The sequence below is a fragment of the Magnolia sinica genome, chromosome 1, assembly GCF_029962835.1.
Source record: "Magnolia sinica isolate HGM2019 chromosome 1, MsV1, whole genome shotgun sequence".
Taxonomy (NCBI): Eukaryota; Viridiplantae; Streptophyta; class Magnoliopsida; order Magnoliales; family Magnoliaceae; genus Magnolia; species Magnolia sinica.
In genome coordinates, this window is record NC_080573.1 from 3453599 (window position 1) to 3511220 (window position 57622).

At 40.0% G+C, this 57622-nt stretch overlaps 4 protein-coding genes across 6 annotated transcripts; 3 read left to right on the forward strand and 1 right to left on the reverse strand.

Annotated features, from left to right (window-relative positions):
• The first annotated feature begins 7777 nt into the window (after positions 1–7777).
• On the forward strand, positions 7778–12069 carry LOC131236878 (uncharacterized GPI-anchored protein At4g28100). The gene is made up of 3 exons (XM_058234397.1): positions 7778–8068; positions 8200–8926; positions 11485–12069. Exons 2-3 carry the CDS (start codon positions 8324–8326, stop codon positions 11821–11823), a joined length of 942 nt encoding a protein of 313 aa, XP_058090380.1. The 5' UTR covers positions 7778–8068; positions 8200–8323; the 3' UTR covers positions 11824–12069.
• Positions 12070–24158: 12089 nt separating this feature from the next.
• On the forward strand, positions 24159–31683 carry LOC131236887 (equilibrative nucleotide transporter 3-like). 2 transcript variants are annotated; one of them, XM_058234408.1, is made up of 8 exons: positions 24159–24274; positions 27687–27750; positions 27859–27963; positions 28417–28572; positions 29077–29220; positions 29339–29444; positions 31248–31423; positions 31504–31683. In XM_058234408.1, exons 1-8 carry the CDS (start codon positions 24240–24242, stop codon positions 31666–31668), a joined length of 951 nt encoding a protein of 316 aa, XP_058090391.1. In that variant the 5' UTR covers positions 24159–24239; the 3' UTR covers positions 31669–31683. The 2 variants fall into 2 exon arrangements, with proteins under 2 accessions (XP_058090391.1, XP_058090399.1); XM_058234416.1 differs by lacking the exon at positions 24159–24274 and adding an exon at positions 24292–24383.
• Positions 31684–34020: 2337 nt separating this feature from the next.
• LOC131236901 (equilibrative nucleotide transporter 3-like) lies at positions 34021–35055 on the forward strand. Its single transcript, XM_058234429.1, has 2 exons — positions 34021–34329; positions 34779–35055. The coding sequence occupies exons 1-2, from the start codon at positions 34036–34038 to the stop codon at positions 34884–34886; spliced, it is 402 nt and encodes a 133-aa protein (XP_058090412.1). The 5' UTR covers positions 34021–34035; the 3' UTR covers positions 34887–35055.
• Positions 35056–44224: 9169 nt separating this feature from the next.
• Positions 44225–53594, reverse strand: LOC131236907 (equilibrative nucleotide transporter 3-like). 2 transcript variants are annotated; one of them, XM_058234441.1, is made up of 10 exons: positions 53446–53594; positions 52117–52180; positions 51893–51997; positions 50730–50885; positions 50082–50225; positions 49859–49964; positions 47883–48058; positions 47642–47802; positions 44969–45227; positions 44225–44501 (listed from the first exon to the last, which is right to left on the reverse strand). In XM_058234441.1, the coding sequence occupies exons 1-10, from the start codon at positions 53478–53480 to the stop codon at positions 44394–44396; spliced, it is 1314 nt and encodes a 437-aa protein (XP_058090424.1). In that variant the 5' UTR covers positions 53481–53594; the 3' UTR covers positions 44225–44393. The 2 variants fall into 2 exon arrangements, with proteins under 2 accessions (XP_058090424.1, XP_058090432.1); XM_058234449.1 differs by lacking the exon at positions 53446–53594 and adding an exon at positions 53337–53398.
• Between the last annotated feature and the right edge of the window lie 4028 nt (positions 53595–57622).

The following is a 57622-nucleotide window of genomic DNA, read 5'->3' on the forward strand; positions in this document are numbered from 1 at the left end:
TGACCGTTTTATATTATTTTAATATCACATCAATTTAGAGTTCAACCTTGGCCATGTAAATTGCGGAAGAAATCTTAGTCTCACGGGATAATACCCTGTACATCTGCAGTGCACGGGAGGTTGTAGTGTGTAGGATTGAGATAGCTACTCTCACCGGCAGACATGACATTGTTTCTTTCCAATAACATGAGATCATGATTTCTTTTTTCTCTCGCCATCAAGAGACGCTTTTTCTTCTCTTCACTTTTCTGATTAATTACAAAATCATATCCTCTACATTGTATAATGTTGGTAGAATTAGTTTGTTATATACAAACATTGAAAGTGGGACCATCACAGTGTCTGCATGGCATTCAACCTGTCCAAAAGGCCACCAACCATCTTAGTTGGATGTCCCGTAAATGAGACCTATACAAACGTTATATGGTTTCCCACGTGAATTTTGGATGTTTTTAGGTGGTTGTTCACCCATCGGCTATAATATATCTCACCTGACAATTTTTCAGAAATCCTATTATCACAGTGGGACTCACTTGATGTGTAGAATAGATAGTGTAAAATCAATATGGGGGCCCCATCATAGAAAATGAATGACAACCATTGATAGAGTGATTCATGTGGTGCCTCATGTGATGTTGGATTTGATTCCCAAATTCAGGTCCTTACTCTTGCTTCGATGGTAGACTCTTAAGATTTTCAACACTTGGTCAAGAGTTCGAGTACCCATAGGTAGTGAAATCCCACCACAGCGTGAGTGTGTGGGGGTGTGTGTGCATGTACAAAAAAAGGAAAGAAAAAGGATTTCCTAATTCACCTTCAAGAGACCCTTATTGATGAGTTGGATGCGATAAAAATAACGTTCAATGGACCCTTATTGAAGGATTTGTCCACATGTTAGAGAGGACAGAAATGTAATTCTTGTTATTTTTTAAGACGGAAAATAGAAAATGAATTACTTAAAGATAGGCTTAAGGCGCGCGACGATGTCACTATCTTTAAGGCAATATTCATACCTTACAGGTGATTAAACCAATTTGCAAGAGGGTTACAGCAAATCCGTATCCAGAATACAATAAGTCTCTTCTCCAATACTAGAAAAATGTGGGTTTCGGCTTACAAAATCGAAAAAATCGCACCCCGGACACACTTTTATAGTGTACAACCCTGACTTCTGTGCTATTACAATTTACCCCCTGAAAATTATTTGTAATTTACTACCTGAAAACTGCATCTTTCCAAAAACTTTCCAAAAAACGAAAATGGTGAAGAAGAAGAAGATGGACAGGAGATTGTTGAAAATTGTGAATTCGGATTGACCCAAAGATGGGTTTATATAGAATCACAAGAGATGCTTAGGGCCCGTTTGGCAGGGCGATTTAGAAGGGATTGGAAGTTAAATTCCGGGATTGGTCGGGTGTGCCAAACAAACTGGGTGATCTGATCCCAGGATATAGCAATCCCATGGATCTTAAGACAATCCACTGACAACACCATCATTACCTTTATATCCCATCCAATCCACCTTAATCCGTTCAAATTTGCCTGGGACGTGTTTGGTTCGAGGGATTGGAAGGGATGGGAAGGTTTAATCCCGGGATTGGCTGAGTGTGCCAAATAGACTCGATATACCAATCCAGGGATATAACAATGTAACACCCCGGGTTTTCATGGGGCCGTATAAGAACTCAGCTCCTGAATTCTCAGGTGTCATGGGTGTCCTAATGGACTTCATATTTTAATTACATTTGGATGATCTCATAAACAATGAAGGATTTAGCAAGGCATGAAGTATAAGTACGTCATAAAGTAGTATCAATTACTACTAAATATAAAAATATCCAAACCACGAATTCAAAATTATTTAAATAGGGAACTAGTCCCACCCATACATGACCCAAAGCGACTAGGGCCCTGGTCCATACCCCGCGGTAGCCCGAACTCAAATTAAAAGGATCTGCCAAAAGTCTAGAAACAGGGAAGCTCTTCTTCCCTATCCTTGCTCACCTCGCTCGGCTCGTCGAGCTCCGCCTCACTTGCATCTAGTAAAGAGTCTGGTTGGTGTTTTAAAACGCCGTCCCAGAGTGGGAGTGAGTAGCTAACTCAGTAGTTACTATTAACCTTAAGTTACAACAAGCAGCAATTATATGATGAATTTAATGAAAGGCATGTATTCATAGATCTCTAATTAGTCTTGTTAATGTATATGCATGTATTATAATATGATGTATGTCCTCACAACAACACTTCCTCGAGCGACTTTGTCTAACGATCGCGCATAACCAACACTCCCCCATTGCTACTTCAATTGCCGAGTCGTCAACCTAACTAGTGCGATGAGATCGTGATCGTGTTAGCTGAATTTTTAATTAATTCCGTTCATCTAACAGATTGGAAAAACTGGTACACCCCACGTATCATTGCACTCAACTGGTTGAAAGGCCAAGGCCCCTCAACGTACGAGGTCAGGACCCTGCGATCCTTGATCCCATCGGGTTCCCCATCTCCGATTTTGAGCACATGGGGAGTGCTGAGAAGAGCGATCGCTCACGGTCATTACGGGAAAGTTCATCACCTCAGCGTAGGCCGACAGCTCAGACATAGTGTCCCATTCCACCATTTCCGGCTCTCGAGTCAGTGGATTATTTTCAAATGGTTATCAATAGGCTTCAGTGGGTGAAGGGTGTCAGAGGTTTCATATAAGCGTGAGCACACATGACTAACAAACATGGTTGGTTAGTAAGTGAATTACACCGTGTGAGTTCAAGCAAGTACGTGATGGACGACATCGAGTACAAGTAACCAATGTAGTCCAACTACTATTGTCCATTCGCATCCGTCCAAATCCACTGGTTTAGCTGTAGGATGGTCCTACCGATGGGACCACCTTCTCCCACTTCAGTTCCCTGACCAACCCAGGGTTTTATGACGTTCAATAATGTTCCAACAATTTAGGATTTATTTTCTACACGAGTGAAGTCATGCTCTCATACATTAAACATAAAATTCAGATTTTTCTACAATGCAACTACTAACAAAATATAAAATTAATGTGCATGTGTGTTGTGATGGGTTACTGAAAAGATTAAGAGTTATACATCATTCATAACACAAACATACAACAATGATTAATGCAAGCACCAACATACAACAAGGATTTTATGCAATCAAACATGCCACAAGGAAGGTTATACTAAAATCATATACGGGATGAACATGCCACACAAAAATTAAACCTAATCATGTTGAAGAACAAAATAAACAACATTCAATCATTTCATGAAATTTAGGGGGGACCTATCACGCAGGGTCTTGGCTAGGTTCTCTCTATAGATTTCTTAAGCACATCATTCTAATATTCATAATCATTAAACTTATAGTAGAATTGGTGCTAGGCCACCTAAGGATAATAGTCTGCACCTTTTGACGAACCGCTCGATCCACGACACCCGTAGGGTTATGGTGTTAGAAAATCATTTTTGAAATGCTTAAATAAGCATACAAGCTTGTAAGAATTTGAAGGAATTTAACTCAAGACCTAAACCTACAAACATAACTCCATACTTACTTTCAATTGTCACCAAATCAATACCAATAAAGGACGATGTTGTTATAGAGGAGATGAGAGAGTGAAGATGCACAAACCCTCATGCTTCCAAGCTCTCCTTCTCTCTTTCTCCTCTTTTCTCCTCCCTCTCTCTTTCTCCATTTCTTTCTTCTAAGGCAAATTCGTATGGGGAGAGGGGGTGCCCAAATGAGGCCCTTTTATAATGCCAGATTTGGTGTAAATGACCCCAGGGGTTGAGTTTTTACTATACTAGCCCTATAAAAGGATTTTTCTAGCCTCTAGGGCCCACTACGAGGTGTACATATTGATATACACCGTAGGATAGTTAGCCCTAATGATGATCTATGTATGGACATGTTTGGCCCGCCATTTGGATGCGCTCATCGATGGATAAGATTAGAAGTCTATTTAACAGTCACCAATGGTCGATCGGGGCTGCGATTATACGGATATGAGCAGGGAAATATCCTTATTCCACATGTAAAGTTTGATCGTAAACTGACTGTCCGAATTCCTCAACTTTACATAAGAGTGGACGACCCAATTCACTTAAGTTTCAGCTTCTTCCTTTAGAATATTTGCACTTCTCATGTACTTATCCTTCGACTCAAGTTGAGTGGTTCTGAACACTACCCACGTCCAACTCCCGCAATAGACGTCAAGCCCAGTAAGATGGACATTATTTTATAGTTTTGGAACTAGTGGCCTACTAACGAGTGGTCTAGAGCTTGTTCGGAAAATTGAGGCATTTCTGAAATGAATTAAGTATTGAGATTTCTCGTGGGCAATGATTAGACTTTGGATTAACTATATTCATAGTGTGGCCTATTTATGACTAGTGAAAGTGGAGATTTGGTCATGATTATTCTAAACCATTAGTTTTAAGCTAAAAGAGTAACGGGGTTGATTTGGTCTATTAATCAAGATCCGGGTCTTATCTGACTCAGCTTCAGTTAGATATTTAATTTAGTTATGATTGTCTTGATTAGTTAGCGATGGGTCGGTTAGATTTGGGCCCTACATGAGTAAATTATGGGGCTAAACTTGATTTCAAGTGATCGGGCGGATTTGTTAGCTTCTTACGGTTGATTAATTGAACTTGTGCGGTTCTTTACTAGTATCACCCGTGTATAAACTAACATTGAGTGTCAATGGTCAGTAAGTGATAATATAAGTTAATTTCATAAAAAAATAAAATTAAAGATTTTTGAAAATCCAAAAAAGTAAAAATCCAGGATGTTACAAGCAATCCCATGGATCTTAAGACAATCCACTGACAACACTATCATTGTCTTGAAATCCATGCTATCCACCCTAATACCATTCAATTCCTTCCAATCTGCCCGGCCAAACGAACCCTTAAGGTTCTTTTCATGAAAAACATCTTCTTGCATGGTGTCTTTTCATCAAATATCTTTTCAACAATGGCATCTCTCCATTATAAATTCAAAAGATGCTTCCTATATCTGGAGGCATTACCATTCACACCAACAATCACCAAAATCACAACTATTATTTTTCCAAAATAAAATTTCTTTTCTTCTTAGTTTGAAAAAATCGAACAATTCTCGCATTTGTTTGCGCCCACAAAATATAGCTATACGGTACTTAGGCTTTATTACAGCCTTGATACGCAGGCATTCAGAAGTTGTACGTGTGGCATATGTTAACTCAAGATAAACCGATTAAATTGTGGAGACCACTCTTAATAAATCACAGGCCCAGAATTAGATTAGTTGAATAACCCTAACCACCGATTCGTCGATACTTGTTTGGCCGAATAGGACCATTGGATTTTTTTATAAAGAATTATTACCAACGGTTTCGATTGAATGGAAAAAGTTCCACGTGAAATCTTGTCGCATCTAAGGACATGGAAAACCTTGTCATTGTCTAGCGAGAATCGTACAATTCATCAGGTGGACAAAAATCATTGAGGATCCAATGCTCGATATCATTCCAATTGGACAATAAGGACCGTCCAACAGGGGGCTAAAAAAGGTAGACATAACTAATGGTCTACATTCAAGATTATTCTTAACCGTGTATATGTTGGCCACAAGATCAATGTCTTAGGATGTTCAAATTCAGAAGTTCTCAAAGGAATCTCCAATCCAAGACGAAGCCTATGATATCAACGATTTGATTGGTCAAACCATGGGCCCCACAAACAGTTAATCCAAGTCGTTACTAAATGTTTGATGTATCCTTTGCCGATAAGCAGGACCTAGAGAATTGAAAATAAAATATCATCAACGGCCCACATCAACTAAAAAACAAAAAGATAGGAGCCTAAGATCTTCAAAATTGTAGATTCTCCGGATATCATCCATCCTCTTTTGGACACAACAGACTAACGGCCCCGATCAATGAACCATCTGCCCCATTCATCCAAACCCCAAAACCAGGTATCTGCAGAGGCTCATATGCCTTCTCAGAGCATGATGTACAGTGGACCATGCGCATTCGCACGTGATGTACAGGTGAATGCATGCATCTCAATCCGAACTGTCCGAAAAAGATAATGTGCGTGGATAAGATATCGGTGCCAAAATGCCTGTACCTATCAAGCGGTCTATCCGGTGGAACATTATGTACGTGCATAAGATCTCGACCGTTCATTTCCAAGATCTGACATGAACGGTCCGTAACCCAAAAACTTCCAATGGCTGTTTGGAGTATTTCCTACACGTCCAAGGTCAGCTGTTGGCTAGACGTTTCCCCAGCCATCCATATCACGATCACATGCCTTCTAACATCCCTTCAGTGATCATGTAGAACGCTTTCACCAAGTGGGGAATGCATGGTAGTCAATATACTTTCAAGATGTGTGGGGCCCACCCGTGATGTTAATGCTTAATCCAAACCGTGCATCTAGTGCGCCCCACTATGATGTATGTGTTTGTATCTACACCGTCCATCCATTTTGAGATATCATTTTGGGGCATGAGCCAAAGAATGAGACATATAAAAAACTGTAGTGGACCCCACCACAGAAAACAGTGGGGAGAGTGATTCCCACCGTTGAAACTATCCTAAGGCCCACCATGATGTTTATTTGAAATCCAACCTGTTCAAAAGTTAAAAAAGACATGAAATAAGGGAAAACACAAATATCAGCTTGATCTAAAACTTTTGTGGCCTTTAAAAGTTTTTAATGGTGGGCGTCACTGTCCCCGCTGTTTTATATGCTGGGGTCCACTGGAGCTTTGGATTTAACTCATTCTTTGGATGTTGCCCTAAAATGATCTCTCCAAATGGATGGAAGGTGTGGATACAAAACATACATCATGGTGCGGCCCACGGAACTTGGTGACGTCACTTCAGTAGCGAGTCTCGCTACTCAACCAGTCAGTAGCTAATCCGCGCCCGCTGTGTCGATGCATGGGTGGACCGCACATTCCGTTGCAATTTCTACAGCGGGCGTTCCCCTCCCCAATGTCCGCTATTGTCCCCTTTCGTGTGGTCCACCTGATTTATGGATAGCATGATAGTCCATCCAAGGTGGGCCAACATACCAATGGACAGGATCACTGAACCATCGGCGGATTTGAAGAGCCAACGGTCAGGATCTTACAATCATTCAATCATACGCTATTACCTGCGTGACAGCGCGACGTTCGAGGCTCCTCCGTGGGTGCGAGGGAGAAGCTGTCCACCAAACAAAAAGGTGTACCACGCCCACAAGTACCTCTACACACCGTCACACATTGCAACACAACGCACCTGAAAGAAATCCAACCCGTCAATCATGTGGGACCCACCTTATATATAAAGCTTCCTGTATACTAAATGCTTCTTAACATCAGTAGGCCATGATTGAAAATGGAAACTAAAAGCTTAAAAAGAATCTAAAACTATTTCTCGTTTTTGCCCTAATTTCTATCCAAACAGTCTGATTTTCTTTTCAACCGATAAAAATATTGTGTCCCACACGATAAACGGCTTCGATTACTTTGAAATCACATGAATAATAACACGTGTCTCCGTGTGTACAGGTAGGTACGTGCAGGTCTGTCTTGGAAACTTGAAGAGAGAGACGAAAAGAAGCGCGCGAGTACGTCCATCGCCTCACAGGTTACCTGTCACCCGCTCGTCGAGAGCGAAAGAGAGAGAAATGAAAAGAAAGAAAAGAAAAGAAAAGAAAAGCAAGTGTGAGAGAGAGAGAGATAGTGCCTACAAAACCCTCACCAACAGCAGCAGAGAATGAAAAGGAAAAGGACGCACACAAGCAGACAAAATCCAGACAGCCTTTCTCGTCACCCCCTCGATTATATTATATTTTCAGGATTCCCATCTCCACCCTTTCCTCAGACGAATCAGGTCATTATTTTCATCTTTTCTATTCCAATCATCTCCACCCTCCATTCCGTGACCTTCAACCTCTGGCCCACTCCCCTCTCTTCATAAATCCAAGCCACTCAAAACACTCCCTCCATTTCATCGATTCGATTCCTCACGCATCTTCAAGAGAAAACAGAGAGTCTCAGCTTCAAATCACTGGTGAGAGAGAATAAAACTGATATTACGAAATCTCTCCTTTTCGTTTCGTTTCTTTTCTTTTCCGAAGTGGGCGAAAGAAGAAGATCGAAGGAAGGAATATTTCTTGAATCTTTTAGTATTTTGTTTTGCAGATTTATGCCCCTGGAAAAGGAGGAAATTCCGTTAAAAGTGAAAGATTCAAAGGCGGAGGGTATTTCTCTATATATTCCGGAAGAAGAATCGGTATCGGCGCGGATTTCAGTATACTGAGAGAGAATGAGATCTTTTGAGTTCTTGAATATTCTCTGTTTTCTGTGTTTTCTCGCGCTCGTTCGGCCCTCGTCGGAATCTGACGACGGCCACCAGCAGCCGTTGTTACCGGGCGAGTTCTCGTCTCCGAACACTGTTCCGGCGTATCCGGTCCAGACTCAGACTCAGAACTGCCATCTGGATCTCTCCGCCGAGCTCTTCGGCGGCGTCGCTCAGGCATGCGGCCGGAATCTCGATCGGAGCCGGTGCTGCCCCGTACTCGCGGCGTGGCTCTTCGCTGCGCACGCACGGTCGGCGCTTGAGATCCGTGCGCCAGCGCCGGAGTCGTCGGATCTGCCGATGATGCCGGACGATTCGCAGAAGTGTGTCAACTCGCTGCAGAACTCGCTGCTGAGTCGGGACATACACATCCCGCAGCCGAACGCGAGCTGCGATGCGATTCTCTGCTTTTGTGGGATTCGGCTGCATCAGATCAGCTCGTTGAGCTGCCCCGCCGCTTTCAACGTGTCGAGGAACGCGACGCCGACGGCAGCTGTGAGAAATTTGGAGCGGAATTGCAGGAACTCGTCCTACGCAGGGTGCACTCGGTGCTTGGAATCACTCGACAAGGTTAGTTTTCGGACGAGTATTTTTTGTCATGACGATAATGCCCTTAGTCGTTTGAAACGTGAGAGGGCGGAGGAATGCTGACTGCTGAGGTACGCGCTCGTGTGAGACGGACATGCGTGCTTCCCAGCATACGTGCCAAAGATCCGTCCATCCATGTGTTGAATAAGAACGAAGTCGTTTTTACATCGTAGAGGTTGTCCGTTTGATGAACGGACCAGATCATGCACGTAGCTACGTGGGCACAGGTGTCGTCCATCACACGCAAGTACAATTTGCATTCTTACGGAAGGTGGAATTTTTATTTTTATTTTACCGGTGGAAATTCAACCTTTAAGAATGGCGTTCTTAGACGGAAGTATGAAATAATGATGGTTTGAACGTGTCATTTAGGCCCACTAAAAGTCTAAAAGGTACTCCTGAGAGTGCATCTTCGCTTCACGTGTGCACCGGGCGCCTCGATTTCGGGCTTGAAGCCGTTCATTAAGTGGGCCCCGCCACATAGCTGCCAATCCATCGCCCAAAAATCAGACCGGTTTTTTTTTTTTTTTTTTTAAAATTTAATTTAGTGGGCGATGTTTGCTAAAGAGATGGTGAAAAAATGAAAACGATCCATATTCATCGTCTGATTGGGTTCATTAGATGACCGCATGAACGGCTTGGATCTCACCCAGGTGTACTCTTTGGCACACTTGAGTCGCGTGTTCCTTTAAAGTGCAGTCGCGCGGGTAGACTCTAGTGATTTCTCAAATTCTTCTTCCTTTTTATGGGTGAGCTTTGCGAAAGAGTCAAAAAGACTTATATACCCATTAAAGAGAGTGAAATTATTAGTAAGTCCCTCGTTTTGAGCAAAATAGTAACCTTAGAGTGGTCCTGATCGAAGGGTTTTTTCTATGTGATTTGATAAAAGCTTCTTTTCAAAGGATGGGGTATTTTCGTAAGGAAAGAGAAAAAATATCACAAGGATTTTTGCTGTTGTGTGGAAGAGACACGTTCTGGTAATCTTTTTCGCTATTTCTGAAAAAGCAAAGAGATTTCGATCAAAATGTCTATTTCTGCAATCTCATTTCCTTTTCTCAACTCCCTGCTAGCGTGCGCCATTTCAGAGCTGCTTTCTACTGTCCTGCCAAACCGGCTGCGGCAGACTCCAAAAAAGCTCCTCAGGAAAGAAAATAAAGTTTTTTAAAAAAGAAAAGAAAATAAAAGAAAAGAAAAATAGCTTGGAAAAAGCTCCTCACGTAGAAAGTGATGGATTTGAAAGTGAGCTACACGGTAGGCGTTCATCACGATTTTTTTTCAAGGTAGTCGCTAGATGACGTGACACGTGGCATACGTGTAAGTTGATTCAGATATGTGGGTCCCGCCATGTTGGGTGTGAGCGAGACCACTGCATGTTACTTCCTCCTGTGAACTGATCAGGTACAACCGGAAGCACGCTAGCTTGTCCTCCAACCTGGTAATTCCCGCCAACACCGCACCTATGTAGGAATAGGTATGATGAAAACGGTAGGCCCCACGGTGAAGATCACCTGGCAACAAAAATCACGTTGGTCCACTTATCAGCTGGGTCATACATGTATATACATGTTGAGCAAAACCGTTGGTTATCGATGATTCCATTGGTGGCCCACATGATGGACGGACCGATCACCGGTTCTTATTAAAAAAAAAAAAAATTCGTGTCAGATGATCGAAAATAGTATGGATGACCTACATAGGTGGCATATTGGACGGACAGACCAGGCTGGGAATCTGGGATGACAAGTGCATCGGTTGTTTTTTGGTCATTTAAAAAATAGTGGTGATTCCTGCTCCTCACGTGTGGAGCTGATGCACATGTATCCAGGCCATCCAAATTTTGGTTCTCTTTGTGGATGGAGCAATAGAAATTGCATATTTTTTTTTTTTAATTTTACACACGCACACACACACCCCACACACGCACGCCGTGGGATTACTCGAACCCTTGACCCGGTGTTGAAACTCCTTGGAGTCTACCGCCCGGGTAAGAGTAAGGACCTTTTTTTTTTTTCTGTTTTTTTACACACACCCCACACGCTCACGCCGTAGTGGGCTTTCACCACCTATGGATACTCGAACCGTTGACTGGGTGTTGAAACTCCCGAGAGTCTACCACCCGAGCAAGAGCAAGGATCCGAGTAATAGAAATTGCATGCTAATTCAAATTAAAATGTCCAGATCCTTGGTTCCTATTTAGATGCATCATGATACAAAAGATTTTTCGATTATCCGACTTGCGGATTTGTGAAAATTTACTGGACGGTTAAAAATGAAAATCCAATGGTTGTGTTTCAACAAACAAGTGTCCTCACATCTCAGGTTCAGATTTCACAGCCAATCTGGTTTTTTTTTTTTTTTTTTTTTTTTTGTTTTTGGATTTTAACTTTGCAATTGGGTTTCCACGATATAGCTGGTTTAATTTGAGTTAATCCATGCTACATATACAATTTCAGAGTGCCTGCGTCTCAAGCGTGATACTCCGCCAGAGTATCAAGTAACTCTACCTCTACTGTATTTGATTTTCCTTTTTTGTGTTACAGCTGAAAGGGGGGCAAAACGAGAGCCGAGCAGGGAACGATCGAGCGAGCAAGATGTTTAGCAGGGACTGCCAGCTGATGGGGCTGACGTGGCTCCTCGCCCGCAACAAGACGGCGTATATTCCAACGGTCTCAGCAGTCCTGCGCGCCATCATGTACAGTGCGCACCCACCGCACCAGTCCAAATGCAGCCCCGATCAGGAGAACATGCCCCTAGCCGTTGATTCCCTCGAATTTCAAAAGCTCGATGGCTCCTCTCCCGCCCCACCCAAAATATCGCCACCTCTTCCATTCCTGCCCTTCGCCTTCCTCGTCCTTCTCTTCTGCTATTCGCTCACATGAGTGCTACAAGACAGACGAAGGCCCTGTCTTTTTTCGTCTTCTTTTGCTCTGTGTAAAGTACGGCTCTCTCTTTTATTTTTTTTTTATTTTTACCGCGCTACAGTTTTTCTAGCTTTTCATAGCTTGAAATCCTCGCTGGGGTAAATCTTTTTTTGATTTTTTTGGCTAGAAAATGATGGATAGAGCTGCCCTTGACGTGACGAAGTTGTATGTAGATGGTTACTTTTGATTAGGGTATTTCTGTCATTTTAAAGGCGTTGTGATGGATACAATCTTTGACACTGTCGCGGAGTGTGATGGATGATACGCAGGCACTAGATTTTACTTCGAAATTGCCATCGTAGCAAGCAGGCAATTCAATCTAGACTGTCGAAATTATGGGTCCCAGTTTAGATCCAAGGGTCCAGTTACAACATGTAAATATCCATGAATCAGAGGTTAATTATTGTTCAGCCAATCTGATTTTTGGAACGGGACTTAGTGAAAATGGAGTCTACAAGATAGGTAGTTTAATTTAGGTCACTGCATGTCACGTGGACATGTTTTGAGTGCATGCGTATCAAGCGTCCTACTCTTCCCGATTATCAAAAGAAGGTGCGGAATCATATGGTTGTGGACCGGACGCAAATTTCCTTCAACACCCAGCAAAAAAAAAAAAGCTTTGTGGGGCCACCGTGATGTGCATGTCACGTCTACTCGGTCTATCACTTGCCCCAGATGATGTCAGATGTGAGCACAAAAGCTAGGCCGATCCAAGACACAAGTCGACCATAGTACAGGGAACAGTGGAGATGGAGATTTCCACCATTGGAACCTTCATGGAACCTGCGGTGATGCTTTTATATATATATATATATATATATATATATATATATATATATATATATATATAAGGCTGTGTTTCATCCTGATCTAAAACTTAGGTGGACTCCACTAATCTTTCAATGGTGTGGTGAAAATGGACGGACTAAATGTCACACCGTCACGGTGGCCCCCCGGAGGTTTTAGTTCCACGGAAATCCGGTCCATTTGCAGTCCCCACTTGGCTCGTGGGACCTGAGGCGTGTCTGCATGGCGGTGCGCGTAGGGTTTTAGTCCGACACGAGTAATATTTTGCAGCCCCTACGCATACGTCGCCTGAGTCAGTTGGACTTGACATGAGTGAGCCTAGTCACCATGAAACTCGGACTTTCGCTAGCATTGAAAAGGGTGCAAAGGGTCTATAGATCCAGTCATCTTTGAGTCGACCTAACTTGACTTGAACTTTAATCAAAAGTTCATCAGGCTTTCTTTCTGCTTTTTAACTAAGTATACAGTAGTGTCATATCAATCTTATTGAGAAAATTTGAATAAAATTTATGATGCGGTACAATTAATCACTTGTTGTTAAAAGTTCTAACTATTATAAGTATGGTAAATTAATTTTTTTATCTTATTGCCCCACATCGCATGAGTTAGGACTTCAACCGAATTCCCTTTGTGGGTCCCAAATCACAAGGGCCGCCTACTTCAAGTGTATCCCTGTATCTCATGGGCTACCACAGTTGAGCCTAGTGTAAAATGCGTATTAATCACCTTCAATGAGGAATTTCGAATACGAGATCTCCCTCGTGGGCCTCAAATCACAGGGGCTGCCCACCCCGAGTGTGTCCCCGCATCTCATGGGCTACCCCACTTGAGCCTAGTGTGAAATGCGCATTAATCACTCCCCGGTGAGGAGTCTCGAATACGAGATCTCCCTCGTGGGCCCCAAATCACATGGGTCACCCATTTCGATTGTGTCCTCACATCCCACAGGCTATCCTACTCGAACCAGGTGTGAAAATGCCCTTGTAATAATTTATTTATTGCATATAGTTTTTGAGGTTATTACTCAGTAGCACCAAAGGATCTTCGAGGTCATTGAGTGGTATTTGATGTCTTTAAATGACATATCGAAGTATCAATTAAAGGTGTGTGCAGAATTGCATAAGTATATGATTTGTTTCTTATTTTTGATTGGATAATATATATCAGGTGTAATCAAAATTAAGACAAGGATTAGAAAATATTAGGCTTTCTAAATTGTTCTAAAGGTTTAATTTCAAGGGCATGAGTTTTAAAAGAAATTCAAGGATTGTTAGAATTAGTTAGATTTATTATTTATCGTAATATTGTTTTCATAGTACATTATTCATCACTTTAAGATGTTATTTATTTATTTTTTCTAAAAAGATTTCTCCATGTAAAATTTGAATTAACTTTTTGTTGAATTTGTTTATTTACTTGATTCTGCCAGTCCCAACAGACAATTGTAACCATAGGTTTTTAGGGCCCCACCTAATTCCTCATGGAAATAAAGGTGGCCCACATTGTAAGACTATACTAACCATCCCCTGTAAATTCTCAATTCTCACTGAACGACCGAAAAAGTAGCTGTATGTTTTGGGACCTGGCGAATGGGTCAGATCACGTACAGGTTTGTCACGTGAATGGTTTGTGACTTTTGGACACGGTTCTGTCTCTACAGCAGATGGCCGATCTTGTCTGTCGATTTTTCGGTGGATGTTACAAGTTAACATGCATGCATTTATCCGACTATATTATTATGTTTATTTATTTATTTCCTACAGACTTTGATACTCCGTTGAAGCGTATGAAGGATACTCGTTCAAAGCAAGTCAACTGTCGAGATTGTGATACCCAATCTGGATGGATCATAAACCAAGCTTTGAGAAATTTGGACGGTTAGATTTGATTGTGTGATTACCATTTGTAAATCAATTATGGTATGCTGCCAGAGCATCAAGTATTAAATAAAAACCGTTTTACTCTCAATCCATTGTACCGAGGGGAATCCGGTTCTTGGAAGCCTTTTCCTCTTTGTCGGGACTCGAAACGAGCATCGTCTGTAACGTTTACCGAAATATCTCGATCTCAGTTAATCAATTGGCGGAGAAATTTCCCAGAAAAAGGATGTTGGTTGTATGACCGGAAAATGAGGTCCAATTTCAGACGCTGCTTTCTCCCACTTTTCTATGCTCAGCTTATCCTACAACGATTCAGGGTCAAATCCAGTCCGTTCATAAGGCGAACCCTTTTATGTTCATGGGTATCCCAAAAAATCAGCCCTTTCAATAACGAAGGTGGGTCACAGCACATGGAACATTTAGGATGGGGAGAGCAACCATTAAAACCTTCCTGTTAGTTTGTGGGGTCCACCATTTTTTGTACATGCAATCTAATCTGTTCAGAAGATGATTTTCACCACGATTAGTAGGTATTCCGAACATCGAGACATTCTGACTGTCATGTGGGCCACAACCTGTGATTTTAAAGGTTACAGTCATGATTTTAGATGGTGTTGCTCACTTGAGCTTGGATCAGCCTGATTTTGAGTCCTCCAAGGTGAACAGAAAGGGTTTCAAATGATGAACGGATTGGATATCATGCACACATTATGGTGGGCCCCAAACACTACGTAATATCATAACCTTATTAAACAAACGAAACGGGGCCTCTTGATTTTCCCTATAAAGATTGAAAATGTAGGATCACATGCCAATGGAGACAATACCGCTTGAATGTCTGTCACTAGTCTTTTTGCAATCTTTTTCTTTCAATAATCTTTAGTTTCTTACACACACAGATGAACCAGTACACCCATTACTCTATGATACTCGTGGAAGGGTAATGTGTCAATCGGGACCGTCCATCTCGTTGTAACATCATGGATGGCCCATGGTTTTAAGAACAACATCAGATAATTGTATCCACTAAATGTCTTTAGTTTTATTTAAGAAATATGGACCGTTGTCTCTATCTGTTCTCTACAGCGGTGCTGAAGGCCGATGATCAGACGGATGGAATTATCTGATCCATGTATACTTTGGTTCGTTTAACGTAGAGAGCTGGAGCAACCAGATCGTTGGTCTGATTGATGAATCGAGCTGCCACGTGTACGGTGGAATGATTGGTGTATCCCAAACGTTCTAACAATTACGGGGAAACTAAAAAATCATTAATTATAATATAAGTAGTAGGGAATCATTGGACTCATGAGTCACGTGATTGCCTCATCAAATATACAGTTCTGTTGTGGACCCTCTAGTTTTGTTGATCCAGACCGTTGACCTGGTGGGTCCCATCCTGGATTGGGGATGCCCGAACTTAAACCCATAGATCACGGGTTCACATCTGGTAGGATGGGAAACAGGTTCATCAATAATTTTTCGCAAAAATATCACAATATTTTGAAATTTTTGATGATGCTTGTGGTACTACTGATAGGGAAGGAAATGGGTCAGGATCAATCTCGTTCTCCAGAATTTATGGTTTGGGTAAAATCTTGCCATAAATATATTTAAATCAATAGATAATTATATATATAAATAAATAGAGAAAAATTTAAAACCACCGGTATTTTTTAAAATCTCACAATAATATCGTTAGTTAATTTATCGCAAAAATATCAGAATATTTTCAAAATTTTGGTGATATATATGTGGTAGTGATAGGGGCGGCAATGGTTCAGGGTGAATCTGAGCCCAGCAGTTTATTATAGAAGTCCCAAGAATTCTAACCCAAAACCTAACGTGGAATGGGCCCATTACTCTACGGCCCACATAGGCTCAAAATTCATTAAGCCCAAGTCAGACCCAGGCCAGCTCAGTTAACTGTAATTGGGTCAGAGTCAACTGACCCGACCTGGCCTGACCACACTCCACCATGCCCAATTAGTGGGGAACGGATTGGCAACTCCCCTGCCACCAGCCAATGGCTGATGGTCACTTCTCTGTGGACCCCACCATGATTTATGTGTTTCATCCTTGCCGTCTGTATATTTTTCCAGTTCATTTTATGATATGAGGCCAAAATTTGGGTATATCCCAATCTCAAGTGGACGACACCTTTTGGAGGCCATAAAAGTTTTTGATCAAGCTGATTTTTGTTTTTTCCCTTCATCTGGGCTTGTATGACCTAATCAACAGATTGGATGTCAAATAAAAAGTACAGTGGGCCTTAGGAGGATTTTAATGGTGGATATCCAATTACTATTGTTTTCCTGTGGTGTGGTCCACCTGAGATTTATATCCATCTCATTTTTGGGATCAATCCATAAAATGACCTGTAAAAATGGATGAACGGAATGGATGAAATACATACATCATGGTGGGGCCCACAGAGCACTCACCACCAGCCACCGGGCTGGTGGCAGGGGGAGTAGCCAATCCATTTCCAATTAGTGGATACATACAAAAATGCATACATTGTTTGGGCTTGGTCAGGTTGGGTCGGGTCACAATCGATAAAGCTTATGGTCCACATGTTGGGTTGGATGGGGTTAAACCCGAACCCAACTCACTTATTTAAATGGGCCATGGGAGTCTGATTCACCACCCATTAAAACTGGAGTTTCTTTAGACAATTGATAAGCAGAATCTCCACCATCTATCGTCCTCCATCAATGCCCAGCTTGAGAGAGCTTAGCTTCCTTCCAATTGCGTAGAGCCTCCTGTAGTTTTTTCTGAAACAATTTGCTCTTAATGACCTGTTGTCTATAGGTAACAGGGCACAGATAGGTGATAATGATAAGGACCCACTTTATGAGTGGGTCAAATCAGCTGATTTAGATGATGCGGAGGGAGGCCCTGCTCCACAAGTAGCCGAGGGAGTAGCGACTCTAGGTATCGATGTCGATCAGGTAGTAGAGGAACAGAAGGCGGATACAGACTCCTTTGATCCTTTGGTGAGGAGTTCGGCACGTTCCAATCAGGGTGAGGAAGCATCTTCACGGCCTCTTCCTCCTCATCAAGTTGTAGGGAGTGATGATGATGATAAGACTCAACCCCCACTTGACATTGGTCCTGGGGACGACGACGACGATGACGACGATGATGATGGTGATGAAGGAGGGGACGGAGGCACCGACACTAGTATAGGTGGTACTAGTAGGGGTGGGGGTGGCAGTGGAGGAGGGTACACGGCGGCTCAGAGCCAACGATCCGTTAGCCGGTTCACTGAGGAGCAGAGCTTTGACCATGCCACTCAGGACGGGGATCATGGATCTCGTCCACCATCCAGGGCGAGAGCATCAGAGCCCAGATATATGTTCGAGCGTCGTTCGAAGAAGAAAGCCGGACGCGCCGCGGCTAATGCTCTCACACGTAACTTGTCGTTTATGGACATAAGTTCAGATCAGGGGAGCTTCACCTCTGTCCCACCTTATGCTTATGGGGGATATCACGGGTATGACCATGACAGCTCTGACATTCAGTCATGCTCATCTACCCATGGGTACAGGCAGCCGGAAGATAATTCTTCGAGTTATGACCCTTTGACAAGAGGATATTCGGGGTACCCATATGACTGGCAGCAATACTATCAAGGAGTCGGGGTTGGACTTAATCTGTTCCCTCAGTACCCTGCTCAGGAAATGCCGTCAATGTATGTCACGTAATTCCCACGTTTAGGTGTTCTCGTACAGTTTGGGGAGGATGACTATCAAATGTACATAAGAGAGTTCCTCAATTGGTACGAGCAGAGAATGACCTGGGAATAGTACTGCCAATATGTTGGGCAGCAGTACTACTCTCAACTGTCATGGGATCCGGACAATGATTACGAGCCACCTCGTCACTCTATGTGGGGATGAAACATGGCCAGAAATGTGTATTTTTTTCAATTTATTTACTTTTGCATGTCTTAATTATTGTAAGCTTGTATTTGTATTATATAAACTAATTTTGGTAACTATTTGAGCGATTTCTTACAACAACGCATACTTTTTGGCCCCCATTAAATGGAAACTTCTAATTTAATGCATTCTTTTTGTAAAATTTTTATTCCTGAATATGTAAATATGTATATTTAGGCATGTCTTAAAGTTTCACTAAAAAATTCCACCATTTTCCTATTTTTCCCTGCATTTTCGGTTATCGGCGATATTATCGGTAATAACGATATTATATCTTTATCTCCGGCCAGCGAAACTTGTAGCGATACCGACAACTCGAACACCGCTCGCCGCATGAGTACATTATGCTGACTGATGGAAGAGAGCCAGAATATTATTCTGAGGCCCTAGCCGACGAGCATAAGGGGGAGTGGTTGAAAGCTATACAAGAGGAGATGAAATCCTTGTATAAGAACCACACCTATGACATGGTGAAATTGTCTAAAAGCAAGAAAGCTCTGAGCAACAAGTGGGTGTTCAGAAAGAAGGTTGAGCAAAAGAATTCATAGACGAGATTCAAGGCCAGACTTGTGGTAAAAGGATTCGGTCAGAGGAAAGGCGTAGACTTCGAGGAAATATTCTCACCAGTAGTGAAGATGTCATTCATACAGGTGTTGCCTAGGTTGGAGGCTAGCATGGATCTGGAGATAGAGCAGTTAGATGTTAAAACTACCTTCTTCCATGGTGACCTGGAAGAAGAGATTTACATGCACCAACTAGAGGGGTTCGAAGTCAAGGGCAAGGAGCATATGGCGTGTAGGCTGAGGAAGAACTTGTATGGGCTGAAACAAGCTCCACGACAATGGTACAAGAAATTTGACTCATTTATATTGAAGCATGGGTATAACAGAACGGAGTCGGACCACTATATGTTCACGTGCAAGTTCTCAGATGGTGATTTCTTAGTTCTGCTATTATACGTTGATGACATGCTCATCATGAGAAAAGACATCAAGAAGATCGACAAGCTGAAACAGGAGTTGGGCAAGTCATTCGCGATGAAAGACTTGGGCCCGACTAAACAGATCCTATGAATGGAGATAACCCATGACAAAAGCAGCAGGAAGCTTTGGCTGTCACAAGAGCAGTATATTGAGAAAGTTCTAGAGCAGTTCAATATGAATGCAACGAAGCCAATCAGTACTCCATTGGATGATCACTTCAGATTGAGCGACAGGCAGTGTCCCAAGACGAAGGCAGAGATGGAAGAGATGCAGAAGATACCCTACACGTCAGCTGTACGAAGTTTGATGTATGCTATGGTGTGTACACGCTTAGAAATAGCATATACGGTTGGTGTTGTCAGCCGGTATCTTGACAATCCTGGAAAAGAACATTGGGTAGCAGTGAAATGGATACTGAGGTATCTAAGAGACTTATCCAGGTTGAGCCTATGCTATAGTGACGAAAATCTGTGTTAGAAGGCTACATAGATGCAGATATGGAGGCGACATAGACTCCAGGAAGTCTACATCGAGATTCATGTTCACGTTTGCAGGGGGAGCGGTTTCTTGACAGAGCAAGCTACAGAAGGTTATAGCATTGTCGACGACAGAGGCCGAGTACATTGCAGTCACAGAGGCATGTAAAGAGATGCTTTGGATGAAGAGGTTCCTACAAGAACTTAGCCTGAAGCAGGAGCAACACATGGTCTATAGCGATATAGTCAAAGTGTTATATACTTGAGCAATAATCCAAGTCAGCATTCCAAGTCGAAGCACATAGAGATTCGGTATCACTAGATCAGGGATACTTTGGAACAGAAGGTATTACAACTTGAGAAGGTCTACATGGACGATATGGGTCAGAAATGATGACTAAGGTTTTGCTCAAGGACAAGTTTGAGGTTTGTAGAAACCTGGCTGGCTTGAAGAAGGTGAATTCCTCCTGAGTCGGAAAGGAAAAAATTTGATGGGGTTTTCCTCCTCAGGTCAGAGGAGATGAGGTGCGGTTCGGATGCCACAAACAGTGGAATTATTGCACTGCTGGACCAATCCTGCAGCATGCTCGACCGGTCGAGTGAATAGTGCTCGACAAGTCCTGGGTCACTCGACTCAAAGTCCAGCAAGCTCTGTGAACAGTGCTCGATCAGTCAAGGGTCGGCTCGACCACTCGAGTGAACAGTGCTCGACCAGTCCTGGTTACGCAGATTTAAGTCCGATTTTGTGCGGGATGCAGAATTTTGAGGCAGATTTCGCAAGGGTGCGAAAGAGAGTTTCCTAAACTATAAATAGAAAGTCCCTAGGGTTTTCCAGGGTATGCAAGAGGTAAGGCGTAAGAGGGTTTCCCAAAGCTTTGCAAGGGTTTACTAAAGGGTTTGGGACTATCAAAGGTGTGTGTGTGTGAGAGAGAGAGAGAGAGGAAGCTTGTGAAAGGGAGGCTATGCTCGTAGATGTAATCTACCATATCTCAGTGCTTCTATGTCCTCGTAATCGGTAAGATCTCTCTGTTTTCTTTGTTTCTCTTATTGATTATCCGTTCCTGCGTGAGTAAAGAAGATTGTAACGTTCTACTTTATAGTGGATTGTTGATCTGGACGAGGTCCCGTAGTTTTTACCTCTTTGAGGGTTTTCCACGTAAAAATATCTTGTGTGGTGTATGATTGATGCTTTGATTTATTTTCATCGCTTTATTATCTCATAATTCTGATTTGTTCAGGGAGGCTAGATCCTAAGATTTTGTGCAAGGCCCCCAACACGTACTACTAAAAAAATTACTCATTTACAAGACTCTAGTCTCTTAGAAGTATAAACATTAAATATATATTTTAAGACAACATAAACTACATAGATTTAAAGTAAAATGAACTTTTTTTTTTTAACACACGCACACACACCACCACACACTCACGCAATGGTGGGATTTCACCACCTATGGGTACTCGAACCCTCAACCAGGTGTTGAAACTCTTGAGTAAGTACCCTACAAAGTTTCCAACAAAAAAGTTCCTCTACCAAGCATGACTACTTTGAAATTTTCATGTGCTTGAGACTCTTCCTTTCCTTATAGATTCTTTACCTGAATAAATATTATTTACTATTAACAACATTCTTAATTTAATTTGTTTTGACCGTCTTTTGTTTCATCCAATGATAATTTAAATGACCCATTACATGAGTCCACGTGTAGGGAGTGGATTAAGTGTGGCCCAAGCCTCACCCAAGACACTGTAATCTTTACCATGGGGCCCACCTTGATGTATGTATTTTGTATCCACCTTGTCCATCCATTTTAACAAATTATTTTAAGGAATGAGCCAAAAGAGAAAAAATAAATAAATAGATGCAAATCTCAAGACAACTATACTAATAAAAAACAGTGGTAAACCATTAAAAACTATCCGCAGGCCATGAAGGTTTTGTGTGAGTTGATATTTGTTTTCTCCCGTCATCCTAATTCTTATGACCTTACTAACAAGTTGGATGGCAAATAAACATTACAAAAACATTATTAACTCCCCGGGAAGATTTTAATGATGTGGTGTTCAATTATCATTGTTTCCTTATGATATGGTTTACCAGAGACTTGGATGTGCTTCAACTTTTGTCTTGTGTCCAAAAATGTTCTTTCAAAATGGATGAACGGTGTGAACATATAATACATACATCAAGGTAGGCCCCACGTTAAAAGCCTCACTTGATCCGCTCCCACATGTGTATCACAGTTACTCGCTCGATCAATTACAGAATTTACTTAGTCCAGCGTGTGTGAATTCACACTATTTTAGTGTGTGCGCATAAGCATCATATGCTGCCGGAGCATAAAAAAATCCCCCCTCTTTAAAAAAATCATGCAATCTCCACGAGATGTCTTTTTTAATAGGGTCTCGTCCTCGATTGGAGGATATGTGCAATTTCTTGGGCTTTTCATCTTGTAATAGTGGGCCCATAGTTCAGTGATCCAGACCATTGGTTTGTTGGGTCCACCTTAGATGGATGATTAATAAAAAAAATATCATGAACTGAAGATTACGTGTCCACCTAATGAGTAAACTAAAGAGTTTTGATCCAACGTGCTTGCATGATGGGACCTTCCCATAAATAAATGGCGCTTGCAAGTAATGTTGTCGCGTGTGATAAGGACTGTAATGTTGTAGAGTCATCTCCCCATGGTACACATGGCAGATCATCCGAGCCATCCGTTCAGCTTCCTTAAAAGCAACGGTGGAGATTTAAAAATTATCAATAGAAAGAAGCATCTAATTCTTTCTAAAATTCTCTCTATTATATTGGATTTATATAGCACTAATTCAATCCAGTCCATGTAGAGTGAAATAAAAAATAAAAAATCACGGTTAGGATTTTTAATATATTCGACTTTTGAAAGGTGCATATAAAACATGGTGGACCCCACAGAGTCTGGGTATTTTATGCTGTTTTGGGGCGTTATTCTCTTTTTTAAATGCCGGAGTATCAAGACTGCCAGAGTACCTCTTAACAGAGGAATGGTTGTCATCGTCACTTTAATAGAGAATAGACCCAGATTGGGTACTATCCGTGCCTGTCCCAGCTCGGCACAAGCTGGGCCTCTGAGGGGCTCAATTTGAGCGGTGGGTTTAATCCACACCGTCCATCCATTTTGTCATATCATTTTACAATACGTAGTCATAAATAAGGTAGATCTAAGGCTCAAGTGAACCACACTACGGGAAACAATGGTGATAATAATGGCCACCGTTGAAACCTTGATATGGCCCACTATAATGTTTATTTGCTATCCAATCTGTTCATAAGCTTACACAATACTCATCAGTTGGCATGTCCCTTTATTAGGGTGTGGTTAATGTAATGAAGGAGTTCGGTGGAATATACACGACATGGTGGCCGGCCCCTACATTCCAGCTGGTGTCTCCCATCCCCTAAATCGCCCATTGTTACTTTCGGTGTGGCCCACGGCCCACCTAAGAAGTAGATAAGGATTTTGGGATATTAGCCTGACATGAAGATCTCATCTAATGGACGGTTTGGATGGCGTCAAAACTTCATGGTGGACCTGTATAGCTCGAACACATGATAATTGCAGTCAGCAAACGGCAGCAGTCTTTACTAGTCGTAACCTGATTGAGTGGAATGCGTGTGTAGCGGACGCAAGATAGGATGAGACTTAGATAATGATGAGTGGAGTGCGTACGCGTGCGCACTATGCTCGCGTTAGGATCTTAGCTACATGGTCCATGACATCGAACGATATGTCGTCAGTCAATGAGGATTGAGTATAGAAAGCTGGAAGGAAAAAACAATGATACTCAAATCCACTCTACCATCTATACTCATGAATTCCTACGATGTACACGTGGCACCCGTGTTAACTTACACCGTCCATATGGCAGACCCATCAACGCTCGAAGAGGGCCGTGCATCGACATCCATTGATTTTAATGGTGGGGGCCACTTGAGGCAGAGACAAACCTTTTTTAAGGGTGGGGTGTCCACATTGAGGGGGAAAACAAGGTGCATCTGACCATCCAACTGATGAGGGGAAGGCAATCAGTAATCCTCTTGTCAGTAAATACCATATAAGAAATGAGGCCCACAAATTGGACGGTCTAGATTAAGTTACATGCATACCTTGATTTACAGTGGCTGTCGTCATAAGACTGCCACCGAATCTAGTTACTCTCGCTGCCGGATTCTTCGTATGACCCTTCCATATCTGGTATCTCTTTCAGCTTTAAAAGTCAAAAAGAGATTCTTGAATCCAAATGAAACAAGATTCTCCACCAACACGGCTTTTGTTGTAAGCAAGCTCTTCTCATCTCTTCTGCGACTCATCAACTGTTTCTCAGTCTTCATTTTCTCTCCTCTTCATGAAATTTCATGTTCTGTTTGTTTGAATATTGATTTCTGTATGTTTTTTCTTTTCTTTTTCTACATCTCTTGTATAGAAGCTTTCTTTCTGTCTTTCTTTCTTTCTTCTGTTGTTTGGTTTTAGTGGAGAAGGAGATTGGATTTTTGAATTGGGTGTTGAAAGATTTCTGATTTTCTTTCTTTTGAAGGGTTGAGATGTGGTATTCTTGCACAGTTCCCTATATTCACTGTTCGGAATTTTGTTTGTAGATGTGGGACCCATGGTTGGTCTATCCAAGCCATTGATCTGACGGTCCATCATGGATGGATGATTCGCAGAGTGCCATCTCGATTGGCCAGCTCTACTAAACTTCCCGTTCTTGGCGTAAAAAATACATGGTTAGAAAGAAATAATCCGGCAAACGACATTCAGTGCAGGAAAGGCCGAAGGTTTAATGGCTAGGATCTTCCAATTTGGGAGATTTTGGGGGAATCGTCTATCCATGATGGGGACCTTCAGATCAATGGTTTGGATAGACCGTCCATGGGCTCCATATGTACAAACTAAGGGCCTGTTTGGATGCCTGTAAGTTGGGTAAGTGGGAAGTTACTTACAGGGAAGTCACTTACAGGTAGTGTTTGGGGGAGAAAAATCACCTGTAAGTAACTTACAACCTGTAAGTCACTTACAGGCAAATCTACCAAAAAACTGCAGGGGGATGGGGGTGGGAAGTCACTTCCCTGTAAGTCACTTACAGGCTCAACGGTCAGATTTTTAAAAAGAGGGGAAGAGGGAGAAACGCACCAAAGGGGATTGAAGGTTTCGTCTCTCCATCCCAAGCACTCTCCTCCTCCTTCTCTGCAATCTCTCTTCTCCTCCTTCACTCCCTCTCTGCAATCTCTCTCCCCCTCCTTCCCTTCCTCTCTGCAATCTCTCTCCGTCTCTGCAATCTTTTCCTGCAATTACCGCCTTCCGTCTCTTCTCCCCCTATAACGTTAGGGTTTCATCAACCCTTTCTTTCTCTTTGAAAACGGCAGGGTTTCATCAACCCTTTTTTAATCTTTGAAAACGGTAGTGGCTTGACGTTACACGATAAGGCACGCTCACTTATACGCACCTGCGCATGTGTGCATTTTTTCACACGTGTCATGGACCTCTAATCCGAACGGTCCATGTGATGCAGCATCCCATGAAACCGTCAGGGACTAATTTTCTCCGTGATTTAAAACTCTGGTGGGCCATAGAAAAGAGAGATACAAATCAAAGTAGGAAAATGTTTTCTTTTGTTATGGCCCACCAATGTTTTAGATCAAAGTAACAGTTGGGTCATAGGAGTTTCATGGGGTTCAGCATCACGTGGACCGTTCAGATTTTGGACTCAAGTCACGCGTGATGAGTTCTGAAAAAGTTCTCAAGAGAACTCTTGCCAACCTGTCCGCAGCTGAGTAATCGGCGGGAAGGGATTGGGTGCTGAGTGATGCTTAAAATATGTGGGATCCACCATGATGTATGTATTTGATCGACACCGGTCATCCATTTTAATACTTAATTTTTTAAGTCCTGAGCTTGAAAATTAGCTATATCCAAAGATCGAGTGGACCACACCACAGGAAATAGTGTGAATTGAGTGTACACCGTTGAAAATTTCTGGGGGCCCACAGAAGTTATGGATTGAGCTGATTTTTTTTCCCCTCATTCAGGTGTTCGTGATCTTATGAACAAGTTGGATGACAAATAAAGATCGCTATGGGCGCTAGAGAGGTTTCAACCGTCCAAATCAGTACTTCCACTGTTTCTTGTGATACGGTCCACTTGAGCTTTGGGTATACATTTATAGTGGGCCCAACTAAATTTATTTAGTGTAATAAAAGTACACCAACAACTGGGTACACAATCTGATTGCATTACTGGTAACACAGTAGTGGGTGTTACCCCTGCCGTGGGCCCACCTTGATGATGTGTTATATATCCACTCTGCCCAACCATTTCTCCATTGGAGATTTTAGGCCCACCTTATTTGTGTTGCAGAGGTTTTCACTGAGGAAGTTTATTCTCAATATTTAAATTGAGTTATTACTCCATATTATGGATATTTTGAATTCGTGGGCCCACTTTTATAACTCACTTGATGATTGTTTTAGCTTAATAATTATCTCAAATATTCATCTTGATGGGCTTAAGAAAATAACATATTTGATCCCATGTTTTTTTTATATGATTATAACATTTTATAACAATTCCCTAATCTAAGTTCTGCTTGATGTGAATATACAACTTTCTACCTGTAAGTAACTTACAGGTTATCCAAACAGAAAAACTAACTTACTTGTAAGTGACTTACAACTTACATCCAAACAGGTTACCTATGAGTAACTTTCACTTGTAAGTGACTTACAGGTAAGTCACTTGCAACTTAAAAGAACTTACAGGCATCCAAACAGGCCCTAAGTTTCGAATCGGAAACTTCCCTGTTCGGAACGAATAGCGAAGTCAGCCTCTTATTATTATTAGGCTGGGTTATTATATTATCCTTACAGGAAATTTGGGATGGGATGGTGTTTTTTGCTCCGGCGAGCAATGGTACAGGTGGGTCCCACGTTTTGGAGATCCTGAGTGTACGTCTCGTGGGGCCCATTATGGATGGGAGACGCCCAAAATGACTTCACCATTGGAAGATCTTGGATATTCAATCGGTGAACTGAAAATGGACACTTTGCGATGGCCCGCGATCAATTGTAGAAAATCCACAACTTGTAGGACCAGGATTTTCCGATGGAAATGAATTTTGGGTGGTGTGACCCGTGCATCATGGGCCCTGCCTGTGGACAGTTCTGATGATGGAAATGCGGGAGCCACCATGATTTCTAGTCCAGGAAATTACATTGTTTTTCTTAGCTGAACATGTTTCCCAAATAGATTTAGATATCGTGGCGTCATTATGTCCTGTCATTCTATGGAATTTCTTCACTGCCTAGATGAACTCATTGTCACTGCTCAAAGAAACAGTGTGTAAATGTAGAGGAATGGAGGGTCTGCAGTTATGATAGTTTGGAGTTGATATCTTTTAAGGACAAAATTCAGTTGGTTTTTTCTTTTCTTTTCTTTTCTTTTCTGTTTAATTTAATTTAATTTTTTATTTTTGGAAAATGGTTGTTATGTCATAGGTGTATGGATTAATTATAAAAAGCTTTATGCATAAATTTTAGAAATTTTGTTATACCATCTGATTTTTTTGTCAAACATGCATAATCAAGGCTTGAGGAAGTGTTTTCATTCATTTCCAATAGAAAGAGTGGTACTTTGAAAGATCATGTGAGATTCTAGTAGTAATGCTGCTGGTTTTTTTTTTTTTTTTTTTAAGGTGTTATTGGTGGGAAGTGGCCATGTCTTCCTACAATGAAAATGGGCTTGCTACCAGACACGAGGTTTGTCATAGTCAGTTTATACAGAGGGCAAAATGGATATTGTCATGCTGTTGATGAATTGAGAATCATTTGAATAAATCACTAACATTGAGGTTCCATGATTTCCAGGGAAAGTATACCGCAATTGTTGTATGTTGGCTTTTAGGAAATGGGTGCCTCTTTTCATGGAACAGCATATTGAAAATTGAAGATTACCATGCTGAATTGTTCCCAGTATGTAGTCATTTCCTTTCTTGCAGAATTGCTTATACTGTTCTTTTCCGTGTTTTCTATGTGATGCCCTTTTGGCTAAATGATACATGAATCATTAAGATGTAGTAGTGCAAATTGCTCCTTTTACTTGTTTACATCATGGTAACATTCCTTTTATATGCTTATGACACCCTTATTTGCATGATGGATTTTTCTTTTTGCTTCTTTCCATCATCTTAGATGGTATCTTGATTTGGGGGGTGACCATTTTCATCAATGTAGCGATATTAATACAAATTGTACTTTTTTTTTACACCCACACACACCACATGGGCACTCAAACCTCTCAGTGTTGAAACGCACGTCTACCACTGAGGCATGAGTAGGGACCCAATACAAATTGTACTTTAGGATAGATAGTAGAGGATTTGTACACTGAATTTGATGATGCCTGGTGTTTGTTTCCTTTCGTAGAAGTATCACCCTGCTAGAGTACTTACTCTTGTGTATCAACCATTTGCGCTTGGAACACTTGCGATACTAGCATACAATGAGGCGAAGATTAATACCAGGCGGCGCAATTTAACTGGATATGTTCTTTTCTTCATCAGTTCGTTGTTAGTTCTTGTTGTAAGTAATTTTTTCTTAATCTCCGCCTCCGTTTGATACATCATTTGCATTTTCCTTAACTTTACCAGCAGTGTCTGATTACTTCTGTTCGACTTTTCAAATGGGCAGTGCTATGGCTGCTTGTGATTGTAGTAATTTGAATCCTGCATTCCCCAGATTTGCTGATGTGGCATGTGTGTTAAGGTCGAGCCATCAGGTGGCCCCAATTCTGCTTGAAATTGGTCCAGTCTCGACAGGCATGTATGTGGAATTTGGACTGTTGCCCAATTTCTTTTAGCCGTCCATTTTCTTGACACATGTGATTCCCTTGATTACTGGACTGCCCTATCTTTTGGCCACAGTACATAATCAGCCGGTCGAACTAAATGAATGACCTAGATCCTGTGCCCACCTGCCATGTTGGCACATCTGCTTAGAGTCAAATTTGATGGCTACCCTCGCAAGTAACACTATATCATCACTTCAATGACATCCTCATTCTGTATATTCTTTTGCCATTTATAGTTGGATTTGGCAACATCTGGAAAAGGAGGGATCGGAACCTATATTGGTTTATGTGTCCTTAGTGGAGCTTTTGGAGTTGCAGATGCTCATGTGCAAGGGGGAATGATTGGCGATCTGTCCTTCATGACTCCGGAACTCATCCAAGTACAATATTAGCCTTTATACATTCTTTGGTGTGCTCTTCACTTTTTTTTTTTTCTTTTCAATTAATTAGATTGTTTACACTACCTGTACGAATTTGCTTGTTCTTGTGGAACTACAGTCATTTTTGGCTGGTTTGGCTGCTTCTGGGGCTCTAACATCTGCTTTGAGGTTAATTACAAAGGCGGCATTCGAAAGTTCCAAAGACGGTCTTCGGAAAGGAGCTAGTATGTAAAATGCCTTATATCCAAGATGTTGTTTCTCCGAAGATATATTTAGTAATATAAGTTTGTGTTATATATTTTAGTAGGTCATAATATGATTAAGCTTGCACTGAAGGTTACTGGGATGGACTGTGCTGTGTCTGCGGGCTGCATCTCACCTCCATGTTCCCCCTTTAGAAGGGTGTTTTGGTCCATTCATGATCAGAAAGCCTTGCGACGAGCTCTTGGTTTATATTCTAAATGCATTTTGGTCAATACAAGACAAGAAAGCCTTCCAATGCGCCCTTCATTTATATGCTTGTATCAAAATAAATTAGAGAACTTGTGTTACACCACTTCTGCCATGTTATGACACGTAGGATTTGTTTTAGTGTGGATTTAAATCCTGTGGAATCGTGGATTTTGCAACCTGTGGAATTGAGTGGTTTTTGCAAATCAGCTTTGAGGTGGGAATGCAAAAAGGGTTCTTTTGGTGATTTTGATTCGTCTGAAATCCAAACCCCTCTATTCCTTGCTACCAAACAACCAACAAAAAGCAAATACCCACGAAATCCTTCCATTCCATGTTGCCAAACGAGCCCCCAGAAGTAAAGTCTTGAGAGGTTCTGTTGTCATCCTGTTCCACTCATTATTTTTGCTTTCCTGCCCTGCTCTCCTCTGTTTATTTGAAAGATCTGCATTAGCTCATGTTAGTTTTAATTTGTGTCTCGAGGCTCAATCGAATCTAATTGCAATTATTTAATTCAATAAAGACTAAGGGTGCATTTGGATTCATTATCTAATTGAATTGCAATTGCCTGTCAAATAAAGTTGAAATAACCAGATTGTAATTTGCTTCAAATATTCTCATTTAGGGTTGGCTTCAAAATGCTATTATGTCAATCTCAAGTTGGACTGAAGAATAACTCAATTGCAATTTGGATGCTGCTTGCTTGTTGTGAATACAATGAAACATCATTCATTCTTGTCATTTCCTCTTTATTGAAATGACCAAAACAGGTTAGTCTAACTCTATTTATATTCAAGAAGCAACCCTCCAAATTGCAATCACTATTTGAACTTGAAACACATGGAATTTTGATTTGTGTTTGGTCATGATTATGAATGGAAAGGTGCAGACCCCACTATCCCTACTTCCTCTATAAGAAGGTGCTGGCCCTCACAATCTCTTATGTTACTATGGATAATAACATGCTACCTCATAGTATTTTATGGCTGTTGATATTTTTTTACTATCAACCCTTCAGTAGAGGCTTTTCATTCAGATATTTATTGCTACTTGAGCAGACATACATGGGCACGCGTATTGTGAATATAATTAATATATTCTGAGCCCTTGTACACACTGCCCGTGCCAACGTGGTGCTCGTGTGTGATATCCAAGCCATACATTGGGTGGATTCCTATGTACTTGCTCTAGCCCAAGAATTATGCCTGTCAGCAGGTCCGCAGTATATGAAACAAATGGTAGCTAGAAAAACTTGGCGAAGTTTATTTTATAAGCTCGTTTCTTCCATACATTGACCTACCTGATAAATTGACCAACTTATTTTTGGGTGAGACATCTAAAATGGTGGGCACATCTGATGGACAGCTCAGATTTTCTGCATCCATTTGCCAGCTTGGGACACATGGAAGCATACAGATGGCTGTGATCTAGTTGCGGAATTTGCAAATTCTTATAAGGCTTGCCATCACGGCATATGGCGTGATTTGTACATCTTCTTTGCTTTACAAGGGGTTTTGAAGTTTGAAGACTTTGTGAAAGATTCCCTGTTAACCATTCCTTATAATCTCCTCTTGCAGTGTTGTTCTTAGCAATCTCAGCATGCTTTGAGCTATTATGTGTTCTCCTTTATGCATACATCTTTCCCAAACTGCCAATTGTGAAATACTATCGCTCAAAAGCAGCTTCCGAAGGATCTGCAACTGTTTCGGCTGACCTTGCTGCCGGTGGAATCCAAATGCAGCTTAATTCAAGAGTACATTCTTTTCATCCACAATCTGTTGCATTTGAAATCCAAGATGCATGAGTTTATAATCAGATATTGATTTATTGTAGGTAGAAGAAGATCCGAAACAACTTGAGCGCCTAAGTAATAGACAGCTGCTGTCACAAAACATTGATTATGCAGCTGATATGTTTCTGATATATGTGCTGACACTATCGATTTTTCCCGGGTTTTTATCTGAGGATACTGGCGACCACAACCTGGGTACTTGGTAAATGATAGCATTCAACTCAAAACTTTCTTATGTGTTTTTTTTCCCTAGAAATTTGTCTTTTTGAGCGCACAGAGTTCCTTTATTTATTTATTTTTGTGTGACAGTAGATAGATGCTGATCCATTTGTGATAACGTATGTGACTTGGATATAGAAGTGTTGTAGATCTAGGTGACTACCTTGACCAACAAATCTTAGGGTATGAGGACACAGCTGTAGGTAATATATATGCTTAACAGATAAGTATATTTTAATAAAATTTATTTCATACGTCCAAGCTATTTAGGTAGGCTTTCCGAATCCTGTTTCACCAATCATTCTTAATTTCCTATTGAAGGTCCTATTCTTGGTAGGTAAACAGGCAATATGTTTTCGAGTATGTTTTTGTAATTTTAATTATTTTAAAATACATGTTTGGGTATGGTTGATAAATGTTTGACATTGGAGGAATTATAGGGTCCTATTCATCAGCAACTGTACAGTGCTGCCACGCATGATTCTGTACATATGAGACCATATTTTGGTAATCAAAACCATTGATCTGATGAAAAAAAATAAAAATATGATGGGAGTTTCCTTGGAGCCTTTCAAGATAATATTGTAACCTATCGATCAATAGCCCAGAAAAAGACAGTTAAGGAGGCTGTCCATAATTCAATGGAAAATGGGTCAATGATCAAAGGTTTGAAATATTCTGATGTGGGAGATTTTTTGAGTGTACCCATCCACAGTGAGCCCTATCATATAAACGGTTTGGATCATGGAAACATTGCTCAGCAAGTATGGAATCCTCACATTGTCAATCACTATGGTTGCTAAGAGCATGTCCATATAATTCCTCCTGACACGAACCCACACATGTACTTTGATCTCTGACCTGTATAGTCTACTGTCTTTGAAGGATAAAAATATTGTAAGTTACAGTAGCACTGTTGCGATGCATTCTTGGGTTCAAGTTACTTGACCAATGTTAAGGCATCTGAAAATCTACAAACAACCTTCTCCAGCTTAAGGAAATATTTCGTAAGCTCTCTCAAATACTAGAAATTATCAATCTGAATACTGTGTCAAAGATTAAAACCGTCCTGTACTAAGTATATTTAGAAATATTTCTGTGCTTAATCTATGGGGGGTGTCTTAACATTAGTTCATGGACACATGTACATGGTTCATCAATCTCTGATTATTTTCAGCTCGCCACATTCCAAACTCATAGAGATTTTCCCATGATATTAAATTAGGGCCTGTTTGGATTCATCGAAAGCATGGCAAAGGAAATAGTGTTTCCCATGAAACTCACTTTCCATTATATGTTAAGCCTTCATTTGTGGGAAACATCATTTCCCACTTTCTATCTTTGTTGGAAAATAAATAAATTTATTTTCCTACCTCCACCCCTAAGAAATACATTTTTGCACGGTGGAAGGAAAATGGGTTTCTCAAAGGTTAAAGCTCAAATGCTCTCCTATATATGTTCAGTCGCCTCACATGTGTCGCATGTGCCAAATGAGACATTGTCTATCTTCGGTCATTCCCCACACATGCCACTATGACACGTGCTACCATCCATCTTATCTTGTGCCCCACATGTAAAGAGCCCCCAATGTGCTAATGTGCCATGTGTCACCATCCATCCTCTCTTGCACCCCACATGTGCTATTGTGCCACATGTACCAGTACCACCATTCATCTTACTTGTTACCCACATGTCTAAAACACCCCACATGCGCCATTATACCACACATGCCATTGTCCACCTTCAATCCTCCAAATATACCACATGCCAATGGTGCCAATGTGCACAAGTGTCATCATCTAGCTTTAGTGCCCACATGTCATATGTGCCAATGTGTCTTGTGTCACGTGTGCCACAATATAACTTCAAGCACCTCACATGCACCATGCATGCCACAATTTAGCTTAAAGTGCCCACATATACTGTGTATGCCACATGTGCCACTGTTCATCTCTAAGTATCCCACATGTGCCACACGTGCTAATCTAGCACATGCTACTGACTACTAAAATTATTTTTTTCAAGAAAATTTTTTGTCTTGCCAAATAACAATTCTGAAAATAGATTCTAAATTTCAATGAAAATCTTGTTGAAAAACAAACAAAGAAAACAATATTTCCTTTCCCACAGTTTCCTGGAGATAGTGTTTCCCTTTCTCATGCTTTTCATGAATCTAAATAGGCCCTTACCAGATATGATACTTGTACCATGGAGTCATATCTATGCTTACCTTATCATCCCCTGTAATTTTATCACCATCTGTATTATGGGCATAACGATATTAAGTAATGATATTTACATTAGGATTTCATAAATCAGTGCTCTTGGAGTATAAAATGTAATCATGATTAGTCATGGGTCTTATGTCTAGTTTCTTGTTGTCTTTCAGGTATGTGCTTGTTTTGATGGCAATGTATGATGTTTGGGATCTTATCGGGAGATATATTCCCCTTATAGAATGCATGAAGATCGCCTCACGCAGAGGCCTCATGCTGGCGATTCTCTCTCGTTTCCTACTCGTCCCGGCATTTTACTTCACTGCCAAATACAGAGACCAAGGATGGATGATCATGCTGACATCATTCTTAGGATTAAGCAACGGTTACTTGACTGTCTGTGTTTTAACTGCAGCACCCAAGGGTTACAAGGTTTGTTAATTCTGTGCTGGTTGTTCGAAATGATGTCCTGTTTCATGCTTGTTTTGAGAAGTGCCACTGACCACAATATCTGCACCATACAAATGGCAAATGCATACGAAGTTCAGAACTGTTGATTTGTTGGAGCACCCAGATGGACTATTCCCCAAAAGCCAAGGCCTTCGGACCATGGTAGCCATCAATTCAGGCAGCTTCAAATGGATGATTCATCTGAAAATGGTTAGCATATTCTGATCCCCGAGTCTATGGACCATTCATATGGTAGTTTTCCAGTTCAACGGTCCATTTGCCACGGCATGTGAGGTGTGCTTCCACAAAACTTCCATGAAGCATGCATAATAGAAGCATTACATTGCCATTTCTTCTATTATTATTACCACGAACTTAGGAAAAATTGGGAATAGGCTCTTATGAGGGATGTGTGGGTTTTGGTTTTCCAGGGACCTGAGCAGAATGCATTGGGAAACTTGCTTGTATTATTCCTTCTGGCAGGTATATTTGCAGGGGTTACACTTGATTGGCTGTGGCTCATAGGCAAAGGGTGGTGAGATTCTGTTGTACTGTGGATTTTTCCCAAAATCTTTTCGGAACTGCTACTTTGTACATAGAAAAATGTCATTTTCAATTGTTTGTTATGCCAATAAAGATTTTAAACTGCATGGATTTGTTATTCTCAGAGTTAATCATGTCACTAGAATAAAATAGAAGCATTAAGTAGCTGCAAGTTTTGTCAAGAAATCCTTTTGCCCACATGTGGCCATTGTTCCTCTGTAAGTGATTCTTAGCAAACATTCCCGAGAAATGCTCCGTTGCTCTCAGAGAACTATTAGTTAATTGTGCTCCCTAGTTTCATTTAGTTTCTTTGGGGCACTTGGGCTGTCCAATCCATTGATCTAGACTGTTTATTAGGTCCAACGCATATTTCATGGGCAACCATGCAAGCATCACCCCAAGATGAGAAATTTTAACCATTTGATCAATCGCTTTAATATAGATAGCCCAGATCATTTGGGGACTTAATTGATAGTTCAGTCCAGAGATGATTCTTCCATAGAGGGGTTTTAAGTGATGAGAATTTCTATTTAAGGAAATCTTATATACTGAATGTATGTTTAGAAAGTAATGACAATTATCCTTCATGTAAATTCCACTTTTTTTTATTTCCTTCCTCCTTTTGTTGAGACGAACCAGGCCTGTGCAGTAGTGCAACGCACATGTGATGACCCCAGCAGCAAGCACAGCTGTGGTGGGTCATCCTCCACAAGAAATTAAAATTAGTATAATGTGGGTTGGGCCATATCCCAGAAGAAATTAATTTAATATCATGTGGCTGGGTGGACCGTGTATGGGATGATATTAAACAGGTCACTCATTTAAAAGTCACTGTTGTAATATGAAGTATTAGTATTTTTAACGTTCTTCCCCATTTGAAAAATTAAGAGTGATAATAAAGTATCTTGTATTAAAACAAAAAACATTAATGGGAAAAACTTTGATACTGTGGCAGGGTGTGATGGATGGTATGCAAATTGTACATGTTACATATTTCTAACTAAAATAAAACCTTTCAAATAGCGAGCCTGGATATGGACAGTTTATAAAATGACAATTATACCGTAGTGATGCCCTAACTAGTTGATTAGTTGATATCTAATGGACAGTCAGCATGAAAATAATCAAGAGTTTGTATTCAACAAGCAAACTTTCATAGAGATTAATGTCATCTAACTCTGCATGTGTTTTTGTGTGGTCTGCTTTTTCTTTCAAGTAGAGCATGTTTGAAGTGAAGTGATGGACCTTTAACTTTGTAAGATACTTGAAGTAAGATAGAGCTAACAGATGAAGTAAGCCAAGGTTCTTAAGCTCCCTAGACAACTTTAGGAACACCCAAATGTATCATAGAATTTACAATGACAAGCTTACAGTGGGTTAAACCTGCTGTAGACTCCTAGTTCATCACCGTCTTCTTCTTCTTCTTCTTTCTATTCCAGCATATGTAAATCATCTGCCCTCTCTGCTGCTGCTGCTTCTTCCTATCCTTGTTATTCTTCTCCGTAATCATATTTCAAAATCAGGGTAGTCTTATTCTTCTTCTAGCATATCCAAATCATTACTCTTTAAGCTTGTCACACTTGTCATCACCCTCTTCTTTGCTGGTACCTTCTTTTTCTTCCCTTCTCTCACCAGAGACTTCCCGATCTTTAGCTTTTATTTCTTCTGCGAGAAATAAACCTTTTGAACCTCTTTTGTGGAAGTTGTCATCAGCCAAAGATAAAGGAATCTCGTACCTCGTTCCAGACATAAAGAAGGAACATCTTCCAAGCATAAGGCGTCGCTACTCACTGAAATGGAATGGCAAAATGGTGTAGCTGAGAATTTTGCTGCATTAACTGGAAAGACCGATGACTTGTTTGATTCTCTACAACTGACACCATCAGGAAACTGCACAAAGGAAGCAGCTCTTTTTGAAGAAATCAGGAACAAGATGAGTAAAATGGCGAGAAAGTCCATGTCTTTCGAAAGTAGAATGCCTCCCACTTTCGGGCACTTGTCAACTAAGTTGCCTACTCATCCTTCTATTGGTTTGGCAAAGGAGGAAGTCATCCAGAAAGACCCCAAATGGGAAATTCTCGAGTTGCAGATAGAGGCTAGGATTTTAGCAAGTGCTGTGTTGCCATGAAAGTTCTCCAGGTAAGTTGCAGAAGACTGCTTGGAGAAGCTATCGGCAAGAAGTCTTATATCAAACCCATCTGCAGCAAACACAACAGTACCATCCGCCAATGCCATGATGTTAATTTCCACCACGAGAAATGCCATTTTATTCGACTTCAATTCACAAGGAAGGCTGATTGTGCACTTTGATGGCTGCCGACGTGCTTGTCTGGTGACAAGTGATGAAAAAGAGGAGTTGGGAGGTTTCTTTCAATCAGAAATCAAAAGAGCTGATATCCTTGTTCAATGTAAATCTGCACTAATTGAAGTTTGAGAAGGATGAACTGTCCAAATGGAAAAAGATTGGCATTCTGCAATTGAGAGGGTGGCAGAAATCACCCGGCCATCATATCGAATTCAATGACACTGAATTCTTGAACAGCTTGGGTCGACAAAGGACAATTTCTCCATCTCCCAACCTAGAGAAACTCAAAACCTTCAATGCTTTCCCTCAACAGAGACACCAACATGGCTTAAGAGCGAATTGTTTCAGAAAAAACTACAGGAGGCTCTACGCAATTGGAAGGAAGCTAAGCTCTCTCAAGCTGGGCATTGATGGAGGACGATGGATGGTGGAGATTCTGCTTCTCAATTGTCTAAAGAAACTCTAGTGTTAATGGGTGGTGAATCAGACTCCCATGGCCCATTTAAATAAGTGAGTTGGGTTCGGGTTTAACCCCATCCAACCCAACATGCTTTATCGATTGTGACCCGACCCAACCTGACCAAGCCCAAACAATGTATCCATTTTTGTATGTATCCGCTAATTGGAAACGGATTGGCTACTCCCCCTGCCACCAGCCCGGTGGCTGGTGGTCAGTGCTCTGTGGGCCCCACCATGATGTACGTATTTCATCCATTCCGTTCATCCATTTTTACAGGTCATTTTATGGATTGATCCCAAAAATGAGATGGATATAAATCTCAGGTGGACCACACCACAGGAAAACAATAGTAATTGGATATCCACCATTAAAATCCTCCTAAGGTCCACTGTACTTTTTATATGCCATCCAATCTGTTGATTAGGTCATACAGGCCCAGATGAAGGGAAAAAACAAAAATCAGCTTGATCAAAAACTTTTATGGCCCCCAAAAGGTTTTTAATGGCTGACGCTCATTCAACACTGTTTACTGTAATGTGGTCCACTTGAGATTGGGATATACTCAAATTTTGGTCTCATATCATAAAATGATCTGGAAAAATATATGGACGGCAAGGATGAAACACATAAATCATGGTGGAGTCCACAGAGCACTGACCATCAGCCATTGGCTGGTGGCAGGGGGAGTTGCCAATCCGTTCCCACTAATTGGGCATGGTGGAGTGTGGTCAGGCCAGGTCGGGTCAGTTGACTCTGACCCAATTACAGTTAACTGAGCTGGCCTGGGTCTGACTTGGGCTTAATGAATTTTGTGACTTGGGCTTAATGAATTTTGAGCCTATGTGGGCCGTAGAGTGATGGCGCCCATTCCATGTTAGGTTTGAGCTAGAATTCTTGGGACTTTTATAATAAACTGCTGGGCTCAGATTCACCCTGAACCATCGCCGCCCCTGTCACTACTATATATATATATATATATATATATATATATATATATATATATGCTTCCCTGCGCACCTACGCACGTGCACACCTTTTCACACGTGTCATGGTTGTCTAATCTGAACGGTCCATGTGATGCGGAATTCCATGAAACCCCATTTGACAAATTTTCACACTGATCTAAAATTCTGTTGGGCCATAGTAAAGAGAAATGCAAATCAAGGAAAGAAAATGTTTTCATTTTTCATGGGCCATCAAAGTTTTAGTTCAAAGTAAAACTTGAGCATGGGGGGTTTCACGAGGTGCTGCTTCACATGAACGGTTCAGATTTTGGATCCACATGACGTAGGATGGGTTCTCAAAAAAGTTCGTACGTAGTACGTATGAACCGGTTTGCCGGAGAGCGTTTCCGTGTGTGTGTGTGTGTGTGTCACCAAAATTTTGAAAATATTGTGATATTTTCGCGATAAATTAACTAACGATATTATTGTGAGATTTTAAAAAATACAGGTGGTTTTAAATTTTTCTCTATTTATTTATATATATAATTATCTATAGATTTAAATATATTTATGGCAAGATTTTACCCAACCGATAAATTCTGGAGAACGAGATTGACCCTGCCCCATTTCCTTCCCTATCAGTAGTACCACAAGTATCATCAAAGTTTTCAAAATATTGTGATATTTTCACGAAAAATTATTGTGAGATTTTAAAAAATACCGGCGGTTTGCAAAAAGATTAGTGACAGACATTCAAGCGGTATTCTCTCCATTGACATGTGATCCTACATTTTCAATCTTTATAGGGGAAATCAATACCGCTTGAATGTCCGTCACCAGTCTTTTTGCAATCTTTTTCTTTCAATAATCTTTAGTTTCTTACACAGAGAGATGAACCAGTACACCCATTACTCTATCATACTCGTGGAAGGGTTATGTGTCAATCGGGACCGTCCATCTCATTGTAACATCATGGATGGCCCATGGTTTTAGAAACAACATCAGATAATTGCTAAATGTCTTTAGTTTTATTTAAGAAATATGGACCGTTGTCTCTATCTGTTCTCTACAGCGGTGCTGAAGGCCGATGATCAGACGGATGGAATTATCTGATCCATGTATACTTTGGTTCGTTTAACGTAGAGAGCTGGAGTAACCAGATCGTTGGTCTGATTGATGAATCGAGCTGCCACGTGTACGGTGGAATGATTGGTGTATCCCAAACGTTCTAACAATTACGGGGAAACTAAAAATTCATTAATTATAATATAAGTAGTAGGGAATCATTGGACTCATGAGTCACGTGATTGCCTCATCAAATATACAGTTCTGTTGTGGACCCTCTAGTTTTGTTGATCCAGACCGTTGACCTGGTGGGACCCATCCTGGATTGGGGATGCCCGAACTTAAACCCATAGATCACGGGTTCACATCTGGTAGGATGGGAAACAGGTTCATCAACGGTTTACATAGATGGAAAATATACAAAAGGAACGAATGGTTAGGATCTTCCAATTTAAGGAAATTTTGGGACATCATCCATCAGCGGTGGACCCAATGGCCGCCGGTGGATGGAGGATATCCGTAGGATCTGCCAATCAATTTGGCTTACAACTAGGAATCTAGGACCGTCGATAAAACATAGCAGCGAGGAGAAAATGAACAAATCTCCTTCTCCGGAATTTCTCGTTCAGGGAAAATCTTGCTATAAATATATTTATTATAAATCAATATATATATATATGAATTAGTTAAAAATTTAAATGATTTTCATGTTATTACCAGGATAATATGGCGATAAATTAGTGAAAATTTTAAAACCGCCGGTATTTTTTAAAATCTCACAATAGTTTTTCGCGAAAATATCACAATATTTTGAAAATTTTGATGATGCTTGTGGTACTACTGATAGGGAAGGAAATGGGTCAGGATCAATCTCGTTCTCCAGAATTTATCGTTTGGGTAAAATCTTGCCATAAATATATTTAAATCAATAGATAATTATATATATAAATAAATAGAGAAAAATTTAAAACCACCGGTATTTTTTAAAATCTCACAATAATATCGTTAGTTAATTTATCGCAAAAATATCAGAATATTTTCAAAATTTTGGTGATATATATGTGGTAGTGATAGGGGCGGCAATGGTTCAGGGTGAATCTGAGCCCAGCAGTTTATTATAGAAGTCCCAAGAATTCTAACTCAAAACCTAACGTGGAATGGGCCCATTACTCTACGGCCCACATAGGCTCAAAATTCATTAAGCCCAAGTCAGACCCAGGCCAGCTCAGTTAACTGTAATTGGGTCAGAGTCAACTGACCCGACCTGGCCTGACCACACTCCACCATGCCCAATTAGTGGGGAACGGATTGGCAACTCCCCTGCCACCAGCCAATGGCTGATGGTCACTTCTCTGTGGACCCCACCATGATTTATGTGTTTCATCCTTGCCGTCTGTATATTTTTCCAGTTCATTTTATGATATGAGGCCAAAATTTGGGTATATCCCAATCTCAAGTGGACGACATTACAGTAAACAGTGTTGAATGAGCGTCAGCCATTAAAAACCTTTTGGGGGCCATAAAAGTTTTTGATCAAGCTGATTTTTGTTTTTTCCCTTCATCTGGGCTTGTATGACCTAATCAACAGATTGGATGTCAAATAAAAAGTACAGTGGGCCTTAGGAGGATTTTAATGGTGGATATCCAATTACTATTGTTTTCCTGTGGTGTGGTCCACCTGAGATTTATATCCATCTCATTTTTGGGATCAATCCATAAAATGACCTGTAAAAATGGATGAACGGAATGGATGAAATACATACATCATGGTGGGGCCCACAGAGCACTCACCACCAGCCACCGGGCTGGTGGCAGGGGGAGTAGCCAATCCGTTTCCAATTAGTGGATACATACAAAAATGCATACATTGTTTGGGCTTGGTCAGGTTGGGTCGGGTCACAATCGATAAAGCTTATGGTCCACATGTTGGGTTGGATGGGGTTAAACCCGAACCCAACTCACTTATTTAAATGGGCCATGGGAGTCTGATTCACCACCCATTAACACTGGCGTTTCTTTAGACAATTGATAAGCAGAATCTCCACCATCCATCGTCCTCCATCAATGCCCAGCTTGAGAAAGCTTAGCTTCCTTCCAATTGCGTAGAGCCTCCTGTAGTTTTTTCTGAAACAATTCGCTCTTAAGCCATGTTGGTGTCTCTGTTGAGGGAAAGCATTGAAGGTTTTGAGTTTCTCTATGTTGGGAGGTGGAGAAATTGTCCTTTGTTGACCCAAGCTGTTCAAGAATTCAGTGTCATTGAGTTCGATATGATGGTCGGGTGATTTCTGCCACCCTCCCAATTGCAGAATGCCAATCTTTTTCCATTTGGACAGTTCATCCTTCTCAAACTTCAATTAGTGCAGATCTCCCAACTCTTTTTCATCACTTGTCACCAGACAAGCACGTCGGCAGCCATCAGAGTGCACAATCAGCCAGCCTTGTGAATTGAAGTCGAATAACATGGCATTTCTCGTGGTGGAAATAAACATCATGGCATTGGCCGATGGTTTTGTTGTGTTTGCTGCAGATGGGTTTGATATAAGACTTCATGCCGATAGCTTCTCCAAGCAGTCTTCTGCAACTCACCTGGAGAACTTTCATGGCAGCACACCACTTACTAAAATCCTAGCCTCTAGCTGCAACTCGAGAATTTCCCATTTGGGGTCTTTCTGGATGACTTCCTCCTTTGCCAAACCAATAGAAGGATGAGTAGGCAACTTAGTTGACAAGTGCCCGAAAGTGGGAGGCATTCTACTTTCGAAAGACATGGACTTTCCCGCCATTTTACTTATCTTGTTCCTGATTTCTTCAAAAAGAGCTGCTTCCTTTGTGCAGTTTCCTGATGGTGTCAGTGGGAGAGAATCAAACAAGTCATCGGTCTTTCTAGTTAATGCAGCATAATTCTCAGCTACACTATTTCGCCATTCCATTACAGTGAGTAGCGACGCCTTATGTTTGGAAGATGTTCCTTCTTTATGTCTGGAACGAGGTCCAAGATTCCTTTATCTTTGGCCGATGACAACTTCCACAAATGAGGTTCAAAAGGTTTATTTCTCGCAGAAGAAATAAAAGCTAAAGATCGGGAAGTCTCTGGTGAGAGAAGGGAAGAAAAAGAAGGTACCAACAAAGAAGAGGGTGATGACGAGTGCGACAAGCTTAAAGAGTAATGATTTGGATATGCTAGAAAAAGAATAAGACTACCCTGATTTTGAAATATGATTACAGAGAAGAATAACAAGGATAGGAAGAAGAAGCAGCAGCAGAGAGGGCAGATGATTTACATATGCTGGAATAAAAAGAAGAAGAAGAAGAAGATGGTGATGAACTAGGAGTCTACAACAGGTTTAACCCACTGTTTGCTTGTCATTGTAAACTCTATGATACATTTGGGTGTTCTTATAGTTGTCTAGGGAGCTTGAGAACCTTGGCTTCATCTGTTAGCTCTATCTTACTTCAAGTATCTTAGAAAGTTAAAGGTCCATCACTTCACTTCAAACATGCTCTACTTGAAAGAAAAAGCAGACCACACAAAAACACATGCAGAGTTAGATGACATTAATCTCTATGACACTTTGCTTGTTGAATACAAACTGTTGATTATTTTCATGCTGACTGTCCATTAGATATCAACTAATCAACTAGTTAGGGCATCACTACAGTATAATTGTCATTTTATAAACTGTCCATAGCCAGGCTCGCTATTTGAAAGGTTTTATTTTAGTTAGAAATATGTAACATGTACAATTTCTAAGTGCCTGCATACCATCCATCACACCCTGCCAGAGTATCAAAGTTTTTCCCATTCATGTTTTTTGTTTTAATACAAGATACTTTATTATCACTCTTAATTTTTCAAATGGGGAAGAACGTTAAAAATACTAGTACTTCATATTACTACAGTGACTTTTGAATGAGTGACCTGTTTAATATCATCCCATACACAGTCCACCCAGCCACATGATATTAAATTAATTTCTTCTGGGATATGGCCCAACCCACATTATACTAATTTTAATTTCTTGTGGAGGATGACCCACCACAGCTGTGCTTGCTGCTGTGGTCATCACATGTGTGTTGCACTACTGCAAGGGCCTGGTTCGTCCCAACAAAAGGAAGAAAAAAAAAAGTGGAATTTAGATGAAGGATAATTGTCATTGCTTTCTAAACATACATTCAGTATATAAGATTACCTTAAATAGAAATTCTCATCACTTAAAACCCCTCTATGGAAGAATCATCTCCGGACTGAACTATCAATTAAGTCCCCAAATGATCTGGGCAATCTATATTAAAGCCATTGATCAAATGGTTAAAATTTCTCATCTTGGGGTGATGCTTGCATGGTTGCCCATGAAATATGCATTGGACCTAATAAACAGTCTAGATCAATGGATTGGACAGCCCAAGTGCCCCAAAGAAACTAAATGAAACTAGGAAGCAATATTAACTAATAGTTCTCTGAGAGCACCGGAGCATTTCTCAGGAACGTTTGCTAAGAATCACTTAGAGAGGAACAATGGCCACATGTGGGCAAAAGTATTTCTTGACAAAACTTGCAGCTACTTAATGCTTCTATTTTATTCTAGTGACATGATTAACTTTGAGAATAACAAATCCATGCAGTTTAAAATCTTGATTGCCATAACAATCAATTGAAAATGACATTTTTCTATGTACAAAGTAGCAGTTCCAAGAAGATTTTGGGAAAGTTCCACACTACAACAGAATCTCACCACCCTTTGCCTATGAGCCACAGCCAATCAAGTGTAACCCCTGCAAATATGCCTGCCAGAAGGAATAATACAAGCAAGTTCCCCAATGCATTCTGCTCAGGTCCCTGGAAAACCAAAACCCACACATCCCACATAAGAGCCTATTCCCAATTTTTCCTAAGTTCGTGGTAATAATAATAGAAGAAATGGCAATGCAATGTTTCTATTATGCATGCTTCATGGAAGTTTCGTGGAAGCACACTTCACATGCACCTCACTTGCCATGGCAAATGGACCGTTGAAGTGGAAAACTACCATATGAATGGTCCATAGACCAAAAAATCGGGGATCAGAATATGCTAACCATTTTCAGATCAACCATCCATTTGAAGCTGCCTGAATTGATGGCTACCATGGTCCGAAGGCCTTGGCTTTTGGGGAATAGCCCATCCGGGTGCTCCAACAAATCAACAGTTCTGAACTTCGTATGCATTTGCCATTTGTATGGTGCCGATATTGTGGTCAGTGGCACTTCTCAAAACAAGCATGAAACAGGACATCATATCGAACAACCAGCACAAAATTAACAAACCTTGTAACCCTTGGGTGCTGCGGTTAAAACACAGACAGTCAAGTAACCGTTGCTTAATCCTAAGAATGATGTCAGCATGATCATCCATCCTTGGTCTCCGTATTTGGTGGTGAAGTAAAATGCCGGGACGAGTAGAAAACGAGAGAGAATCACCAGCATGAGGCCTCTGCGTGAGGTGATCTTCATGCATTCTATAAGGGGAATATATCTCCCGATGAGATCCCAAACATTATACATTGCTATCAAAACAAGCGCATACCTGAAAGACAACAAGAAACTAGAGATAAGACCCATGACTAATCATGATTACATTTTATACTCCAAGAGCACTGATTTATGAAATCCTAATGTAAATATCATTGCTTAATATCATTATGCCCATAATACAGTTGGCGATAAAATTACAGGGTCTGATAAGGTAAGCATAGATATGACTCCATGGTACAAGTATCATATCTGGTAAGGGCCTGTTTGGATTCATGAAAAGCATGAGAAAGGAAATAGTGTTTCTTGGGAAACCCTATTTCCAGGAAACTGTGGGAAAGGAAATATTGTTTTCTTTGTTTGTTTTCAACAAGGTTTTCATTGAAATTTGGAATCTATTTTCAGAATTGTTATTTGGCAAAACAAAAATTTTTCTTGAAAAAAATAATTTAAGTAGTCAGTAGCATGTGCTAGATTAGCATGTGTGGCACATGTGGGATACTTAGAGATGCACAGTATCACATGTGGCATACACGGTATATGTGGGTATTTTAAGCTAAATTGTGGCATGCGTGGTACATGTGAGGTGCTTGAAGTTGTATTGTGGCACATGTGACACAAAACACATTGACACATATGACATGTGGGCACTAAAGCTAGATGACGACACTTGTGCACATTGGCACCATTGGGATGTGGCTTATTTGGAGGATTGAAGGTGGACAATGGCATGTGTGGTACATTGGCGGATGTGGGGTGTTTTAGACATGTGGGTCACAAGTAAGATGAATGGTGGTACATGTGGCACAATAGCACATGTGGGGTGCAAGAGAGGATGGATGGTGACACATGGCGCATTAGCACATTGGGGGCTCTTTACACATGTGGGGCACAAGATAAGATGGATGATAGCACATGTGTCATAGTGGCATGTGTGGGGAATGACCAAAGATGAACAATGTCTCATTTGGCACATGTGGCACATGTGAGGTGATTGAACATATATAGGAGAGCATTTGAGATTTAACCATTGAGAAACCCATTTTCCTTCCACCATGCAAAAATGCATTTCTTAGGGGTAGAGGTGGGAAAATAAATTTATTTATTTTCCAACAAAGATAGAAAGTGGGAAATGGTGTTTCCCACAAATAAAGGCTTAACAAATAATGGAAAGTGAGTTTCATGGGAAACACTATTTCCTTTGCTATGCTTTCCATGAATCCAAACAGGCCCTAATTTAATATCATGGGAAAATCTCTGAGTTTGGAATGTGGTGAGCTGAAAATAATCAGAGATTGATGAACCATGTACATGTGTCCATGAACTAATGTTAAGACACCCCCCATAGATTAAGCACAGAAATATTTCTAAATATACTTAGTACAAGACGGTTTTAATCTTTGACACAGTATTCAGATTGATAATTTCTAGCATTTGAGAGAGCTTAAGAAATATTTCCTTAAGCTGGAGAAGGTTGTTTGTAGATTTTCAGATGTCTTAAAATTGGTCAAGTAACTTGAACCCAAGAATGCATCGCAACAGTGCTACTGTAACTTATGATACTTTTATCCTTCAAAGACAGTAGACTATACAGGTCAGATATGAAAGTACATATGTGGGTTCGTGTCAGGAGGAATTATATGGACATGCTCATTAGCAACCATACTGCTTGCCGATGTGAGGATTCCATACTGCTGAGCAATGTTTCTATGATCCAAACCATTTATTTGATAGGGCTCACTGTGGATGGGTACACTCAAAAAATCTCCCACATTGGAATATTTCAACCCTTTGATCATTGACCCATTTTCCATTGAATTATGGACAGCCTCCTTAACTGTCTTTTTCTAGGCTATTGATCGATAGGTTACAATATTATCTTGAAAGGCTCCAAGGAAACTCCCATCAGTTTTTTTTTTTCATCAGATCAATGGTTTTGATCACCAAAATATGGTCTCATATGTACAGAATCATGCGTGGCAGCACTGTACAGTTGCTGATGAGTAGGACCCTATAATTCCTCCCATGTCAAACATTTATCAACCATACCCAAACATGTATTTTAAAATAATTAAAATTACAAAAACATACCTGAAAACATATTGCCTGTTTACCTACCAAGAATAGGACCTTCAATAGGAAATTAAGAATGATTGGTGAAACAGGATTCGGAAAGCCTACCTAAATAGCTTGGACATATGAAATAAATTTTATTAAAATATACTTATCTGTTAAGCATATATATTACCTACAGCTGTGTCCTCATACCCTAAGATTTGTTGGTCAAGGCAATCACCTAGATCTACGACACTTCTATGTCCAAGTCACGTACATTATCACAAATGAATCAGCATCTATCTACTGTGACACAAAAATAAATAAATAAAGGAACTCTGTGCGCTCAAAAACATAAATTTCTAGGGGAAAAAAAACACATAAGAAATTTTTGAGTTAAATGCTATCATTTACCAAGTACCCAGGCTGTGGTGGCCAGTATCCTCAGATAAAAACCCGGGAAAAATTGATAGTGTCAGCACATATATCAGAAACATATCAGCTGCATAATCTATGTTTTGTGACAGCAACTGTCTATTACTTAGGCGCCCAAGTTGTTTCGGATCTTCTTCTACCTACAATAAATCAATATCTGATTATAAACTCATGCATCTTGGATTTCAAATGCAACAGATTGTGGATGAAAAGAATGTACTCTTGAATTAAGCTGCATTTGGATTCCACCGGCAGCAAGGTCAGCCGAAACGGTTGCAGATCCTTCGGAAGCTGCTTTTGAGCGATAGTATTTCACAATTGGCAGTTTGGGAAAGATGTATGCATAAAGGAGAACACATAGTAGCTCAAAGCATGTTGAGATTGCAAAGAACAACACTGCAAGAGGAGATTATAAGGAATGGTTAACAGGGAATCTTTCACAAAGTCTTCAAACTTCAAAACCCCTAGTAAAGCAAAGATGTACAAATCACGCCTTATGCCATGATGGCAAGCCTTATAAGAATTTGCAAATTCCGCAACTAGATCACAGCCATCTGTATGCTTCCATGTGTCCCAAGCTGGCAAATGGATGCAGAAAATCTGAGCTGTCCATCAGATGTGCCCACCAATTTAGATGTCTCACCCAAAAATAAGTTGGTCCATTTATCACGTAGGCCAATGTATGGAAGAAATGAGCTTATAAAATAAACTTGGCCAAGTTTTTCTAGCTACCATTTGTTTCATATACTGCGGACCTGCTGAGAGGCATAATTCTTGGGCTAGAGCAAATACATTGGAATCCACCCAATGGATGGCCAGGATATCACACATGAGCACTACGTTGGCACAGGTAGTGTGTACAAGGGCTCAGAATATTAATTATATTCACAATTCATGCGCCCGTGTATGTCTGCTCAAGTAGCAATAAATATCTGAATGAAAAGCTTCTACTTGATAGTAAAAAAATATCAACAGCCATAAAATACTATTAGGTAGCATGTTATTATCCATAGTAACACAACAGATTGTGAGGGCCAGCACCTTCTTAAAGAGGAAGTAGGGAATAGGGATAGTGGGGTCTGCACCCTTCCATTCATAATCATGACCAAACACAAATCAAAATTCCATGTGTTTCAAGTTCAAATAGTGATTGCAATTTGGAGGGTTACTTCTTGAATAAAAATAGAGTTAGACTAACCTGTTTTGGTCATTTCAATAAAGAGGAAATGACAAGAATGAATGATGTTTCATTGTATTCACAACAAGCAAGCAGCCTCCAAATTGCAATTAAGTTCTTCTTGAGTCCAACTTGAGATTGACATAATAGCATTTTGAAGCCAACCCTAAATAAGAATATTTGAAGCAAATTACAATCTGGTTATTTCAACTTTATTTAACAGACAATTGCAATTCAATTAGATAATGAATCCAAATGCACCCTTAGTCTTTATTGAATTAAATAATTGCAATTAGATTCGATTGAGCCTCGAGACACAAATTAAAACTAACATGAGCTAATGCAGATCTTTCAAATAAACAGAGGAGAGCAGGGCCGGAAAGCAAAAATAATGAGTGGAACAGGATGACAACAGAACCTCTCAAGACTTTACTTCAGGGGCTTGTTTGGCAACATGGAATGGAAAGATTTTGTGGGTATTTTCTTTTTGTTGGTTGTTTGGTAGCAATGAATAGAGGGGTTTGGATTTCAGACGAATCAAAATCACCAAAAGAACCCTTTATGCATTCCCACCTCAAAGCTGATTTGCAAAAACCACTCAATTCCACAGGTTGCAAAATCCACTTGATTCCACAGGATTTAAATCCACACTAAAACAAATCCTACGTGTCACAACATGGCAGAAGTGGTGTAACACAAGTTCTCTAATTTATTTTGATACAAGCATATAAATGAAGGGCGCATTGGAAGGCTTTCTTGTCTTGTATTGACCAAAATGCATTTAGAATATAAACCAAGAGCTCATCGCAAGGCTTTTTGATTATGTATGGATCAAAACACCCTTCTAAAGGGGGAACATGGAGGTGAGATGCTGCCCACAGACACACGCACAGTCCATCCCAGTAACCTTCAGTGCAAGCTTAATCATATTATGACCTACTAAAATATATAACACAAACTTATATTACTAAATATATCTTCGGAGAAACAACATCTTGGATATAAGGCATTTTACATACTAGCTCCTTTCCGAAGACCGTCTTTGGAACTTTCGAATGCCGCCTTTGTAATTAACCTCAAAGCAGATGTTAGAGCCCCAGAAGCAGCCAAACCAGCCAAAAATGACTGTAGTTCCACAAGAACAAGCAAATTCGTACAGGTAGTGTAAACAATCTAATTAATTGAAAAGAAAAAAAAAAAGTGAAGAGCACACCAAAGAATGTATAAAGGCTAATATTGTACTTGGATGAGTTCCGGAGTCATGAAGGACAGATCGCCAATCATTCCCCCTTGCACATGAGCATCTGCAACTCCAAAAGCTCCACTAAGGACACATAAACCAATATAGGTTCCGATCCCTCCTTTTCCAGATGTTGCCAAATCCAACTATAAATGGCAAAAGAATATAAGGAATGAGGATGTCATTGAAGTGAAGATATAGTGTTACTTGCGAGGGTAGCCATCAAATTTGACTCTAAGCAGATGTGCCAACATGGCAGGTGGGCACAGGATCTAGGTCATTCATTTAGTTCGACCGGCTGATTATGTACTGTGGCCAAAAGATAGGGCAGTCCAGTAATCAAGGGAATCACATGTGTCAAGAGAATGGACAGTTAAAAGAAATTGGGCAACAGTCCAAATTCCACATACATGCCTGTCGAGACTGGACCAATTTCAAGCAGAATTGGGGCCACCTGATGGCTCGACCTTAACACACATGCCACATCAGCAAATCTGGGGAAAGCAGGATTCAAATTACTACAATCACAAGCAGCCATAGCACTGCCCATTTGAAAAGTCGAACAGAAGTAATCAGACACTGCTGGTAAAGTTAAAGAAAATGCAAATGATGCATCAAACAGAGGCGGAGATTAAGAAAAAATTACTTACAACAAGAACTAACAGCGAACTGATGAAGAAAAGAACATATCCAGTTAAATTGCGCCACCTGGTATTAATCTTCGCCTCATTGTATGCTAGAATCGCAAGTGTTCCAAGCGCAAATGGTTGATACACAAGAGTAAGTACTCTAGTAGGGTGATACTTCTACGAAAGGAAACAAACACCAGGCATCATCAAATTCAGTGTACAAATCCTCTACTATCCATCCTAAAGTACAATTTGTTTTGGGTCCCTACTCATGCCTCAGTGGTAGACGTGAGTTTCAACAGTGAGAGGTTCAAGTGCCCATGTGGTGTGTGTGGGTGTAAAAAAAGAGAGTACAATTTGTATTAATATGGCTACATTGATGAAAATGGTCACCCCCCAAATCAAGAAACCATCTAAGATGATGGAAAGAAGCAAACAGAAAAATCCGTCATGCAAATAAGGGCGTGTTTGATTTTCCGGTGAAATGGCAAATACAGGGTAAAAAGGTAATAATTACTTCCCCCTGCATTTACAACTTACCTGATTTGATTACTTATTTTTTGACACAAAAATCAAGAATATTACAAAATATCTGTAGGTCCCATTGTGATGCATTTTGCTTATCTACACTGTTCATCCATTATTCCAGTTGAATTCATAGTATGAGTAAAAAATTGAGGCATATCAAATACTCAATTGGATCACGTCATACAAAAAAGGGAATCGAATACTTACCGTTAAAAACTTTGTAGGGCTACTGTTTATTTTGGCGTGGGCCACTTGAGTATTAGATCCGCTTCATTTTTTGTCTCACGCTCCAAAATATTGTAATAAAACAGACTGACGGAATGGATATATCATTCGTATTACCTTGCGGTTCAAAAATTAAAATTATTTCTTTTGAACCAATTTCACAGGCACAAGTTCTCATGAATTTTCAAACGCAGTGAAATTGTAATAATAACCATTTCCCAGGTATTTTCCGTTTCTTTGAAAAACAAACAGGCCCTAAGGGTGTCATAAGCATATAAAAGGAATGTTACCATGATGTAAACAAGTAAAAGGAGGAATTTGCATTACTACATCTTAATGATTCATGTATCATTTAGCCAAAAGGGCATCACATAGAAAACACGGAAAAGAACAGTATAAGCAATTCTGCAAGAAAGGAAATGACTACATACTGGGAACAATTCAGCATAGTAATCTTCGATTGTCAATATGCTGTTCCATGAAAAGAGGCACCCATTTCCTAAAAGCCAACATACAACAATTGCGGTATACCTTCCCTGGAAATCATGGAATCTCAATGTTAGCGATTTATTCAAATGATTCTCAATTCATCAACAGCATGACAATATGCATTTTGCCCTCTGTATAAACTGACTACAAATTTTAAGTGACGAACCTCGTGTCTAGTAGCAAGCCCATTTTCATTGTAGGAAGACATGGCCACTTCCCACCAATAACACCTAAAAAAACAAAAAACAGCAGCATTACTACTAGAATCTCACATGATCTTTCAAAGTAGCACTCTTTCTATTGGAAATGAATGAAAACACTTCCTCAAGCCTTGATTATGCATGTTTGACAAAAAGTCTGACGGTATAACATAATTTCTAAAATTTATGTATAAAGTTTTTTATAATTAATCCATACACCTATGACATTACAACCATTTTCAAAAAATAAAAATTAAATTAAAAGAAAAGAAAAGAAAAGAAAAGAAAAAAAAAGAAAAGAAAAGAAAAGAAAAAAAAACCAACTGAATTTTGTCCTAAAAAGATATCAACTCCAAACTATCATAACTGCAGACCCTCCATTCCTCTACATTTACACACAGTTTCTTTGAGCAGTGACAATGAATTCATCTACGCAGGGAAGAAATTCCATAGAATGACAGAACATAATGACACGCCCCCGATATCTAAATCTATTTGGGAAACATGTTCAGTTATGAAAAACAATGTTATTTCCTCGACCAGAAATCATAAGAGGCTTACTTCCCTATTTCCAAATTTCCAAATTTCCGATGAGGATAATATAATAACCCAGCCTAATAATAATAAGAGGCTGACTTCCCTATTCGTTCCGAACAGGGAAATTTCCGATTCGAAACTTAGTTTGTACATATGGAGCCCATGGACGGTCTATCCAAACTATTGATCTGAAGGTCCCCATCATGGATAGACAACTCCCCCAAAATCTCCCAAATTGGAAGATCCTAGCCATTAAACCTTCGGCCTTTCCTGCACTGAATGTCGTTTGCCGGAGTATTTCTTTCTAACCATGTATTTTTTACGCCAAGAACGGGAAGTTTAGTAGAGCTGGCCAATCGAGATGGCACTCTGCGAATCATCCATCCATGATGGACCGTCAGATCAATGGCTTGGATAGACCAACCATGGGTCCCACATCTACAAACAAAATTCCGAACAGGGAATATAGGGAACTGTGCAAGAATACCACATCTCAACCCTTCAAAAGAAAGAAAATCAGAAATCTTTCAACACCCAATTCAAAAATCCAATCTCCTTCTCCACTAAAACAAAACAACGGAAAAAAGAAAGAAAGAAAGAAAGAAAGCTTCTATACAAGAGATGTAGAAAAAGAAAAGAAAAAACATACAGAAATCAATATTCAAACAAACAGAACATGAAATTTCATGAAGAGGAGAGAAAATGAAGACTGAGAAACAGTTGATGGGTCGCAGAAGAGATGAGAAGAGCTTGCTTACAACAAAGGCCGTGTTGGTGGAGAATCTTGTTTCATTTGGATTCAAGAATCTCTTTTTGACTTTTAAAGCTGAGAGAGAGATCAGATATGGAAGGGTCATCCGAAGAATCCGGCGGCGAGAGTAACTAGATTCGTTGGCAGTCTTATGACGACATCCACTGTAAATCAAGGTATGCATGTAACTTAATCTAGACCGTCCAATTTGTGGGCCTCATTTCTTATATGGTATTTACTGACAACAGGATTACTGATTGCCTTCCCCTCATCAGTTGGATGGTCAGATGCACCTTGTTTTCCCCCTCAATGTGGACACCCCACCCTTCAAAAAAGGTTTGTCTCTGCATCAAGATGCCCGCACCATTAAAATCAATGGATGTCGATGCACGGCCCTCTTCGAGCGTTGATGGGTCTGCCATATGGACGGTGTACATTAACACGGGTGCCACGTGTACATCGTAGGAATTCATGAGTATAGATAGTAGAGTGGATTTGGACTGGATTGAATTAGTGCTATATAAATCCAATATAATAGAGAGAATTTTAGAGAGAATTAGATGCTTCTTTCTATTGATAATTTTAAAATCTCCACCATTGCTTTTAAGGGAGCTGAACGGATGGCTCGGATGAACTGCCATGTGTACCATGGGGAGATGACTCTACAACATTACGGTCCTTGATCACACGTGACAATATTACTTGCAAGCGCCATTTATTTATGGGAAGGCCCCACCATGCAAGCACATTGGATCAAAACTCTTTAATTTACTCATTAGGTGGACACGTAATCTTCAGTTCATGATTTTTTTTTATTAATCATCCATCTAAGGTGGACCCAACAAACCAATGGTCTGGATCACTGAATTATGGGCCCACTCATACAAGATGAAAAGCCCAGGAAATTGCACATATCCTCAAATCGAGGAGGAGACCTATTTAAAAAGACAACTCGTGGAGTGCATGGTTATTTTAAAAAAGGGGAATTTTTTTATGCTCTGGCAGCATATGATGCTTATGCTCAGGCACTAAAAGACAGTACAATGTGAACTTACACAATGAGGCTTTTAACGTGGGGCCTACCTTGATGTATGTATTTTATATCCACACCGTTCATCCATTTTGAAAGAACATTTTAGGACATGAGATAAAAAATGAAGCGCATCCAAGTCTCTGGTAAACCATACCATAATGGAACAATGGTAATAGAACACCGCATCATTAAAATCTTCCCGGGCATTAATAATGTTTTCATAATGTTTATTTGCCATCCAACTTATTCACCAGGTCATAAGAACTTTGATGAAGGGAGAAAACAAATATCAACTTAACACAAAACCTTCATGATCTGCCAGAAGTTTTTAAAGGTCGATGGCCACTATTTCTTATAGCATGGTTGTCTTAAGATGATCCGTTTAACCATTTTTATTTTTTTTTCTCTCTCTTTTTTTTTGCTCATGCCTTAAAATAATTTATTAAAATGGATGGACAAGGTGGATACAGAATACATACATCAAGGTGGGCCCCATGGTAAGGACTACATTGTCTTGGGTGACGCTCGGGCCGCACTTAATCTGCACCATACATGTGGGCTCATGTGATGGGTCATTTAAATTGTCATTGGTGAAACAAAAGACGGTCAAAACACCTTAAATTAATAATATTGTTGATAATAAATAATATTTCTTTCGGTAAAGAATCTATGAGGAAAGGAAGAGTCTTAAGCTTGAAATTTTCAGAGTGGTCATGTTTGCTACAGGAACTTTTTTGTGGGAAACTTTGTAGGATTCTAAGTTCACTTTGCTTTAAATTTATATAGTTTTAAGTAGTCTTAAAATATGTATTTAATGTTTATACTTCTTAGGGACTAGAGTGTTGTAAATGAGTATTTTTTTAGTAGTATGATATAAAAGAGAGAGACAAATTTTATTAATCCAATCTTCACTTTATACTTGTAAAATTGAGCTTTAGTTGAGCTTGATTCTCTTGTAATAATCATTTGGTGAAAATCTATGAATTGGAACCTCCTGTATTTCCTCATAGTTCTTGTGATATTCTTTTATCTTTGCATATTTTTCTCTCCATCTCTCCATGTCATTTAGGATTAATTAAAGCTTGTACTCTAATACCTTTGTAGGCCACTCTTCATTGGTATGCAAGTTCTTGCAATGGTGCCAAAACACAGTGGTCATGGCCAAGGCTTTTGTATGAAGGACGATGCTAGAAAAGAATATCTAATCAAAATCATTAAAACAACTCTAGGAAATCTCTTGGGCATTAAATGAGATTGAGTAGCTCCGAGAAGAAGATTGTATCAAATTTCAATTTGTAGAAATAATGTGAAACTAGAATGAAATTTGATATATGACCAATCGGATAATAATGGGCAAGATTTATGGGTTTAATTTTAACTCACATAGTCAATAGTGCAAAAGAAATGATATTACAAATTATCTTCAAAACATAATAAACTTGCATGTCTGTAATTCAACATAAAAAGTTACATCTCTAAGCGTTGATCAAATCTCCTAATATCGATACTAATATGTCTTGCAAAAACAATCTTAAAAAAACATGAGTAAGATAACATAAATAAAATTAAAATAAAGCTATGGGTGGCTTAATCAGGGAATGTTATATTATTTCTGAACTACAATATTCAGGATGCGCAGGGCTTGAAGGACATTGTATCCTTTTGTCTCTTCAAAAAATCTACGCACACATTCACATAGAAGAGTCATCTTGACATGATCTCTTGTTTCTAATAGTATTATTTCTATCTTTTTTGGATAAAGATGGATACAATAATTTATTTTTTTTTTAAATTTAAATTTTAAAAAAGTGAGATGCTAGCTAGATTTGTAGACATCAGGATATGCACGTACAAAGCGCATTTTGATAAAGTGCCAAAAAGCACAACAGCATCCCTACAACCCGAGATGTGGGTGTGCTTGTGAAGATTTGAACCTCAATCCAGTGGTAAAACTTGCTCATCCTAACATTAATCCAATGTGTATTTTAAAAAAAGTTTCTATATAAAATATAATTTTTATTTTTAAAAAAAATTTATTTTGAAATATATATATATATATATATATATATATATATATATATATATATATATATATATATAGAGAGAGAGAGAGAGAGAGAGAGAGAGAGAGAGAGAGAGAGAGAGAGAGAGAGAGAGAGAGAGAGAGGGGCATGCTCACCTATGCACCTACGCACGTGCACACCTTTGCACACGTGTCATGGGTGTCTAATCTGAACGGTTCATAAGATGCGGAATCCCATGAAACCTTAGGTGACAAATTTTCACCCTGATCTAAGATTCTGGTGGGCCATAGAAAAGAGAAATTCGAATCAAGGGAAGAAACTGTTTGCATTTTTCATGGCCCACTGAAGTTTTGGTTCAAAGTAAAAATTCGTTCCAGGGGTTTCACGAGGTTCTGCTTCATGTGGACCGTTTAGATTTTCGAGACTCATCACATATGATGAGTTCTTAAAAAAGTTGTATATAGTCCGTACGAACTGGTTCGCAGGCGAGCGTTCCGCTGTATATGTATTAAACTAAAAAATCTAACTTAAAATCACATGAAATTACATCAAAACCATATAACCTTAAAGTAAAATAATGGACCTAGAATCTCACAAAATCTCCTACTAATAAAATTTCTAAACATATGCCCATTATTTTCTTAACAGCAATGAGAGTTTTAAGGCTTGAAACTACATGAAATTGCATCAAACCATACAAATTTAATGTAAAAGGGACGTAGAGCCCCGTAAAGCCTCACACTTACAAAATTTCCAAACAAATGCCCATTTTTTTCTCAACGGCTATAAAAGTTTTCAAACTTCTTTTTCTATAAATTCATTCCAATAATTGCTAGGAAGATAATATTATTTATCGTCAACAGCTTCCTAAAAGTGGATTGTCTCAACCTTTTCAGTCTCCCTCCACTTATCATTCAAATGGCCCACCCGAATGAGCCTACCAAATCTTACACGTGTCCCACTCCAGGTGTACCACTATCATGCCTTACATCACTAACCCACTCTTACGAGTCAATATCCAAAAAACGGATGATTGCATAATCCTAACCACAGATTCATGGACACTTGTTTGATGAAACAAGATCATTGGATATTTTTAATTTCAACCGTCTAACAAATGCCAATCC

What these genes read in the sequence shown, in the direction of transcription:
- LOC131236878 (XM_058234397.1), top strand. Translation starts at nt 8,324, where the DNA reads ATGAGATCTTTTGAGTTCTTGAATATTCTCTGTTTTCTGTGTTTTCTC. An exon ending in GCTTGGAATCACTCGACAAG is followed by an intron (nt 8,927 to 11,484) that starts GTTAGTTTTCGG and finishes TTTGTGTTACAG; the next exon opens with CTGAAAGGGGGGCAAAACGA.
- LOC131236887 (XM_058234408.1), top strand. Translation starts at nt 24,240, where the DNA reads ATGAAACAAGATTCTCCACCAACACGGCTTTTGTT. An exon ending in GTTCGTTGTTAGTTCTTGTT is followed by an intron (nt 28,573 to 29,076) that starts GTAAGTAATTTT and finishes TGCCATTTATAG; the next exon opens with TTGGATTTGGCAACATCTGG. An exon ending in CGGTCTTCGGAAAGGAGCTA is followed by an intron (nt 29,445 to 31,247) that starts GTATGTAAAATG and finishes CTCCTCTTGCAG; the next exon opens with TGTTGTTCTTAGCAATCTCA.
- LOC131236901 (XM_058234429.1), top strand. Translation starts at nt 34,036, where the DNA reads ATGGGTCTTATGTCTAGTTTCTTGTTGTCTTTCAGGTATGTGCTTGTT. An exon ending in CAGCACCCAAGGGTTACAAG is followed by an intron (nt 34,330 to 34,778) that starts GTTTGTTAATTC and finishes TTGGTTTTCCAG; the next exon opens with GGACCTGAGCAGAATGCATT.
- LOC131236907 (XM_058234441.1), bottom strand. Translation starts at nt 53,480, where the DNA reads ATGAAACAAGATTCTCCACCAACACGGCCTTTGTT. An exon ending in CGGTCTTCGGAAAGGAGCTA is followed by an intron (nt 48,059 to 49,858) that starts GTATGTAAAATG and finishes CTCCTCTTGCAG; the next exon opens with TGTTGTTCTTTGCAATCTCA. An exon ending in CACCACAGCCTGGGTACTTG is followed by an intron (nt 45,228 to 47,641) that starts GTAAATGATAGC and finishes GTTGTCTTTCAG; the next exon opens with GTATGCGCTTGTTTTGATAG.